Genomic DNA, 67068 nt, shown 5'->3' on the forward strand with positions numbered 1-67068 from the left:
AGTCAGCGCTCAGTGGATACGTAGTAGTGACAGTGGAGGTGGGTGAACCGCTCAAGCTGCATGCTGTGTCCCCAGGCTCTGAGCCCCCAGGCTGCAGCACACCCCTGATACACGTGGAGCCCTGCCGAGGACGCACTGGGGCCTGGACGTTGGGATGTCCTGGCCACCTGCTCGCCACCATCTCCCAGTGCCTTTGAGGGTGGGGGCCATACGGAGCTCAGCTGAGGTGACAAGTGTCTGACTAGTGGCCAGGAAACAGAGAGCATGTGTACGGACCCATCTCCCCTTGGGTCTTAGGGCTGCAAGCCCAGAGAAGAGGGTGTCTCCGTGCAGCCCCCAGGCACCAAACTCGTGCCCTGACCATGGTCCTGGAGGCCGAACTGGTACCCACTTCGCTTAACACAGGGCGGGGTGAGGCTGGGAGCTGGCTGGGTAGATCTCTACACCCACTGAGGGTCAAATGCCACCACACCCATGCCAGTTCTGTCCCCTCCCCCACTCCAACCATTTCTTGTCGTCAACCCACCGAAGTTCTCATCTGTTGTTGTTCTGTTGCTAGTCACATCTGACTCTCTGTGACCGCAAGGACTGCATGCAGCACGCCAGGCTCCTCTGCCCTTCACTGTCTCCCAGAATTTGCTCACGTTCATGTCCACTGAGTCAGTGATGCTACCTAACCATCTCATCCTCTGCCGCCTTCTTCTCCTTTTGCCTTCAATCTTTCTGGCACAGGACACCCTCTCCCTGCTTCCTGGGGTAACGGCCATCCTCAGTCTCGCCTGTGAAAGCTTGGCGATATCTTTCCCTTCACCGTTTAAATCAGTCATTTAGCAAACATTTATTGTGCCTACTAATTAAAGCTCGCCGTGTAAAGGGGAAATGGTTGGAAAAATACAAATCATCAATGCATGCACTAGAGATGTGAGGAACAGAAGGGAGCAAGGATTGGTTATGTACCTAATGTAATGCTAGCAGACGCGGCACAACCAGACATGGATGCCAGTGCTTCTGACTCCTGTCCACCAGGAGACATCAGGTCTGTGCCCAGGGTTGGGAGTGTTGATGGGGGGAGGCTGGTGGATGCGCCTGGGCAGGTGAGGCCTTCCAGACAAAGGGAAGCTGGAGCTGAAGCTTGAACAAGGCGATGTATTTCAGATGACGGGAACAGCATATGTAAAAACCCAGAGGCGTGCAAAGGACATGGAGATTTCAGCAAACACTGGAGACCTCCTGAGTACCCTAGACCTGCAGCAGAGCCTCCAGAGGCACAGTGAGGAAGAGCAGGATCTCAGAGGGCCTTCAAATAGGGCCTTTCTAGTAGGGATTTGAAGACTTCCCTAAACTTTGGCCCCTCCTAAGAAAGAAAGAAAGTGAAGTCACTCAGTCGTGTCCAACTCTTTGTGACCCCATGGACTGTAGCCTGTCAGGTTCCTCCATCCATGGGATTTTCCAGGCAAGAATACTGGAGTGGGTTGCCAGTTTCTTCTCCAGGGGATCTACTTGACCCTAGGAACCGACCCAGGGAACCAACCTGGGTCTCCCGCACTGCAGTCAGACTCTTTACCGTCTGAGCCACCAGGGAAACCCCTGATCCCTCCTGCTGCTAACTCACTGCAGTCGTGCCAGACTCTGTGCGGCCCCATAGACGGCAGTCCACCAGGCTCCCGCGTCCCTGGGATTCTCCAGGCAAGAACACTGGAGTGGGTTGCCATTTCCTTCTGCAATGCATGAAAGTGAAGTCGCTCAGTCGTATCCAACTCTTAGCGACCCCATGGACTGCAGCCTACCAGGCTCCTCCATCCATAAGATTTTTCAGGCAAGAGTACTGGAGCGGGGTGCCATTGCCTTCTCCGATGATCCCTCCTAGAGAAGCTGAATTCTGCAGGGATCGAATCCATAATTGAACCAAATGAAGCTGCTTGTGTGCCTCCAGAAGGAAACGGAAGCATCAGGGGAGTGGACCTTCCCCAAATCAGAGGAAACATACTGACTTTGTGGTCCACTTCCTGGGAGAAAGGCATGCTTCTCTCCCTTCTGTGTCCCAAAGCACCCAGAGGGGAGCCAGCACCCAGCCAGGCTTATGAATTACTGCAGAAAGTTATTGATTTCTCCCTATCACATACTGACATGTGCATGGATGCAGGGACTTGCATTAAGCCCAGACATATTTATCCCTCTGAAAAAATGTTCCATCTGGTGTGAGTGGAGGAGATATAAGTTTGGGAGGTGAAGGGCAGCCATGGGACCTAGACAGCCAGGCTGCAGGGAGGAGGAGGAAGCAGGAGTGTGTGGGAAAAGCCGAGGTTCCCATCTCTCTGGGGCCCATCCCATCCCAGATCCCACAAGGCCCCTGAACATCCTTGTGGTTCTTTCTAACTTAAGCAAGTTCGAGTATCTGTTCCTGCATCCCACCTAGAGTCCCCCACTCCAAAGCACCCTGACGTATCTGGCCCGGAACAACCAGAGAAGCCCCAGCACCCAGGTGGAAAGGCATCTTACAAACCAGCCAAGGCAGTGGTTCTGATGGAGCCACAGGGTCACCCAACTCCAGGGACACCCCACAGCGTCCGGCTGGCAGGTGGCTTTATTCCACAAACAGTGCAGGAGCCCAGTATGCGGCAGAGACAATGCATATATTATACCCACATGTACTGTTATGTTTAATGTTTTGTTGTTGTTTAGTCAATAAGTTGTGTCTGACGCTTTTGCGACCCCATGGATTGTAGCCCACCAGGCTCCTCTGTCCATGGGATTTCCCAGGCAAGAATACTGGAGTGGGTGGCCATTTCCTTCTCTGGGGGATTTTCCAGGGATTGAACCCACGGCTCCTGCCTTGGCAGGCGGCATTTATGTTTATGTTTATAAAGCTAGATAAAAACCAAATGAACACAAAAGTGTATAAAATAAAATGTAGGCTTCCCTCACACCCCTCTTCTCCAGTCCTCTGATTCCCTTCCCCACAATCAACCGCAGCCAGTTTTTCCATTACCCTTCCAGAAATTAAGATAGTTATATATACTTTTCTTACATATAAGTTATGTATACTGTTCTTATATATAAGATAGTTATATGTATCTTTTCTCTTTCACAAGTGGCAATAAAATAGACTATCATGCAGCTTCCTATTCATGCTAATATTGTTCTTGGAGAGTGTTTCAGATCAGAGTGAGTAATAACAGCCCCGCAGTGTTCCACTGCCCAAATGTGTACTTTTATTTTTTCTTTTTAAAGTTATACAAAATCATCACAGCCAAGAGGAGGCTATGGAGACATGAAGATTAGATATCCTGTGACGAAAGGACAGGACACTGGAGTGGGTTGCCATTGCCTTCTCCAAAATATATATATAAGTATAGTGTTGTATATATATATATACTATACCAATGCCAGATGTTGACCATGTGGGAATTTTGGGTGTGGGGTTTACAAAAACTCTGTATAATATTCACAACTTCTCTGCATGGTTAAAACTGTTGTAAAAAAAAATGTTCATTTAAAAATCATTTTAAAACATACAGATAAGTATCACTTCATGTAAAAGCCTTACTGACCGCCTAACAGTGCTGGGTCGTGATGTAGGTTCCTCAGTCAGACGAATACAAGCACTTCCCGGAGAGAGAATGTCAATTGTTTCACGTTTCCATAGGACTGTGCCCCTGAAATGGTGGAACCACCCTAATGGCAGCCTGTCAGTTTACCACGGAGAAACGGAGGCTAGAGAAAGGGTGACGGGTGCCGCGTCACAGACTACCACCTCAAGCCCCACCCACGCGGGCACCGGGCCGGTTGGCACTCCGCTGCCCACCCTGGGTCAGCAGTGGGTCAGACGTCTTCCTGGGAGGTTATTTCATTTTAACAGGCTGACTCACAAGCTGAAGGAAAGACGCTCTAACGATGGGTGTCATGCACTGGTTAGCAGAGGGAGCCTCTTAGGACCCTTGGCATCCCTCCCCTTGCTGCCTTCGAGGAAGGTGGACTGAGCACGGGGTTCCTGGGGACACTGTGAACGCAGCCGTGCCTCGCGGGCCGGCGCCCTTCCCGGAGGGCTATCCGCGCCTTCACCGCTAGAGGGAGCCGCGAGCAGCCCCCACGGCGCCTGGCTGCCCTCTCTGGGCCCGGGCCGCTGCCGCCCAGGCTCCGCCAGCAGGCAAGGCACCTGGTCCAGTCCTGCGGCATCAGGCTCTCTGCCGCCCCGATTCGGGGAGGTACCCAGCACCCTGAACCTCGCTGTGGGACCCACTCTCAGACCCCACCCACCTCTGAAAACCCTCCCGTGCTCAGTTCAGTTCAGTCACTCAGTCGTGTCCGACTCTGCGACCCCTTGGACTGCAGCATGTCAGGCCTCCCTATCCATCACCAACTCACAGAGCTTGCTCAAACTCATATCCATCCAGTCGGTGATGCCATCCAACCATCTCATCCTCTGTCGTCCCTTTCTCCTCCTGCCCTCAATCTTTCCCAGCATCAGGGTCTTTTCCAATGAGTCAGCTCTTCGCATCAGGTGGCCAAAGTTTCAGCTTCAGCATCAGTCCTTCCAATGAACACTCAGGACTGACCTCCTTTAGGATGGACTGGTTGGATCTTGCAGTCCAAGGGACTCTCAAGAGCCTTCTCTGACTCCACAGTTCAAAAGCATCAATTCTTTGGCTTCTCTGGGGCTACTGTTCTCATTTTATAAGTTAGGACCCAGAGAGGGTAACAGTCATGCCCAGGGGCACCCAGCTAATATTTGTCAGAACCAGATTCCGAGGGGGTCTGGCCCTGACCTCCATGCCTCAGGAGTTCCCCTCCAAAGGGTGGCAAACATTCTCACTGTCTCCTTCTATCCCGATGGGGAAACCAAGGCACAGGGCAGTGCTAGGTAGGATGTGTTAATATACACTGTGTGTGTGGGTGGCCGGCCTGTCAAGGATAGACAGGAGGCCGAGGCCGGGAGGCCAGCCCCCTGACAGATGATCACCACAGGGGAGCCTGTGGAGGGCTGAGGGTGCCAGCCTGCCCAGGGTTGGGGGCGATGCTGGTGACTCGCTCCTGTGGATGGGTGCCAGCTGCGGCCTCGGGTGGGAGGCCAGATGCCCCACACGCTAATAACTTTCACTCACTGCCTGAGGGCTAATCCCATTACTGTCCTGGACCCCCTGGGACCACCCTCCCTAATCCCCTGCCTCCCTCTGGGAATGGTCCAAGGCCCTACCATGGGCCCTTGCCAACCTCAGTCATATGCAGACCTCGGGCCCTATCCATCACCTGTGCCCACCCATGCCCAGTTCCCGTGGAGGTCCACCCTTCTCCACCTGCCTCTCCTGCCAGCCCTGCCCCTGCCTGCCGGTCCCCAAGCCACCTGCCCCAAATGGCCTCCAGCTGGGCTCCAGGTTTTGCGCTCCCTCCTTGCCCTTTCCAAGCAGGCTGCTGTTTTAGTTTCCCGTCAGGTGAGAGCCTGGGTCCACAGTGTTTTTACCTGTCACATGGAGACAGTAGCGCCCACTTCATCCTGTTGTTCTGACGATATGATGGGGTGCCATACAGCAAGTGTTTAGTTTACTGCAGTTCCTGGCTCAAGGGACACCACCAGTGTCAGTTGCCGATGTAATTAACATCAGTGGGATGGATATGTCAGCTACGCAAGGTGAGTGGACGTGTTCTGTCATCGGAAGGAAGCTCCATGGCCGGGAGGCAGTTGTTAGAGGGAGGTCAATATGACCCAAGTGCCTAGTCCTCACTAGTGATAGGAGCCACTGTGTACACTGGGTACTGGGCTCTTTCTTTTCCTCTGCACCAAGTTAAACCTCTGCACCCCTTCATGAGGCAGGCCCTAGCCATACCTCCATTTTGCAGGTTGGAAACTGAAGTTAAGAAACAGCTGGGAATTCCCTGGCGGTCCAGTGGTTAGGACCCTGCACTTTCACTGCCAAGGGCCCAGGTTGGTTCCCTGGTTGAGGAACTAAGATCCCACAAGCCTCGTGTGCATGTTAGGCACTCAGTCGTGTCCAGCTCTTGACAACTCCATGGACTGTAGCCCGCCAGGCTCCTCTGTCCATGAAATTCTCCAGGCAAGAATACTGGAGTGGCTTGCCAGTTCCTGCCTCGAGGGATGGACAAAAAAAAAAAAAAAGAGAGAGAGAGAGAGAGGCAGTTGTGAAGTGGTGGAGCTGGAATCAAACACAGCTCTGACTCCAGAATTCTCTGTAGCATTCTACTGCTTCTCAAGACCCTCTTCTAATGAGAGCTGATGTTAGAGAGACGCCCGGCCCCCAAAATGTAGTGGGCTTCCCTTTTGCCAGAAACACTGAAGGCGATGCTGAGGGCCAACCAGTCAGGAACCCTGAGGTTCCATGACAGGCCCCAGTCCCTGCAGTGTCCCCAGCCACCCGTTTCCAGGCCAGGTCAAGCCAGGTCCCTCCCCAGCCCTTGGTCCTCAGCCTCCCACTTCCCTACCTTCTGCTGCTCCTCATTTACATAAATTATCTCTCCCCAATTATCTATCCAGCTGTCCCAACCGTGATCTGTGAATGAATTAAAAATGGAATATAATTTAATAATGGCTGATTAGAAGGAGATTAGTTGTTATATAAAAAGGAAAAGCCAAGAGCCAGCTAGTTGCCCTTAATCTGAGCCAATACCATCGTTATTCAGGAAAGGCTACCCTGGCTGTCATCAGGCGAGAGAGACATGCAGACAAGGGTCAAGGGAGAGCCCAGGGGAGGCCAGACCACCCTAGAGAGAAGATCAAGGCACTAGGGGCTGGGAATTTGAGCTCCAGGCAACTCCTGTTACTTCCCTGGGCCTTGCTCCATTCTTCTAAGTGGGTTTGGGTGGTTTCTGGGGTCCCTTCTTGCTCTGAAGTCTAGATGCCCACAAATCAAGGCACTAGGATTCCCAAGGCAGCCTCTGCCCCCACAACAGACTCTGTTCAGCCCTCACTGGCATAAGAACTGGGGGTTCCGGAATCTGGTGTCTTCTAGGAACACATAGGAGCTGGGGTTAAAGACCTTTCCAGGAGGGGACCCTGTCTAGGGTAGATGGTAGAGAAGGGGCTGGGGTTGGTTGCTTCAGGAAGGCTCCATGAAGGAGAGACTGGCTGAGACAAAAGGGTGTCGGTGCCTAGCAGGGTCTCTGGCCCCCTTGCCCTCAGCTTAAGGACTGGATGTGTCTCTGAGACTCCCAATCATCCTTTCAGTCTCAGCTCATGAGCCCCTCCTCCAGGAAGCCTGTCCTGATCTCCCGAGCTTTGAGGTCTCCCCAGTGCTCCCATATTTGTCCATCAGACCCCATAGCACATCTGCTTATGGGACATTATGTCCCCGTTTGTGAGTTCCTTGAGGGTGGAGACCAGCTTTTCATCTCTATGTCACCAGTGCCAGATACACAATTGTTGCCCAACAACATCACTGACTAAATAAAGATACCTCCTCCAGATCACCCTCATGTGAGTTCTGTGCTCCTCAAACACACTGTGACTATGCCTTTAAAAATAAAGCAAATCAGAGACTTCTCTGGTGGTGAAGTGGATAAGAATCCGCCTGCCAATACAGGGGGCAGGGGTTCGATCCCTGGTTCGGGAAGGTCCCACATGCCACGGAGTAACTAAGCCCATATGCCATCACTACAGAGCCCATGCTCTAGGGCCCGTGAGCCACAACTACCAAGCCCACGTGCTGCAACTGCAGAAGCCCATGCGTCTAGAGCCTTTGCTCCACAGCAAGAGAAGCCACTGCAATGAGAAGTGTGAGAACGGCAATGAAGAGTAGCCCCTGCTCACTGCAGCTAGAGAAAGCCTGTGCAAAGCAATGACTACCCAGCGCAGCTAAAAGTTTTAAAAAATAATAAAAGAAAAAAATTAAGCAAGTCACCTATGGAGAAATAATATATTAATATACAAACAGTTTTAAGGATGGATGGATAGACAGAGGGCTTGGAGTCAGATTGCCCAGATATGAATCCCAATCCACCGCTGATGACTGTGTGACCTTGGGCATGTGATTAATCTCTCTGTACCTCAGTTTCCTCATCTATACAATGGATGCATTTAATATTTCCCACCTCATAGGGTTTTTATGAGGATGACATGGATGAATAGAGAAAAGCACGGAAAACTGGGCAGTGAGCACTTAGTAAGTATTCACAGTGTTACCCCAGTAGCTCAAACAGTAACGAATCTGCCTGCAAAGCAGGAGACCAGGGTTCAGTCCCTGAGTTGGGAAGATCCTCTGGAGAGGAGAAGGGCAACCCACTCCAGTATTCTTGCCTGGAGAACCCCATGGACAGAGAAGCCCGGTGGACAACAGTCCATGGGGTCACAAAGAGTCGGACACGACTGAGAGACTAACCCTTCATGGTGTTACAATGCGTGTCACACTGGTTTTTGCCAGTGGTGGGATCTCTGAGCACAGGACTGGCCTTCTCATCTCTGTGGATGGTGTTGGATGGACAGACAGGCCTGCACGGGGCTAGCTCAGCAGTCCTGGCTGCTGCTTTCACACCGAAGGTTCTGAGGGGGCACACGCTGGCCAGGACCAACACGTTTCTCCCACCCTTGATGGGCAGTCTGTCTGCTCAGCGTCGGACCTGGAGTCCCAGCCCTTCCCGAAGAGGCTCTCAGCCTCACGAGCAAGCAACGTGGCCATGAGAGGGCTCCAACCCGGGGTTCTGGTCTGGGTCACAGGCCCCATGTCCTCTACATCAGAGGATGTCTGCCCGGCCTGAACTTGGCGTGGAGGGGCTCTGGGAAGACATGGGTGAGCTGACCAGGGAGAGAAGGCTGAAGAGTCCTCTGCAGCAGCTGACTCAGGGCATCAAGGAACAGATGACAAAGAGGGCATGGTCTCCAGGGCCAGAGCCAGGCACGGTGGATGTCAGAGATCGACTTTCTCAGAACATGAGGAGATGCAAAGTGTCTGCACGGCAAGTGTTTGCTGATTGACTATTCCAGAAATTGCCAGACCTGCTCGTTTATGAACACCTTGATTCCTCCTATGTGGGGAGGGGCCTGGGAATCTGTATATTTGACAAGACTTTAGGTAAAGTCTCATGAACAGGTGATTTCCTCCCCCACCTCCTCCCCAGGTCCAGGAGCTGCAGTGCCTGGGGACAGGGGCTAACTGTGACCTCACCCTCCCCAGCACCCTCAGACAGCCCACCGAGCCCTCCACTGCACACACACACACAGCCAAGAACAACCTCCCTGGTGGGGCCCAGAACACATCCATCCATCCTGTGGCAGGAGGCCTCCCGGGGCCAGCCTGGGCTGTGGGATAATTTGATATTCAAATCCTGGCAAAGACCTGCTTCAAATTGCTGCAAATTAAGCTGATTTTGTCCCTCCGAATGAGGGATTTGCTCCTGTGGATCAACCCTTCCCAGGACTTGATGAGGTCAGGATTAGAGCCGGAGGGCCAGGGAGAAAAGCCTGAGGTGGGAGGCTGGAGGGCTGGTTGTTGGTGAGAGTGGGGGAGGCCGGCCCCTGCATGCCTCTCTCCTCAATCCTGGAGTCACGGAAGTTTCCCAGGGTCTCAGAACTCAGCTCTTTGCAGCGATGAGGGGGCCTCTGGGTCCCTGAGGGCCCGGCCTCGCTGCCATCCCCGTCACCCGCCATCCTCAAGAAGAATCCAGCCCTGTACCGTTCCCAAAGTGGACTGCATCTCATCTTTCCAAGCTCCTGAGATCCAGGGCCCCAACTGAGCGCCCCCATATCACTGATGAGTAAATGGAGGCTCCAAGAGGTAAGCTGAGGCTTCTCTGCTCTAAGACAAGCTGGACTCAACCTCTGCCACCAACTTGCTGTGTGGTCTTGAGCAAAGGGTTATTCATGGTGCGTGCACAGTGCTAGGCTCAGCGGAAGCATATCAGTAAGCATCAGCTGAAGTTACAACCCACAGAGCCAAGGCGCCGAAGCTAGGAGGTGGCAGAACAGGGATTGGGACCCCAGCCACTCTGACCTGAAGCAGAGTCATCCCTGGCTTCTCCTGGAGGTCTATGCCAGCTCCTGACTGAGCCCCTCCTGACAGCCCCCCTTCCTGGAAGAACCTCATTTCCATCTGCTTTATCAAGGCCTGCACTGTATATTGCAGCCATTTCGAATTGCACCATTAAAGATTTTATGCTGGAGACGTTAAAATTAAAAAGATCTATGTGCAAAGAGTCACAACGAATTTAATCAACTTGATTTAATAGAAAACAGCAAATGGAATTTATGATGTTCCAAAAGACAAGGGAATTTTTTTTCAACCCAAAATAATAAAAAGCACTTTGTGGAAAACAGAAAGTGGGGTGGGGTGGGGGTGGGGGCTCCCCATCTGAGAGTTTATCAGAACCTAATCCGCGGGGAACAACCCCAGTCAGGGCTGTTTGCCCGCTAATCCCAGCTGCCATTAAAATATTAAAGATAAATCTAATCGTCTCTTTATCCAAAATAAGCGACTTTTGTGTGGGGAGAAAACATCTAACCCTTTGGGAGGAGAATTAGTCCTAATGCATCAAATGGAATTCGGTCCAGGCTGGGGCGAAATAGGGTTTAGAGGCAAATGAGATGGTAATAGAAATAAAACCCAGAATAACAAATTAAAAACCCTCATTTACACGAATTAAAAGGGCTCACAAAAGGGCTGGAAGCCCAGGCCTCCCGTCCTCATCCTCCAGGCCCACCGCCCCCTCCCTTGGTCTCACTCCCACCCCCTCAGCTGGTCACCCACCCACAGGCGCCCAGGAGAGGAGCCGTGGCCTGACCTCATCCTCTTGACTTGGGCCCCGAGCCTTTCTGCAGATGTCCCAGCTTCCCCCGCAGAGCCCGAGCCCAGGCTGGGATCCTGAAGCCTCTGACTGAGTTAGGCATCACTCCACACCCCTGGCTGGGGATGGGGGTATGGTAGGGGGAGTAAGGAGGGAAGTGGGGGATGGTCTGGGGTCAGACAGAGCTGGGCCCCTGTCCCAGTGATGCCCCTCACTACGTGGGGTCTTGGTTTAACTTCTTAAACTCCCCAGGACCCCCACCCCCTTAACTCAGGGGAAAATATGGATAATGCTAGTCTCCACCCTTCTGCAGCCCCTCGCCACGGCCTTGACTTCCTTGCTGCCCCCTGACCCAGCTCCTCTGGATTCAACAAGGTGACATCGGGACAGCCCTCACCTCTGACCCAAGGTGACCACTCAGTAGTAAACTCTTGTCAAACCCTTCTTCAAGGCTCCCTAGGCAGCTTGGCCACCTCCCTGCGGAGGGCAGGCCTGTGCCCCAGTCCCCCATGGGGAGGAAAGCTCAGCAGTGGGTCAGCCTGGAAGGCAGAGGGGTAGCCAGCAGCCAGTCAGAAGAACTAACTGGAGTCACCCCTGAGCTGTCGCTCGGGAGGGCTGAGGCCACACCGGATCTACAAGCTTCTCACTCAGCAGCTCTCTGTCCCCTAGGTGGTCCCAGGGTTGACCTGTGGTTCCTCCATCAGTGGGATTTGGGGGCTCTGACACGTGCCTCGCCCCACCTGGGACCCCCCTCCCCAGCTTTGGGTCCAGGTCTGAATTCCCCACTTAAAAATCATACTTTCTGCCTTCGTGGCAGGATGCTTATCAAAGGAGACACACTCAAATTAAAAAAAAAAAAGAATAAACAAAAAAAAGGAGACACACTCAAATGAAAAGAAGAAAAAAAAAAGACACACTCCCCTCTGGGGGGCTCTAGGGCCCCTGTGTGAGCCATCACCGACTTGACAGGTACAGACAAGCCCCCTTTCTGGGAGCTTCTTTGGACTGCAGAGGGGAAAAGGTGAGGAGGGGCTCTTATGCCTGAGGCATCCCCCCCCCACACACATAGGAGGCCAGAACACATCTCTGACCTGCCCAGCCTTCTTAACAAATCCACTTGAACAGGAAACTCATGTTGACAGCATGTTATTACGGGATATTAAGTAGAATTGGATTGTGGGGCTAACCCTTTTGCTGGCTGAATTTCCGTGTTGTGTTGGCCTCCTCTCTGCACCCACCACAGTCCCTCCCCACTCTGGGGAGTCCTCGGATGGGGGCTGAGGGGGGTCTCTCTTTCTACTTTCTTTGACACCTACCCTCCCCCACCCTTGGACTCGGCCAAGTAGTGATTCTGAGCAATTGGAACGGACTGGAAGATATTTCTGGCCATGTGGGAGTAGGTGACCTTCTCCCCAGGACGACTGACTGGAAATGTGAGAAGGTGCTGGGTGGGATGGGATTTTTCCAGAGAGGTGTCCTAAAGCCTGAGGTCTGATGGACAAATGTGGAGGAAAGACAGAAACAGGTATAGGACTCGGGAGAGGGGGGCCATTGCTGGAACCCGTCGTAGCACCCAGGGAAGGCGATGGGTTCTCAGAATAATACACACTTCTGGGTTAACACCTAGCGGACTTCCCTGGTGGTCTGGTGGTTCAGAATCCACCTGTCAATGCAGGAGACAGGTGTTCGATCCTTGGTCCAGAAACTAATCCCACATTCCGAGGGGCATCTGAGCCTGTGCGCCACAACCACTGAGCCCAGTACTGTAGAGCCCGTGCTTCACAAGAGAAGCCACTGCAATGAGAAGCTTGCCCACCACAATTAGATAGCAGCTCCACGCTCGCCTTAACCGGAGAAAGCCTGGGTGCAGCAATGAAGACCCAGCACAGCCAGTAAATAAATCAACAAACAGCACCATTATACAAGGTTGTTGTAAGGATTAGAAGTAAATACAACATTTGTGAGTGCCTACCATGTACCAGGCACCATGGCAAAGGGTTTATGCATGTTCCCTCATTTCCTCATAACCCTACAAAGTGGATTCTTAACTTATCCCCATTTTGCAAAAGAGGAAACTGAGGCTCCCAGAGGTCTCATAAATGCCTGAGACGGTACAGCTTGAGAGTGTTGAAGCCAGGGTCTGACCCCAGCCATCTGATTTCAGAACTGTGCTTTCAGCCATTGTACATAATAGCTCATATCAGTTGCGGTACTAGCCACTTACAACAAAATAGCCAACGTGTGGATTTTGGGGCCAGATGGCTGCTCAGATAGTGTAGGTGTTTGTCCACAATTCTTCCTTCCCTCTCTACCCTTGTCAGGGCTTCCCTGGTTGGGGGAGATCATGGTCCCACTCCATTGCCATTGGTCTTGACTATGTGACCAACTTCAGCCAATGGGGTGTTAGCCGACATGATGCAAGAAGAGGCTTTGAATGGCTTTGTGTGGTTTGGCTGCCTCTGTTCATCCTGAACTCTGCTAGAAGACAGGTAGCCACAGTCCCAGAAGGAGATGTATAAAATAGACCTGGAACCAACCCACAGTTCACAGCCAAGCCTAGCTGTGCCTGGACCCCAGGACCCAGAGCAAACGATAAGCCGTCTGAGCTGTTGTTACACCTTATTTGTAGAAGCCATGGAGCTGCCCTGCTCCGATCCCCCTTCAAGAAAGAACTTGCTGTGGAGGGGTAGGAGCGTGGTTAGCAGAGAGTCACCAGCTGTAGCCTTTTTCAGATCTGCTGCAGTGCTGCTCTTTTTCCCTGCCAGCTTTATTGAGATATAACTGACACATAACACTGTGTGAGTTTAAGGTGCATAGCATGTTAATTCAATACATTTATAATCTGCAAAATGATTACCACCATAGCATTCACTGCCACCTCCATCCCATCACATGGTTACCAGTTATTTTTTTGTGAAGAGAGTATTTAAGATCTACTCGCTTAGTAACATTCAAGTACATGATCCAGAAATACTAGTTATAATCACTCACTGTAGTGTTTGAGTGACTGGGCATGCTGAACATAGGTCCTAGGGTCTAACCATTTCTGCCCAACTCAAGGCTCCTTTAAGGGGCAGTCTTTGCTCTGGAGCTCCCTGTTAGATTGTCTGAGACTTTTCCAGATCTTCACTGTGGTTTGAGACTCTTCCTGTCCAGTCCTGCTCCCCCTCTCCTTTACCTTTCACAGGTGTTACCCTCACCTCCATCCCCAATAAACCGTTGCATTCCTAACCCAGTCTCAGCTTCTGTTTTCTTAGAGTAATTGAACTGATATAGCCTTATTGCCACAAGACTTAATTCACCTGGATTCAAATACTGACTACACAATTCACTAGCTGCCTGACCGTAACCATACGATGACTCAGTTTCCTCATCGGTAAAAAAAAGAAAAAACAGAAACACCCATCTCATAGCTTTTTTCTGAGTATTGCTAAGATAATCCATGTACAGTGCTGAGCACTCGATAAATGTTAACGGAGATCGCCAGAGGTAGTTGTAAATCTCAATAAATAAATGCTAGCTATCTATGAATGATGCACAGTAAAATATAAAAAACAGATATAAATCTAGGGCAGATCTTAAAAGACTGAAAAATGAGGAAGGTGGGCAGGTGAGTTGCAACTGTGGACAAGTATAAAGTAGAAAAAAGAATGCAAGCTTGCAAATGAGATGGTCAGTATATTCTGGGCCATCATTTGTAACCAGAAAAAAGATTACCAGACTTCTGTGTGATCCTTCACCAGCTTCTAAATACTTTCATGCATATTTTCCTCCAAGAGCTCTCCAAGAAAGCCAGTTCAAGCATGACCATCTCCATTTTACAGGTAAAGGAACTGAAGCACAGAGATGCTAAGAGCTCACCCCATAGCACACAGTAAGTCCTGGAGGCAAGAGTGGAGCCATGTTTGCAGATCTACCTGCAAATAGCATGCTGGGAAAGCACCAGAACAAAAAAGTAAGGGGCTACCTCAACCACTACAAAAGTGATTCTAGGGTCTACCACTCAAGAAGGCATTTTAGATTGCACGGAAGAGGATCAAAAGAACATCAGCCTCTATGAGGTTGGAGAGGAGAGACAGATCCAAGAGAGGTTTTCATTTGTCAGGACTTGGAGATAAACCAGATCTCTGCTGTGATGACAAGCCCTTAAATTACCCCCCAACCCAGGTCAAAATATTTGATTTCAAATTCTTCTCTGTGATATCAGTGAAGAATCACTTCCAGCCTCTAGTAACAGAGACCCTCCCCCCCAGTGACTCAGACACTGGTGGGTAGAGGGAGATGGAAATTTTTCTCTCTTTGTAAAAAAAGCTTGTTGGGGACAGAACAGGGCTGATATGGTAGCTCCTCAGTCTTCAGGTGCACAGACTGCTATTATTCACTCCACTTTCCTAATGTTGCCTTCCATCCTCAGGGTCATCTCACAGCCCACAGCAACCACTGAAGCACTAGCCATCATGTCTGTATTCCAGAGAGGAAGCTGGAAGAAAGGCAGAAAAAAACAAAAAAGGTATGTACAAAACATCTTAAGATTTCTGGTCATATTTCTTTGACTACAACTTTACCAAATGGACACTCTAAGCTGAAAAAAATAGGTTGAGAAATGTAGTGTTTTACCTATGGACATCACCACTCTGAATAAAATGTAATACCAAGGCAGAGGAGAGAATAGTAGGCAATATTAGTCTCAGCAATAGTAGGCAACTATTAGTCTCAGCTATACCCATAGAAACAGATTTTATTAGGAGAGCTGTCTCCAAAGTCCTGCTCTTTATAGTCCCATATTATTCATAGCTCAAATTTGACCCAAATTATATTGTTAAGGGAAATTAAGGTTCCCAGATAGGACTGTGTTGGGGTTAGGTCCTAAACCCACAATTTTAATAGCTTGGTTTCAGGTTTATAAACAACTCTGTCTGATTTGACCCAAAAAGGAATTTACCAGAATGATACTGAGTAGTTCAAAATTCCTCCAGGAGGCTTGGAATCTATAATCAATGCCCCAAAGCCTGTCACAGCACTGGTCTGGTGTAGAAGCCACTGCAGTTACTGCACCGCTTACTGGATCCTGAGTTGCTGGACCTCCCACTGCTGCTGCCACCAACCCTGAGCAAGGATCTGCTACAAACCCGTCACTCTGCAGCTCAAGTCTTGCTGCAACCTCATTGCTACCAGCGGAGATTCTCACACAGTTTTTGCTTCTTTGTGTCATGGGCTTTGGATTCAAAGTCCAGGGTGTTTGCTTCTGACTGGTACAGCCCAGGTCACATGGCCATGTTCTAGCTGCAAGGGAAGCTGGAAGGCAAGTATCTGGCATTTCCAGTTTTGTTGCAGAACTGGGGCTCTGTCTTCCACTAGGACTCATAAGTTGGGGAATTCTCCCAAATACGGATCAAGTTCAGATGGTGGGCAGCCCACAAAATTGTAAATGACTATTACAGGATTTTGTAGAAGTTTCATGTAAACCTCACAATAACTCATAACCTTCCAAGAAAAATCCAAAAGGTATGGATTATATCATGGAGAACTAAGGGAAGGAATCCAGCCCAAGTGTTTGAGGTAAGATGCTCTTGTTAGACCAAGGTTCTGGGGATTCACCAGCCTTGACCTCAGTAGCCCTTCTTAACCCCTTGAGGGTATCCCTTCCTTTTCTCTCTGGGGTAGGGGCAGAATGGTGACTCAAAGCATTGCTGGGGCACCATTTGCCTCCCTATACCAAAGGTCCTTTCCTCTGCTTGAGGCTCTGGTTCCATCTTTAAGAAAACAAGAATACAGTGGATTTGGACTCTGATTAGCCCTTGGTAGCTGCAAATTCCTGGGGAGTTCACCTGGCCTCACTGAGGTTGCTTCCTCATTTGAAAATTGATACACATCTTTCAGGATAGTTGGGAGGATTTGTTGAGGCAGTGTGAAAAAGCCCAGAACTTAATAAAAAAAAGTTCATTGTGTATAACTTCAATGTGAATCAAAATCGCTCCTGTTTTTCCTCCTAGCATTAGCCCCTTACTGACCAGAGGGGATGGGATATCTGGTCCAATGTCTGATGACAGGAGGACGAGAGAGCTGGAGCTCGGGGATGCTGTCAGGACACTCTCAGGACGACTGTCCAGCACAACAAAAGACAAGGTTTACTCTCAGGGGTAAGCGCGAAATACACAAGAGCATTAAAAAAAGTGAAACACATTCATGGGTGACAGATTCATAATGGGATTATTGATTCAAATACAGATCCTTTCTCTTCCTTGTATTTTCCACCCTCCTCCCTCCAAAAATTGTTGCTGACGGCTGGGCAGTGACTCAGGGAAGCAGCTAGCAGGGGACAATGACTTGGCTGCAGCTGGTGCTAAAAACGACCAGCATCACAGCAAAAGAGGGAGATGGCATCGTCTCTCAACCTAATCTCCCTCCCTGAGACTTGGTGTCTTATATTTGTAACAAGGGGGAAAGAACTTGAGAAGTTGAGTGGATTAAATGCCATAAGGGGTCAGACACCCATTAATAATAGTGATAAGAATCATGATGTCTGGAGTCCCCAGGGCCAGACACCATGTTAAATGCTTTAAAAACAGCAGCTCCTTCAATCGTGGACTCAAACTCCATGAGGCTAGGGCTAGGTCTGTCTTGCTCCCTGCCATATTGTCATCTTGGAATCTTCCTGCAAGACGATAATAACAATCAATACTTCCAGGAACCTTCTATTGTAGCCTTATTTTGTATATTCATGGTATTACCTTACTCACTGTTCTTAGCACTGTACATTTCTAATCTTCATGACAGTTTTAAGGGGTAGGTACTACTATTATCCCCATTTTATGGACGAGGAAACTGAGGCACAGGAGGAAGACAGAAGCTGGGTAGATTTCCCAAGATCATCAAGTAAGTGATAGAGCTGGAGTCTGAATCCAGGAAATCTGGCTCTAGAGTCCATGCCCTTGACCCCTATGCTAACTCAAGGAGACAGAAGATGCTCACAGGTCCACTGTCTGGCTATTTTATAGGTAAAGCAATTGAAGCCAAGATGGAAGTTACTTGATTGGCTCAAAGTCACAGAGTTATTAGGTAACAGATCCAGGATGTGGATGCAGGGTGACTAAGCTAAATGTCTCTGAAAGGCATTTATTCCTCCAGCCCAAGCCCCGGGGGCCTGCCTTTCCCTATATCTTTCCCCCACTTCAGAGTCCACAAATGGTCTCAGTCTGGGTCTAGCCTCAGTAGGGCAGCTCAGAGACACTCCAACCAGGAGTCCTCCCAGAGTCCAGTTCCAAGGGGGGGGGGTGTGCTGGCTGCAGGCTGACCTGGGTCCTCCCTTCACTGCAGCTTCTAGCAAGTGTGCCTCTCAGAGGGCCTGGGGTTGTCCTTGTTCCCAGCCTCCTAGGGTGGGATGGAGACCATCTCACTGAGAGTGGGAACTAGCAGCTTCAGACACAAGGTTTGGTCAAGAGATTTTTCATTCTCATCTCTTGGCAAGAGCCGAGTTTCCATCACTCACATGCTTGTTTTCCATCACTCATGTCCTTGCCCATTGGCTGGCATCTGGCTCATCGTGGATATCCTGTGATAAGTCAGGGATATGACAACTGCCATTTATGAAACATTCCCATTTATCCTCCCAGGGTAGGCTGGCATAGAAAGGAGGCCAAGAGAGGGATGGAGTCAAAAGAAAACAGCTTTTGACACCAGATTCATTTGATGTTGAGTCTGGCCTCTGCTACTTACTTGCTCCCAAGCTAGGGAGCTTGGGACAAGTCACCTAACCTTCCTGGAAACTTAAGTTTTCACATTCAAGAAATGAGGATAGAAATTCTTATCTGGAAGCAGAGCCACTGCTTTGCACAGCTCCAGGGGGCACCATTCACATGGTTGTCTGTGTGACTGGTACCACAAGGAATCCAACTCCATAGAATAAAGGTGAAGGATGCCTTTGAGACTGCATATCCCTGAGTCTACACCTTGCAAGTAAGAATAGCTATGACAGCTTCAAAATGTGGAACCAAGATGCTAATTGGGTTCTTGTGAAGACCTGATAACATGCTGTGTAAATGGACTCAGGAACATGGGTGCGCAGTAAGCAAGGCATTATTATGGGATAAGGAGGCAGTCATTAGAGTGAACAGTGCCTATTTCCCAGACAACCCCTGCAATGAGGGATGTCCCTGCCTAGTTCTGGCTCCTATGCGGACCAGGCCAGAGGAGATGAAGACCCACCTTCCAACAGGCCTGTTAGCAAGGCCTCAGCTTCCATATCCTATAAGGTTTCCTCTTACTTCTCAGATTGGCCTCATGGTGACCAGAGGGCACTGGATACTCTGGCGGTAGGCTGGGAGAGTGATGGGATTTCAGTCTATTTGGAAGTTTGCTGTTGACTAGCCCAGAAATCCTGAATGGAATTTCTCACCAGCCTTGTTTTCTAGGGTCTGCCCAAAGCAACTGACCCTATCTTTATTTCCCCTTGTAGAGGGCTTTCAAGTCAAGAAGCCCTTATTAAAAGCCTACTATATGCTATGCTAGGCACAGTGGAGAGGCAAGTATTAAATACCAAGGTGGACAGTCCTCAGCCGCAAAAAGCTCACAGAAGCATTAGCTGAGGAGATGGAGTGCAGGCACTCCAGGGTCCACGGTGCATGCATGCGTGTGTGTGTGTGTGTGTGTGTGTGTAGAATCACCTTCACTTAACACTTGGACCCAAAGGAGCCGTCCTCCCTGAAAGCAAGGAATCAGTAGCTCCACTGCCCACCTTTGGAATTCAGGCATTTCTTATTTCTCTGGGTGAGGGGCCTGCCTGCCTAAAGCAGTATCCTGCTGCCTCTCATGGACCGGTTCCCTTTCAAATGGCCCAGTTGGGTGCATTTCTGCAGCTTCCAACACAGGAGTTAGGCAAGGGATCCCCTGTAGACTGGGGACAGAAGCTCACCTTTTGGTTGCCCCTCACACCCTCCTCCTTCCCTCCACATCAACAATGCTCTCCTCTTCATTTGTTTGCTCAGTGAACTCTGAGGTATAGCAGACCCTCTGACTTGGCCACCTGATTGACTGAGAACCCCTAGCTCCTAGCTCAGAGCTGGTAAGGGCTCAACACTTATTAGTTAAGGGAATGGATAGAAGAGCAAATCTTTTGGGCGAACTTCTTGCTTTATTCTAGGAAAGTGTTCAGATGTCCAGTGTCCTCCAGAAGAAGTCACCACCACTCCTCTTTACCTCCAGGGACACCTACACCTGACCCCTTTATTCATTCATTCATTGGGGGATATTTACCGAGTAGCTCTTCTGAACTAGGCATTGTATCCCATGCTTTGGAGATCTCCACATCTCCCACTTCAAACCCCAGGCCCTTCCTTCTCCCCATTGTCACCACACAGCTTGCCCAGGACTCTTGGCCTTCCTTGCTCTTCCTTTTCCCCAGGGGTCCCATATCTGGGCTTCTTTGACCCTGCCAAACCTGAATGGGAGTTGAGGGAGGGAGGGAGCAGGGCTCCCAGTCTCCAGCATCTGCCCTCATCCCATCCTCCCACCCTACCCCAGGGACAGTCCAAGCTGGCTCTGCCCAGAACCCCCAGCCATCCACCTCCTGGGACTGCCCTGAATCTTGTTGCCTCATCTCAGTCTCTGGGGGCCCCTGCCCATGGATGTCCTACAGAGCCCATCCGGTGCCCCGGCCCCCAGCGCCCTGGCCCCTCAGCGCTGCCTGCGGAGGGAGCTGCCAGCTTTTTGGAATTCCTAATCGCTCTTGGCCCCGGTGATTGGCTGCTCAGCTCTGACCCCACTTGGGCTGTCGCCTGGTTGGATAAAAGGGGAATCTCCTTGGGGCTCCAGAGCATTAGACATCGCAGGGGGCACCTGGGACCAACTTCGTGAAGCGGGGAGCCAGCCGGGGGGGTGGGGGGAGCACAAGGCTTGCGGCATCGGCCCCTCCAAAGAGCCGAGAGATGACCGGGAAAGCGGGAGAAGCGCTGAGCAAGCCCAAAGCCGAGACAGTGGCCAAGAGTACCTCGGGGGGCGCCCCGGGCAGGTGCACCGGGTTTGGCATTCAGGAGATCCTGGGCTTAAACAAGGAGCCCCCCAGCTCCCACCCGCGTGCTACCCTCGACGGTCTGGCCCCCGGGCACTTGCTGGCTGCGCGCTCCGTACTCAGTCCCGCAGGAGTGGGCGGCATGGGGCTACTGGGGCCCGGGGGGCTCCCCGGCTTCTACGCACAGCCCACCTTCCTGGAAGTGCTGTCCGACCCGCAGAGCGTCCACTTACAGCCGCTGGGCAGAGCGTCGGGGCCGCTGGACACCAGCCAGACGGCCAGTTCGGGTAGGTGAGGGTGAGGATGTGTGGCTTGCCCGACTGGGGTGAGAAGCGGGAACCTCACGCCGTCGGCTCTGGCTTGCATCGCCAGGCCTGCTCCTCCGGGTGCAGAAGTTGGTGCCAGGCCGAAGGGTCGCAGCGCGGACCTGGGGCCGACGCGCCCGTGACCAGGGGGCCGGGAAGATGCTCCCCGCGGTGGCCGGCTTTGGGCCCCCGCGTTTCCGGAAGCCGAGCTGTCCTGTCTGCGCGTTGAACCCTGTTCTGCGGCAGCGCCCAGTTGGGGCCCCACTGGAAAAGGGGCTTTGGGTGTCGGAGCCCGTGGGGCAGGCCGGGGGTCCCCCTTCTCTGCTCCACTTGGGCTGCGGCCTCTCAGAGGAACCACGCTCCTACAGCCCGATTCCGTTCCGGGCGTCAGCGCCCGGGGAAGCCGATGTCAGCTTCGGGCCCCAGCCCTGATGTCCAAAGTTGTCTTGTCCTTCTTCTTCTCTCCGCTCCAACCCCCGACCCACCCACCCCGCACTGGTCAGCTGCGTTTGATTTTTCGCCTCGCGAGCTTCAGGACCACCTGGCCACCGCGGCAGCCCAAGCGGTCGGCATCCGCGATCCCACCTGAGCGTCACCTTATCCGGGATCCCGACCCTCGCGGGCTAGGGGGCCACCGAACCTCCGGGCCGCTTTCCCGGCCGCACCTCTCCGTCGGCTCGGCCCTCTGCCTCTGGTTCGCGCTCTTCGATTCCCCTGATTTTCCGCTCTCGTTTTATTTGTTTATTTTTATTAATATCTGGAGGGGCAACGAAAGTGGCGCGCCGCAGTCTCTCCAGATCCGAGCAGGGCCGCACGGTGCGGGCAGTGGAAAGGGGGCTGTGCCCGGGAAGCCCCTCTCTCTTCCCGGAGTCCGGCTCTCCGCGCCCCGGGCTCCGCTCCGAGGGGATGGGGGGCCACCTTCTGCGCCTGGCGCCGGGTCTGCAAGCGCAAGGGAGGGCGCCGAGCCCCGAGCACCGCCGGAGGGGGACCCTGCGACCCGGGAGGCTGTCTCGCTCCCCCGCCGTCCGCGTCCCAGGCGTGTCTGGGCCTTTGCTTCTCTTACAACGAAATCCGTCCACCACCTCCGGATTCCGGCGCCGGCCTGAGTAGAAACAGCCTCGGCTTAGGGATGGGGTCGCCCTCGCCGAGGGCTTCCCGGGGAGACCGAGCAGGCCGGGCGGCTCCCCGAGGCCGCCGGGAGTGGGCCCCTCGCTGGGCTTCGGGAGCCCGACGCGCCCGGGGGTTGCCGTGCGCGCCCCCCTCCATTCGGCCGCCTGTACCTCCGCCCGCTTTTCAGATTCTGAAGATGTTTCCTCCAGCGACCGGAAAATGTCCAAATCGGCTTTGAACCAGACCAAGAAACGGAAGAAGCGGCGACACAGGTAAGGCCCCTGCAGCGCTTTCTGTCACCTTCGTGCTCACCCATCCCCTGCTGTCCCCAGTTCGGAGGATCGGGTCCCTCGGACCCGAATCTTGCCGGCTGTAGATCCGAGGTCCGCGGCTGTGCCGGGACGGGGAGGTCGGACTGGGAGACCAGGCGTGGTTTGGGGACATCCTCCCGGGGCCCTGGCGTCCGGCCATGCCGGGTGAGGATTAGGAGAGGCCGCCGAGGAAACCGCACGTTTCGGGCTTTCTCCTGCTTCTCCGGGAGAAAGGAGAGGCCTCAAATAGGGCCAAACCCTACCCAGAGAGGGGCTGGAGACACCCATATGTCATCCCCGCCTCGGCACATTGGTAGAATCGCGCACATCACTGGGCGGGCAGGTCGGCTCTCGCCTCCCGCCCCAGCCGGTTCCTCTGCCCCCTGCTCGGTCCCCCGTTCCTCCCCGCTGTCGCTGTCAGCGCCACCAACCCCCTGTCTTTCTGCTCTCATCGCTGGCCAAATCTTGAGCGTGATATCCCCATGGATGGCAAATTTGCCTTCGGCCTCTGCTCCTCTGTGATCCCTAAGCCTCAGTTTCCTTGTCTGTAAAATGGGGAGGAAGGAGTGAGTGGACTGGATGCCCCAGCCAGCCCTGGCTGGAGTGGAATGGGCTGCATTGCAGCATACAGACGAAAAAGAGAGGTTATTTGGCTTTGTTTTCCTTTAAATATTTTAGACACAGACATCACTTGCACAAAGTTAAAATTCAGTCCTGCAAAGTAATGCCCCTGCCCGAGACCCGCGTTCTCTTCCTGGCCTGCACCTCCGCTACCAATTCCTTGTATAAATTTATCAGGAGGGTTTCAAGAAATAAAGAAGTGAGAAACAAAAATTGACCAGACTTTCTGCCGGTGCCGCTTGCAGGCGCTACCCTGTGCTCGCCCTGGCCCTGTTTTCCCGCTTCTCTCTCTGTCGCTGTGCGGGTGGGCTCCCCCTCCAGGGTTCCCTCCCGCCCTGCGGACATTTCCCCCTGGGGCGCTCTCCTTCTCCCCACCCACCTCATCCTCTTCTCCCCAGTTTGTTCTCATCCTCTTTGCACACTGTCTCTGGGTGCTTGTCTGCGTTTCTCTCTTCCTTCACCCCCGGAAACGACCCCACATTTTAAATCGGTTCTTCCTGACTTCTCAGACCCCTACAGGTTTCCACTTGAATGCGGGTGAACTTTGGCTCGGTTTCTTGGTGACCTCAGTTTGTTCCCTTCAGGCAGCTGTTTGGTTTTGTTTTGTTGTGTTTTATTGTGAACGGAAACGTTGTTTTTAGTCCTGATTCTGGGTCATTTTTTAATATTCATTGGTTCAACAAATATTCATTAAAACACCTCCTATGCACCCAACTCAGGCTGGTCCCAGGCTAGCAGGTTGGGGTGGGGGTGGGGGGTTGCGTCGGTAATCCTGTCTGCCATTGGGCTGCCGGAGGGCAGGTGGGAGTCCGGCTGACCGGGTTCTGTGCTGCTGTCCGAATTGGGTTGGGGGAGGGATTCCCCGAGCAAGGAGAGCAAGGACAGTGTTTCTGCACAGCGGCATCTCCTTGTGTGGCACTTGGAGCTGGCTGACACACAGTCCAAAGTCCATCCTAAGGTTCTCAACCTTCTGTCCTCACTTGATACCCTCTCCCCTGGGGAAAACTTTGGGTGTTTCAGGTCCCCTAGGAGACAGGACAGCTGGTCAACTGCACTAGGTTCCAGGCTATTTCTAATGTGTGAGGGGAACAGGTCATTGGAGACAGGAGAATGGCTGGTGCCATTTTTAATTAGTAAAAAAAAAATCTGAGCATCTCTCATTTGGGGAGTTCAGGTAAGAAACCTTGGAATCTGGTGATAAGAGATGAAGATCCCTTAACCTCCCAGAAACATAGGGGGCTTGGAGGAGTTAGAGAGGGGAGTGGGGATGGAGTCTCTCCGATTTTCTTCTCTTTACCTGTGAGGCTCAGCTCTGATAGACTGGTCACGATGGGAAACTGAAGGGTCTGGTAGGTTACTTCAGTCATGTCTGACTCTTTGCGACCCCCGTGGACTGAGTCCACCAGATTGTTCTGTTCATGGGATTTTCCAGGCAAGTCTGGGGAATCTGAGGCATCGTTTCATTTCGTTTCTTAATTCCTTTCTTTCTTTCTTTTTTTTTAATAAGAGTTCTCCCAAGCAGAGTCTGGCACTCGAACCGCTGAATGATCTGCCCTCATCTCTCTTCTTTGGCTTTGGCCAGGCCACAATAGCTTTGGGTCTCATTTTTCCTAGTTTTGAAGAAGACGTACACGTTTTGATTGTTTATTTTGACTGTCTGTTCAGGGGCCCTTTCAGTAAGTGGCAGGAGAGAAATAGAAAACAGCAGATCTTCAAAATTCTGAAGAATTAACTTTCTGTATACATAAGCATTCCATTCCCCCCAAGAGAATAGGAGCAACGATTTAGAATCAAACCAGTCATTTTCCATAAAGAGCAGAATCTTTCTCTCTCACACCTCCCCTGTATCATCCTCCAGGATGCCAAAGCCGACACCGGCAGCAGGAATACCTGGGGTTTCCATTCGTACTTTTTCCTCAGGCTGGGTGACATCAGAGGCTGCAGGGAGAGATTTTAACCTCCCCTCATACTGGCCCCAGGGTTCAAATCCCAGAGGCTCTACTTCAGCCATTGTAGAAGCTGAGTCTGTAAAATCTGGACCGTATTACACCCCAGCTTGTTGAGGAAGGTGCAGGATAAAGGTCGCCTAGAACTTGGTGAAATTCAGGTTTGAAGAGAAGAATTTATGTTGGTAAGGGGGTGTGTAGTGCATTTATTTGAGAAAGGGGGATTACGAACCCCCTAAATACCGGAGGTGGAAAACTGTGTGCTGGAGCATATCCATTTGCTAGCAGAGAGGATGTAGCTTTTACTGGACTCTTAAAGCAGTTTATGTTAATAACTCAAAATAGGTCAATGTAAACTGCTCTGCGGGGGTTGGGGGCTGTGTAGGTAGGCTCTGTCGGGATGACCTGAGTTAACTGCCCCTAAATGGGGCTCCCGCCGGGTGAGTGGCTGAACCTGGGTGTGGTGGGATGGTGGGAAGGTGGCCCTTGCCTTCGGGGCACCAGAAAGGACAGAGCACGCCCCCTTCCCTCCCTCCCTGCCCGTAAGACTCTGAGGGCAGCTCTCCAGAGCCAGCGAGCAGGGTGGGGTGAGGGGCTGGGAGGTGCGGTTAGTTCCCCACAGTAGAAACCCTGGGGCGGCAGCTGCATTTGACCTTCTGGTGAGTCTTTGAACTCTTAAGTACATTTTAAAAGATCAACTCTCCTGTCTGTGAGGGGAGCCCGGGGCGGCAGGTCCTGCCTGGGACTGAAGCACTTATTTACCTGGTGAGCCCTTCGTTCAGTGCCTGGGAGGAGGAATAGGGCCTTTCTGCAGTTTCCTAAAACTTGTGTCTTAACATCCTTCCCCCAAAGCACTTTCAGAAGATTCCCAGTATGAAATGTCCCCGAAGGCTGAAATAATGCCTAACCACTAGAAGGCAGTGTGGGTCCTCAAACTGGAATGAAGAGTCCAGAGGGTGTCTGGGGATGGGGGCAGGAGAGAGGGATTGTATTTGATTGTACTGGCCCAGGCTGGGTTTGGAGGAGGAGATGGCAACCCACTCCAGTGTTCTTGCCTGGAAAATCCCAGGGACGGGGGAGCCTGGTGGGCTGCCGCCTATGGGGTCGCACAGAGTCAGACACGCCTGAAGCGACGTAGCAGCAGCAGCAGGAGCTGTAGGAGAGGGCTATTCTGTCCTCTCTGGGACAAACTCTTTCCATTTTAGGGATTTGCTGGGTTTAACTCTCTGGGTTTGCTCCCCTCAGGACAATCTTTACCTCCTACCAGCTAGAGGAGCTGGAGAAGGCATTCAATGAAGCCCACTACCCTGACGTCTATGCCCGGGAGATGCTGGCCATGAAAACGGAGCTGCCCGAAGACAGGATACAGGTAAAACAGCCCTGAGTCCCTCTCTCACATTTTCTTCACCCTCAGGGACATCGGCTGCCCCAGGGTCCCACACATCCCTCTCTCTCCCTCCTGCTCCAGTGTGTGCTTGTCTGTAACCACCTCCTCATGGAACAGTTCTTTTAAGCAGATATTAGCTGAATACCTACCACGTGAGATGGGGGCTGCTGGAGGGACGGGAGACTTGGCAGACAAGATGTGGCCTGTGGCTGCAGACTGTGGTCTTCCTGAGGAGTATGGCAGGCCATGAGGGGCACCTGTGGTTGCAGACAGAGTTCGGGGTGGGTCTAGGATTCTGAGCAGGGTCTCTGGTGCGGCAGGTGTCTCCCAGGCGGTAAATGTCTGCTTCAAGGCCTAGGTGCCTGGGGGTGGAGGGGAGCTGCCTCCCCCATGAGGAAGACCTTGCCCCCTCCCTTCCTACCTACTCCCCACCGCCTCCATCCACCTGAGGCTCCTTACTTCTCACAACCCAGCAGCTGGTCCTCCCCAGGGCTCCTGCTCCTGGAGTCTCCTGGACCAGCCCAGGAGGTGCTCATTAAGTCGTTCCCCTCACCTCCTTACTGGAGAGTTTTGTGGAGAGCCAGCCCTGACTGGTTGGGGCTGTCCTCAGCTGTGCTGGGCACCAGGCCTCCTTTCAGCAACAGCAGGATCCTCCCAAGTCCAGGACTCCCCTTGGTGGACAGAAATGGGTTGCTTAATCATTCCTCCAGGAGGAAATGAAGTCTGATGATTCTCCAGACAGGGCCTCCATGAAGAGGAAGGGTGGCTGGGGTGGAAAAACATTTCCAGAAGATTTGAGGTTGCCATAGCTGATTCAAGACCTTGAATCAGAGCTGCTTCTGTCGGGACACCTGAGTGGCCCGGAGTAGTTGACCTGCCAAGGCTGGGAAAGGCAGGGAGGGTCCAGACTTCCTGAAACCCTTCTGCTCCAAATTTCCTCCTCTGTGTCTCCAGGTGTGATGTGTGTTTGGGGGCAGGGGGAGGAGCGGGGAGGGGACAAGTCCAGCGAAGGAACCAAATAAGGTGTGTAGGTTCTTTGTACTCCCTTACTGGAGAACCAGAGAATGGGGAATGAGGCGAGAGCTGCTTTTCCAGAAGAGCCTTCCTCTCCCCTGGAAGTCTGTTGGGAATTTCAGCCAATGGCTTTAGACGGTGACACTAACAATAAGCTCAATTATTCATAAGCAGATTATCTGTTTGGTGCATTATCCATGGTGGCCTGGATCCATCATCCCCACCCAACTAAGTTACAATGGGGAAAGGCTGGATGTTGATTTTGAATCCTCTGTGTGTGTGTAGGTGTGTGTGTGTGTGTGTAAGCCAAGACCCAATCCAATTCATATGTGGTGGTAACCCCTACCTGGCCTTTATTAGGGTAAAGCTGGTCCTTACAAGCAGCCAGGGTTGGTGAGGTTGCCAGACTTCCCCTTTGGTTGGTTGCACATTTGCACTATTGACCAGTAGAGTGGAACAGCTCATCTCCTGCAGTGGGTTGCCCTAAAATCTGGCCATGGTGGTGGTAGTGGTGGGTGGGAGAGTCCGAAGGCTATAAGGAGAGTTTGCCCTCAGCTGTAACTGCATTGCTATAAACGCTCAGCCCGCAGACTCTAGACTTCTTAAAATTGTCTGAGGGGTTGCCTACAGGTTGGTGTCTGAAATCACCAGCACCAGCATGGAGGAGCAAGGGTGTGGAGTACCTTAATTTCCTGGACTGCAAGGATTGACTGTGGAATCTGTGGCTATTGGTGAACCAAGGCAAGGGTCTCTGTAACTCTTCCAGCACTGCCTAGTTCTTTAGCTACATGCTGCCCCCAGAGGGTGCGAGTTATCAAATGGCCCAATCGCCAAATATTTTGAGGCTTCCCAGGTGGCATTAGTGGTAAAAGAACCTGCCTCCCAAAGCAGAAGACTAAGAGACACGATACAGGTTTGATTCCTGGGTCGGGAAGATCCCCTGGAGAAGGGCATGGCAACCCACTCCAGTATTCTTGCCTGGAGAATCCCATGGGCAGAGGAGCCTGGTGGGCTACAGTCCATAGAGTCGCAAAGAGTCAGACACAATTGAAATGACTTAGCATGCATGCCCAACCAAATGTTTTTACCAAGTGGCCTGGGAAAGGACTTCACATCTATTAGTGACAACTATCTATCAAAGCTCCAACCCGCAGAGCAATTCCTGTGTGACTGGTGTTCTAAGTACAGGACGTGCACAGGAGAGGCAGGGTGGTGCAGTGGTTAGGGACACCCACTCCAGAGTTATACCGTCCTGGCCTCACCAGGTACCAGTTATTTGAATGGCTGTGGACAGGTCACACTTCACCAGCCTGCGCCTCCATTGCTCATCTGTAAAATGGGCATGACAGCAGCAGTTGCAGCTATGATGAAGTCGTGTGTGTTGTGTTTAGCAGAGGGCCCAGCGTGGGGCCTGTGTGTCCACCTGGGGCTGACCATTCCACCATTGGATGCACTCTACTGTTGCTGTTTGGTCATGTCCGAACCTTTTGTGACCCCATGGACTGTAGCGTGCCAGGCTCCCTCTGTCCTCTACTATCTCTTGGAGTTCGCTCAAATTCATGTCCATTGAGTCGGTGGTACTATCTAACTATCTAATCCTCTGCCACCTTCTCCTTTTGCCATGAAAAGAAGGAAGGGGGAAGTTATTAGAGGCTCCAAGTCTGAAGTTAGACATCCTCAGGTGGAATGGAAAGGTTAAGGGACTGGATATTCAATCAAGGATCCAGATCTTAGTTCTGGCTCTGACACTGACCAGGTATGGCAGAAGCCAACTCACTTCCCATCTCTCATCTGTAAAAGGAAGAGGGGGAATCCCTCCCAGAGAGCCGTCTCCTCAGTGTCTCCTCTCCCATTCTGGCTCTGGGCTGCCATTGGTGGAACCTACCCAAGGAAGCCCTCGGATGTGTCTGAGACCTACTATCTAATGAGAACCCAGTGTAGATGTGAAAAGTCAGACATGTGCTATGCTTAGCCACTTTCCAGGCCTTTTTTCATCGCTTCTTCACAATTAGATGAGTTAGATGCTATTCTTATCCCCCCTTTCTGGATGAAGTAACTGAGGGGCTGAGAGGTGAAGTAAGTGGTGGACTGGGATTCAAACCCAGTACCACTCAAGTACTATCTCAAGAGAGCAAATGAAGGTAAAGGGAGGACTTATCTACAGGAACTGGAATAATTAATGCCAATTGCAGTGATGAGGGGTCAGCCCCCTTAATAGTGGCTGATTTCCTCGACTTTTATGCTTTGAGGGCAAGCACTTCCCCCCTGTACATCTCTCTAAGTTGGGGTGAAGGGATAAGTTGCACTGTTAGGGGAAGAAGAGATTTCTAGTCTTCATATTAGTTCAGTTCCGTTCAGTCACTCAGTCGTGTCCGACTCTTTGCAATCCCATGGACCGCAGGTATGCCAGTCTTCCCGGTCCATCAACAACTCCTGGAGCTTGCTCAAACTCATGTCCATTGAGTCAGTGATGCCATCCAACCACCTCATCCTGTCATCCCCTTCTCCTCCTGCCTTCAATCTTTCCCAGAATCAGGGTGTTCTCCAATGAGTCAGTTCTTCGCATTGGGTGGCCAAAGTATTGGAGTTTCAGCTTAGCATCATTACTTCCAGTGAATATTCAGGACTGATTTCCTTTAGGATGGACTTCATATCAGAGCCAGATGCAAAGTCCTTTCTGTGTCTCTGAGAAGTGCTAGGATGTGGCATTCTGGAAGCCCCCACCAGATGTCAGCCCTGGGGAAGAGGAAATGGTTTCCAGACTGAGTTTATTTCCTCTGTGGGCCATTCATTCTCAATTTTGATATGTTCACTTATGTGTTACTATATGTTTTCTGACAGAAGTTATACTTATTTAGAATGCCTATATTACAGACGTGCAAGTGAACAGAGCCATCTCACCTCCACTCTTAACAACCTGGTATGTTTGGAAGGATGAGGTTTGGATTCTCTGACTAGCGCTGTTCCATTCTGTCTCTTTTAACGTGGTCCCTGCCCAAGGGTTGGGGAACAAAGTTTTAGAGGATTACATCCCAGAAGTTAATAGATAACCACATGGATGGGAAAAGACTGCAGTGTGTTTCAGCCTGGGAAATGGATTAGAAACACAGGGCAGCTTTCAACTGATTGATTGCTTTTTTTTACTTTATTTATATTAAAAAAAAAAAAAACTTTTGGCTGCACTGGGTTTTTGTTGAGGCATGCAGGCCCTTCAGGGCTTCCCTGGTGGCTCAGCATTAAAGAATCTTCCAGCAATGCAGGGGATGCAGGAGACTCAGGTTCAGTTCCTAGGTGAGGAAGATCCCTGGGAGGAGGGCATGACAATCCACTCCAGTATTCATGCCTGGAGAATCCCATGGACAGAGGAGCCTGGTGGGCTACAGTCCATGGGGTTGCAACGAGTTGGATATGACTGAAGTGACTGAGCATGCAGGCTCTTCTAGGGCTTACCCTGAGGCATGTGGGATTTTAGTTCCCCAATCATCCCTTGCATTGGAAGGCAGATTCTTAACCATTGGGCCACCCGGGAAGTCCCAGGGCAGCTTTTAAAAATTACTCATGCCAGAGACTTCCTTGATGGTCCAGTGGCTAAGACTCTGTTCTCCCAAAGCAGGAGGCCCAGGTGCGATTCCTGGTCAGAGAGCTAGATCCCACATGCTGCCACTAAGAACCTGGTGCAGCCAAATAAATAAATAAATATTTAAAGTAAAATAAAATTACTTGTGCCAGCCTCCCACACTTAGCAATACTGATTTAACTGGTTTGGTGTGTGGCTATGGCATCTATTTTTTTTTTTTTTTTGGGTACACTGGGTCTTCATCGCTGCACAAGGGCTTTCTCTAGTTGTGACAAGCGGTGGCTATTCTTTTTTTTTCTTTCTCAAATTTCTTGAATGCCTTTATTTTGAGAAACTAAAATTGAAAATATAACTTCAAGATTTCTAGACTATTGTATTATTTTTTCCTTTTAAAAAATGTATTTATTTTTAATTGGAGGGTAAGTGCTTTACAGTATTGTGTTGGTTTCTGCCATACATCAAGATGAATCAGCCATAGGTATACATATATCCCCTCCCTCTTGAACTTCTCTCCCACCTCCCACCCCATCCCCCTGCCCCAGGGGTTAGTCTTTAGCTGCCATGAGCAGGTTTCCCATTGCAGGGGGCTTCTCTTGTTCTGGAATCCAGGCTCTAGGGCGCAAGGGTTTCAGTTCTTGCAGCACATGGGTCAGTAGCTGTGGTGCACAGGCTTAGTTGCTCCGCAGCATGTGAGATCTTCCGGGGCCAGGGATTGAACCCTTGTCTCCTGCATTGGAAGGTGGATTCTTAACCACTGGACCACCAGGGAAGCCCTGTTTGTTTTTAAAGCTCTCCAGGTGACTGTATGTAACCAGTGTAAAAATGCTGGGTCAGAGGCTCAGGAAAAGTGTCTCTGCTTTAAGTGAGTTAATATGAGTGGAAGAAAGAGGAGTATTGAGTGACACAGTGGAATGACCTGTCCAGGAATTCAGGGAAGGATGCTCCCTGGGCCTGCCAGGAAACATAGGCCAAGCTGCCCTCTAGTGGACCTCAGAGGCTACAGCAACGCCAAGCTTCTCTGAGCCTGAAGCTGGGACTGCAAAGGGTGTGCTGAAACATGTTGTCAGAAGTGCTGAGTGCGCGTGGAGTGCAAGGTCGTTAAATCACGCCAGCAACTAGCTCAGATTAATCAGCTTCCAGTCAGAGGAGAGGAGGGAAGGTAGGTGAATGTGTTGAAAACTGCCGCGGGGCCAAAGAAGCAGGGCCTGATAGCCTGGGGCAAGACGGGAGGGCGGGGCCCGGGGGTAGCCAGGGGGCCAGAATGTGCAGAATATCTATTATGCATGGTGTCTCCTTTAGGGGGTGACCATGGAGAAATCTCAGAGGGAAGGAAGCCTGGGCATGTTATCATGTGGGGCTAGAAGGCTGGGAGCTTGCAAGGACAAGAGATGCCCTGGTTACCCGCAAAGGGGACAGAGGGCTGATAGCCTGGCCGGCTTGAAGGGTGCCCTGGACCAGAAGAGCATCCCTCTGGCAAGAAGCCCTTTTATGGATCCGGTCCGTCCATGAAGGCACGAGCTCTTGGGCCCCTCTCTGCTGGGTGTGGAGGCACCAGCTGTTGACAGCCAGAGGCCTCCTAGCTGGGCTCTCTGAGTGCTACCGGGGCACCACCTGTGAGAGGAAGCACACCAGGAAACCCAGGCTCTTCCTTGAGCTGGAAGACCTTCCCCACTCTCCCTTGCCTGGGACTCCCACGTTGGTGACCCTTGATGTCCCTTGTGAGCCCTTTCTCAGGCACTCGGAGGCCTGGAAGAGGAAGGCAGGGCTCTGATCCTTGCCAGGGTCTGCACACCGGTCCTCCTGAAGAGTTCCGACCTGACTGCCTTGGGCATGGAGTAGTGGCTTCTAGAAAGTGTGCAGTCTGGAAAGTAAGAGAGCAATTGAAGGAGGACTGTGGGTTTGCCAGAGCTAAGGGACCAAGCAGGAAACAGGGCCTAAATGAAGGAATCTCAAAGGTGGGAGATGAGAGGACCCGGCTTTATTGTGAAGACTATCACTGAGCATTTGGTCATTTGTCCGTAGAATTCATCCAGCACCAGGCCAATGATTTCCAGTTCTTACAACATGCTGGGTGTTTCCCATGCACTATTCTATTGAATTTTTACAACAAACTTGCAAGGAAGTGGTATCATAGGGCAGACAAAGAATCAGAAGCTCAGAAAGGTTAAGAACATGCCCAAGTTCACAAAGGCAGTTGGAGGCAGAATAGAATTCTCCAGTCCAGGCCTTCAAGCTCCCTCTCATAGCCGTCTGCATAGGTGGTCTCTTACATTTGAGCCTCAGGGGTCTGGGATACATTACAAATGCGGAGGGTGTTGCAGGGGGCATCTGTTTGGCCCCTAGAGGGGAAGTCTAGTCTAGTGTTAGTCACTCAGTCGTGTCTGACTCTTTATGACCCCATGGACTGTACCCACTAGTCTCCTCTGTCCATGAAATTCTCCAGGCAAGAATAGCAGAGTGGGTTGCCGTTTCCTTCTCCAGGGGACCTTCCCAACACAGGGATCGAACCTGTGTCTCCTGCATTGCAGGCAGATTCTTCACTGTCTGAGCCACCAGGGAAGCCCCTAGAGGGGAAACTAGAGACTATCTGTATTAAAATCTTACAGCCTGGACGTTAATTCTGTCCCCCCCACCACACCTCCTGGGGTGGTTGTTGTTATTAGTTAGTCCAGCCTTGCTGCAGGGCCTGTCTTGGAAGAGGCCAGAGGAGCAAGTAATGCCACTAATGAACCTGCTCCCTGCACAGACTCCCACTGACTTTCTGTGCCTCCACTGAAATAATAATGAAAGTGAAAGTCGCTCAGTCCTGTCTGACTCTTTTCAACCTCATGGACTATACAGTCCACGGAATTCTCCAGGCCAGAATACTGGAGTGGGTAGCCTTTCCCTTCTCCAGGGGATCTTCCCGACCCAGGAATCGAACTGGGGTCTCCTGCATTGCAGGTGGATTCTTTACCAACTGAGCTATCAGGGAAACCAGAAGTAATAATAAGTAGCATCTGTTGATGCTAGGATGAGATGAGATGAGGATGAGATGGTTGGATGGCATCACCAACTCGATAGACATGAGTCTGAGCAAGCTCCAGGAGTTGGTGATGGACAGGAAGGCCTGGCGTGCTGCAGTCCATGGGGTCGCAAAGAGTTGGACTCAACTGAACAACTGAACTAAGCATCTATTGAGCACCTTCTGTGGGACAAACACTGATTTTAGGCACCCCTCACTTATTTCATTAATCCCCAAAACAACCCAGAAAAGTAGATATTCTTATATTATGCTTGAAGAGACTGAAACTGAGAGAAGGCAAGTAACTTGTCCAAGATGACTTAGCAATTTTGGGCACAGTTGGTAATTCCAGCTCAGGACTAACTTTCAATGCATCTGGCAAATGTTTAAGTTCTGCATACATACTGGTTGCTTCCTGGAAAGGAAGAGAAAGGCAAATATGAAGAGTGGTTAGGGTTAATTCTAATTCCTTGTCCACTTCCCTCCAAGGCACCAATGCCACAGCTTCTCTGCCAACTGTCCTAAAGAGAAATTGTTTTGGCTGTCCAGGTTTCTTCCATAAATTGGAGCAGCATCTGGTATTCAAAGAGAGCCAGGCGTTTCAGGAACCCATAACCAAGGGTCCGAATGACTCCTGGATTGAACGACCAGCTGGCGCCAACCCCTCTGGGACTGTCTGTGGACAAAATCTGATCCGCAGACTAGTTATTCATTTGTTCAGATCAGGAGACTGGGGAAAATGGTTCTGTTTACAGATCTCAGAAATGATCTAAACCCCAAGTCAGCACCCCCTTCTTTGGTGTTCCGGTAAAGATGCTGTTTTCATCTGAGAGCCCTGCCCCCTCTCTCAAGCTCATGGGATCCTGGGGAAGCCAGGGCAATGCATCTTTCCAGGCAGGGGCGGGTGGGGGGTGGGGGGGTGGTTAATGAGCATCTCTGCCTTTGCTTCCTCCACAATCCCTTCTTCAGGATACCTGATTCTAAACCGTGCTGAAACACACTTCTTCCATCAGTTTGTCATCAAAACTCATTCTTGGCAAAAACCAGATGGGACTTCATGCTCTTTATTCGTCCCTCATGCATATGTGTATGTTTTGCTGCAGAAATCAGAACTGATGGATTTGACTACGGGGAGGTGCTGCTGCTACTGAATGTTACAGAACATGTAGTATATGCACCTCATATTTTTTCTAAAATCCAAAACATTCTGGAGTCTGGCCCCCACCCCCCACCCCCGTGGGTTCCAGTGGCCTTGTTCTGTAATGCACTGTATTCAAGCAGGAATGTCATCTCCTTCCCAGGAGGCAGAGGGTTACTTAAGATTCATCAAGATAGTCTTCTCAGCCTTCTGTGGTCAGACTCGGAATTCCACATTGGAATTCCATCACTAAGGGGTTCATGCTTTGCCATCTTCTCTGTCAGGTGGATAAAACCAGAGGCCACATACACCTTTCTGTGGCTTATCCCTTTTAGATGCTTCCCCTGTGTGAAAATGTAGCTTAAGATACGTGGGTACCTGTAGAGGACCACCAAGCGCTAAGGGGGAAGAGGGGACAGGACAGGACAGAGGTCTCAGACAAACCGTAGGCCTTGGGTATTGCTGAGGGCCTGCTGGACAGGCAGGGCTGCTGGGGAGAGATATATGCACAACGCAGAGCCAGGCCAGGCGGAGGGCCGAGTTCCAACTCCATTGCGCACCGCTATGAGCTCCTTAGCGTCCAGAGCGCAGCCGTCTAGTAGACTTCCGGTGACATAGACCCATTCCTTGACCGGGTTCACTCAGTGCGGTGTGAGTCCAGACCCGGGTGGCGGGGAAGGCCTTGCGTTGGTTCCACAGCTTTCCAGGAGGTGTCAAACCCAGTGGTGGCAAGCGTGCGGCTCACTGGGGGCGACGCCACCCGGGGGACTCAGGAGTGGTCGTTTTCTAACAGGCGCGGGCGCCGGTCAGTGTGGGGTTGGAGGGGCCGGGGGAGCAGTCTGAAGCCGCATCGCTCCCATTTTTAGAAGTTCCTAGTTATTTACAAATGAGTAAATGCCCAAACAGGGTTCACACAATCAGGGTCAGTGTAAAGGTGGGTACTGATCATGCGGTCTTTCCGCAAAGCGCCGGTGACCGCGGAGCCCTATGAGGACCGGCCGCGCGAGTGCGCGGCTGTGCGGCCGGGGCGCCCCCTTGCTGGATGAAGCTGGACACGCTCCGCCGCAGACCCCGGCCCTCCGGGAGCTGCCGGGGCGCTCACTCCGCCACCTGGCGGCGGCGGCGGCGGGAACCGCAGGGGCGCACGGATTTCGCGCCTCCCCCTACCCCTTACCCCCGCGCCCAGGCCTCCCCGCGGCCGAGGCAGCAAAGGGTTAAGCTGTCAGCGGCGCGATGTTAAACAGGTGTCAAAGGCGCCCCATATATCTGCAGATTGAAATCAAATTCTTCGCCGTATAAAAAGATAAATTACCCAGGCGCTGCCGCGCGTCCCACTCATCACGCCAGCGCCAGACGGCAAGCAATTTTTTTTTTTTTTAATGTGCTAACGACCTAATCAAGCAATCAAGTCGGAGAAGATTGCAGAGTGACCGGGGCAGCCATCTGCCGGCGAGCCCCGCATTCATTTCCCGCGCCCCCGCGCGTGGAGAGGGAGCAGGGAAGGGAGCTGCCGGGAGGAAGGGGAGGGGGGGAAAATCCTAAACAAATTAACACCCAATTTTCCCCGTCTAATTAGTTAAATGAGGAGTGTTTGGGGTCCCCCGGGGAGGGGGAGCGGCTCGCGGCGCGGTTCGAGCTGCCTCCCCAGCATTAATTAGTGCGGGTCAATGCCGCGGATCCCGGGAGGGCAGACGCTTTAATTTCCCGTGATATTTCAGTGCCTGAGGCCCATCGATTCAAACAGAAATTAACTTATTTTTCAATCAGCCCAGGGCTGCCCCTGGGGGTGACTCTTCTTTTGCCGCCTCCTGAATAGAGCTGGAGCAATTTTTCATCAAAAGCTGAAACCGCCGCAGCCCGGGGGGCGGGGGGCGGGGGCGGGGGCCCAGAGGGAGGGGCGGGGACCTGGTCCAGGCGAGGGAATGGAAATCGCCCAGGAAACTAATAGATTTTTCCGAACCTGCCTCTGCCCTCCCCTCCCCCCACCCCACCCTCTACTTCTGGGGTGCTTGGGCGTCTCACCACCACCACCATCCCCCAGGAGTCAGAGCCTGTGGAGCGGCTGTGAAGAGAACACGAGGGGGCCACCGGGACCCCAGGTCCTTCCTGCGTGCACCCGTCTCCCATGGGCTCTTCACCAGCTTGAGGGACAGTGCAGCTGGCCCTGGCCCTGACGCCTGTCAGCTGCCGGAAACCTCAGGAAAGCTGCTTGGGGGGACCAAGACATTTCTCCCTCCTCCAAGCATGGCCGGGACCTGGGGATCGCCTCCAAAAACCCGGATGGGGTGTCGCTGATAGATCCAGCGAACCCCATGCTCATTCCCACCCTGCAGCAGGCAACTTCGGGGCCAGAGAAGCGACCGATAGCGGTTGTCTCTCACCGCGGTCTTCTAGGTCCCCACCTTTACCTGCTCTACTCTTCACACCAAAGAATTTTATCTTCCCTCCCTGACTGAGGTATGGCTGCCCAGCTCCTCCAAGGATCACTCAGGGTTAAAGTCCAAACCTGTGGAAAGTGGGTGAGCGGAGGCCCCACAGGGATTGCCCAGGACAGGGCAGAGAAGGGAGGCTGACTCAGGCCCCCTGGGAGGATCCCCTGCCTGGGGCTCTGGTTAGGTTGAGGCTTCCTGACACCTGGATGAAATGCCTTCTGCTGCCTGAGTCCACAATCACCTTGCCTGCCTGGGACTGCCCTGGCCTCTGGAGTTCTGGTGTGGAGGAAGAGCCTGAACCAAAGGCACTGCTAATTCATCCCCTGAAAAGGACTCTGTCCCTCTGCAAGTCAGACAGGGATGCTGGAGGTGTGAACCCTTGCATGAGAGCTATGAGGCTCAGGTTTCTCAGCGGCAAACTGAGGACCACATGGGAACTGCCCAGCTGCAAGACCCAGTCCAGGAGGCATCCTATTGCATCACCCTAAACTGCTTTGATTGAAAAAAAAAAAATCATTTTGCCCATCATATTCTCGCAAAACTTGTATCTCACTCTGAACACCCTGAACCAAGAGGAACCCCAGGGGTACCGAGGGGTGGGTGAGCTTAAGTAAGGATGCCCTTACTTGGAGAAACCAAAGTCACCAGGTAATGGGGCCACTGGCAATCAAAGAGGTGTGGCCCTTAACTCCAGACAGACACGGGTGTGGGTGTGTGTGTGGGGTGCTGGCCTCTGCCTCATAGAGGACGCCCCTGACCTGTTCCTCTGCACTAGCAGGTCTGGTTCCAGAACCGAAGAGCCAAGTGGAGGAAGCGGGAAAAGTGCTGGGGCCGAAGCAGCGTCATGGCTGAGTATGGACTCTACGGGGCCATGGTGCGCCACTCCATTCCCCTGCCGGAGTCCATCCTCAAGTCCGCCAAGGACGGCATCATGGACTCCTGCGCCCCGTGGCTGCTGGGTAAGAGCCCACACCCTCCCTGGGGTCCTGCCCCTGGGGCGAGGGGAGCGGGCTCCCGAGGACGGGACAGAGCCCTGGGGCAGGAATGCCTGGTGGGCACAGCAGCCTGGGGGGAGAGAGACCCCAGGAAGCTGGCCTCCCAGTCTCCCTTGGCGGGGGGGCCTTCGAGGGCAGGCTGCACCCAGGGCTGGGTGTCTGCCCCTCGGTGCCTAGGACTCTCATTCTGTGGGTTCTGTCGCTCTGTGAGGAGGGGGTGGCTATTGCCCCAGGGGATGTATCCTATTCCCTTGCCAGAGCTGGGGCTGTGGTCAATGAAATAGCCCCTCTTGGGGGCCCCGAGGTCCCTTTGGCCATCATTCTGGCTTTGCCCAAAGGACTTCTTCCCCCTAAATCTCCCCACCTGCCAGTTTGTCTGGGGTTCGGAGATCTGGTATCCCAGAGGGAGGGCGGGGGAAGCAAGTGCTGTGCTGGTGAAGGGATAGACAGGATCCCCGGGGTGGGGGCCAGGAGCCCAGGGACATGGCCTGGAGGAGCCCTCTGCCGGGCCTGGTGGTCCGCCGCAGCCTCTGCCCCCACCCCCCGGGACGCACGTGACATTGGTGTGTGTAGTAAGGCTTTCTGCTCGTCCTTAATTCTGGCCTCTCTCTATCTTTGCCGTTTTTTCAGTTCAAGATGGCTTTCCCAGGCGCTTTTCTAAACCCGAATACCAACAATTCTTTTTAGGGATGCACAAAAAGTCGCTGGAGGCGGCAGCCGAGTCAGGGAGGAAGCCCGAGGCGGAGCGCCAGGCGCTGCCCAAGCTCGACAAGACGGAGCCTGAGGAGCGGGGTTCCGAGCCCCCCGCTGCCATGTCCCAGGAGGAACTGAGGGAAAACAGCATCGCCGCGCTCCGAGCTAGAGCGCAGGAGCACAGCACCAAGATGCTGGGGACTGTGTCCGGCCCTGACGGCCTGGCCCGCAGCGCCGAGGAGCCGGAGCGAGAGGAGGCCGCGGACGAAGACAGGCCGGCGGAGAGGCTGAGTCCAGCGCGGCTCGAGGACGTGGCTTAGGCCAAGGGTGCGCGCAGACGCCGGAGCCCCAGACTCTGCTCTTCTCGGGGGCCTGTGGTGTTGGGAGGTGTTCTCCCAGGCGAGGCCTGGGCTCCGCAGGCCCTCCATGCACCACCCTCCGGGTGACTCCAGGCACAGCTCCGTTGTGGCTGAGGCTTTGGGCCACGCTGAGACATCCCTACCTGGTTCTGACCTGTCCAGCACCTTCCTCATCCTCACATCCCTGACTCAGAAGCCTTCTTGCTGCCCCAGACCACCCCCTCAGGCTGCTTCCACTCAGTTCTTGGGCTACTCTCACTGTCTGAATCCACCTCTGGTCTCTTGCTCCAAAGCGCCCTCCTTCCCAGCTCTGTACCCACCAGTGGATTCTGTTCTGCCCGACCCAAAGCCCTCAGCTGCAAATACTGCCACTGCGGCCCCAGGGATGGAGAACCTGCTCTCCACGCTGGTGTCCGGAGCACCCCAGGCCCCCAGCAGAACTCTGCTCCCCCCTTCCGAAGGGTGGGTATCCTGTCCTGCCAGCCTCCGGGCACAACCTCTGCCCGCCCCCACCACTGGGGCCCAGATTCCAGACTATACTTGGAAAGCCTCAGCCTTGGGCCCCTCAGCCAGCCTTCACGTCATGCCCTTCAGAGTCAGCGTCGGACACCCGCCCTCCACACCCAGCCTGTCCCACTGTTCCTCCCTGCAAAGATGCCAGGGTCGCAGGGGAGCTGTGTACAGTACCTGCAGTGAGGCCAGGGTGGGCCCTGCAGCCACGGGGCACCTCTCACAGGTGCTCACTATTGCCCCTTTGGGAAGCCAAATCCTCCAGCCAGGACCCTTGGGTATGTGGTTCTGGAACATCCTAATCTCTGATACCCTGCCTGTGACCCTGACTTGCTGTGCAAGGCATCCTTCCCCTAGAGCTTCTTGCAAATTACTGGCTTGCTTGTGCCCTGCCTTGGAGCCACCCAATCCAGCTGTAAAATGAACACACAGGAAACCACAGATCTTGACTCAACTTGATCCAGGTCATTCCTGGAGTGGGCCTGGGGCTATAAATAGGCATCATGAGTTGATCACAAGAAGGGCTGAGAAAAGCTGAAAGGAGAGTAGAGGAGGAGCCAGTGTTAGACCCAAACTATAGGCACACACACCTTCAGGCCAGATGTGAGCCGCGGAGCGTGTTCTCTAGAGTCAAGCAGTGATGGTGTTGGAAGAGGGGACGGGGGTTTCTTCCTGTCTGCTGATGGGAGGACTCATCCATACTGCTGGGGTCTTTGCAGCGGTCCCTTCCACCCCCAGGCCAGACACATCCCTCTCCCATGGATTTTTCTCTATCATCCCACCCACCTTTGCAGGGAATCCCTTGCAAGAGAAAGGCCTGAGACAGTGAGTTGGGATTTTAATTTCATATCAGAAGTTGATTTCTTATTCATTCCGTTCATGGACCTTTCCCCCAGTTCTTCTTGTCTTTGTGTCCCTTTGGTTTGAAGAGTTAGATGGTAGCCCCTGGTGTGTAAATAATGTACATAGAGTCAACAGAAAGAAACTTGATATTGAAGTGTTTGAAATATGGAACTGTAATAACTTCTAGGTATTCCAAACCTGTGATTTCTGTGCCATTTTCTGTAAAGATACAAATAAGAATAAAATTGATGTAAAAACAGCAGGGGAGGGATTCAGGAGTCCTCTGTGGATGAGCATAGTGTCTGTGTGTATGAGTGGTATAAAAAGTATTGGGTTGGCCAGAATGTTCGTTCAAACCCTGACCAAACATTTTAGCCTACCCAATAAATTGATGAAGTCAAGTTTAGGTCAAAATGACTAGATTCCTATTTTTAACTTACTACTACTGTAGAGGCACGGTGGCCTGCCTTTCTCCACTAAGCCAACATCACCATTTGTCACTGCAATATGGGACCCTCCTCCATTGCAGGCATAACTGGAATATCCCAGCCAGTGAGCCCCTAAATTATTACCTATGACTCTTCCCTGTTCCCCACACAACAGATTACATTGACCTTTCTCTCTGGTCCTTACTTACAAACAGCCCTAGTTCCTTCACATCTCAGGTGAGGCCCACAGCCCACCTTGGCCCGCAAGAGCACTGAGACCTTTCCTTTTGTGTACACACGTGCGCTTGAATATCTCACCTACAACTCAAACACTAAAACAACAATGAATGGAAAAGGCAGAGGCATCTGCAACTGAAAGTCAGATAAACATAGGCTAAATCCCTGGAGAGGAGAAGCGGCTAAACAAGGGAAACAGCAAGGGGGAGAGTGCCTGAGATGGCTTGCAGACACCTGTGCCCCGCTATTCATCCGGATGATGTGTTGAGTGGAATTACAGGATGAGAGACCAGAGGGAGCAGACTTGGCTTACAGTTGAGCTTTTTGCTCAAGAAATCGTATAAGATTGTTTCAGATTGGCTCAGATGTGCAACTCCCTCCTCGGAAGAGGTTTTCCTGGCAGCCCATCATCAAACCAGAATGACGGGGTGAGCGGTCCCTGCACCCGACTGGGCCCAGGTACAACCCCCGACCCTGAATCTGGAGCCTGGGGGGCACACGTGGGAGATCTCTGACTTTCATGTGCTGAAGGGAATGGCCAAGAGCCTGGCTTCAAATGCTCCCCACCCAGGGCTCCCCTAGGCACTCCCTTTCGAGACTCACTGCCACCCTGACTCTAGGTAAGCCTGCCCTCGTGACGCGCACCCCCCACATTCCTGCAGATGCACTTCTCATCTTTGCAGACCCTCCAGGCAGAGTCTACTACCTGTTCTCTCACATAACACTTGAAACAGTCAGTCCTCCACTATGGCATTCTATGCACTGTGCTGTCATTTTTTTTTAAAGCTTCAAAAAAATTTTTTATTGTGAAAAGGTTAAGCCATGACAAGCCCCAAAGCACCAGAATTAAGAAGATAATTTTTTTACACATAATTTTTTATACACATGCTTTTCATACAATAGTGAAAAAGTGAAAGTCGCTCAGTCGTGTCTGACTCTTTGTGACCCCATGGACTATACAGTCCATGGAATTCTCTAGGCCAGAATACTGGAGTGGGTATAGCCTTTCCCTTCTCCAGGGGAGGCTCCCAACCCAAGGATTGAACCCAGGTCTTCCGAATTGCAGGTGGATTCTTTAGCAACTGCGCTATGAGGGAAGCCCTTTTACACAATAATAGGTTGATTTTCACAGGAATTAAAGTAATCTGAAAATCGGTGTTACTGACTGCAAAATAAGTATCCGGCTCTTCGACTCTCTCAAGGTGATCAGCCTTCTATGTGGCCAAAAGATGAGGCTTCTGATGTCTGTTCTGAGCCTGGATGGCAGGTCTCTGGCAGAGATTTCTCACTCATGCACTAATTTCTTATTTACAAGTGTATCTTCCCCTACAACAAAGGTATCTTACTCATTGTTTTTAAATATTTGTTTATTTGGCTGTGCTGGGTCTCAGTTGTGGCACGTGGGGTATAATTCTATGACCAGGGATCCAACCGGGGCCCCCTGTGTTGGAAATGTGGAGTCTTAGCCATTGGGCACCACTTATTCATCTTGTATCTCCAAACCCATCAAAGTATCACCTAACCCACTGTTGAATGAAAGAATGAATGTTCTTCCTCTAACTCACCCATTTATTTAATCATATTAAGACATTTACTGAGCATCAACTGTGTACCAAGCAGTGGGGCAAGGCACTGGGGATAAGGTGGTGGTTCCAGCAGTCCTATTTGAAGGGACGTGTGATTCAAAAATTGAGTGAGCCTAAGGTGGCTCAGCGGAGAAGGCGATGGCACCCCACTCCAGTACTCTTGCCTGGAAAATCCCATGGATGGAGGAGCCTGGTAGGCTGCAGTCCATGGGGTCGCGAAGAGTTGGTCATGACTGAGCGACTTCACTTTCTCTTTTCACTTTCATGCACTGGAGAAGGAAATGGCAACCCACTCCAGTGTTCTTGCCTGGAGAATCCCAGGGACAGGGGAGCCTGGTGGGCTGCCGTCTGTGGGGTCGCACAGGGTCGGACACAACTGAAGCGACAGCAGTAGCAGCAAGATGGCTCAGATGGTAAAGAATCCACCTGCAATGTAGGCGACGAGGGTTCGATCCCTGGGTTGGGAAGATCCCCTGGAGAAAGGAAAGACTACTCCAATATTCTTGCCTAGAGAAGGACAGAGGACTATGGTGGGCTACTGTCCATGGGGTCACAAAGAGTCGGACACGACTGAGTGACTAACTAAGAAACAAAAGTGCAAGTATCCTAAGGCATCAGAAGCTGGAGATAAGGAACCGTGAAAGATCACATCCACAGGGCTGGGATCAGTCAAGGTGTTCTCATTCATGAGGGGTTCTCCTGTGCTCTAAATTGAAATAAAAACATTGGCTCCTTCGGACTCATATTGTTTCAAGTTAGAAGCGAGGACAATGGCAGAGGTGTCAGATGAGCAGGAGAGAAGGGTGGTCGCACCACGGCAGCCTCCAGGAACTGGCGGGGGCAAGGGGAGGGGGCTTGGCAGCTGCTCCACCCTGAGTTAGATCTCGGGGACAAGTGGGACCCTCAAAGGCTTGGGAGCTGCCAGAAATCCTCCTGGATGACCACCCTAGGGAATTTACGCTGGGAAGAGGCACACAGCTTTCTGCAGAAGGACATGCAAATAGGGCTCTGGGTAATCAAGGTGGGGAGAGGCCATGATGCCACAAAGGGAAAACAGAGGACAGGAAAGGACGGGCCTGAACAGCCGGGACCCTAGGGTGCAGGACCTAGAGTGCAGCACTGCGAGGTGTGACAGCACCCCAGGGGGGCCTTCTCCCAGAGAAGCCTGTGGAGCCTGGAAGGGAGATCTTACTCCAGGCTCCGCAGGCCCGAAAGGCTGCAGATAGACGGCTGCCTGCACAGAGCCAGGGTGATGAAAGGGCAGGAGGGGCTGATTTATGAGCACAGCCTGGAGCCGGGGAACAGGGCTGGCAAGGATAGATGAGGAGTCTGGCTGGCAAGGGGGGCCGTCGGGGGGGTGCTTCCGAGGCCCAGTCCTGCATCCTGCAAGAAAGGGGCCATGATGGGGGGATCTCCGGGACCCAGTCCATCCAGCTTCCTGCACCCCCAGCTCCCTGGGAGTCTTGGGGTCTTCCCCCTGCCCCCGCTGAAGCTGCAAGGCCTTCTCCCCTCAGGTGTGGCTGGTTCATCAATTGGAGTGAAGATGCCACACTAATGTGAGATGCTCAGCATCCTAGGAAAACAGGGAGAGACTTCACGAGAACTCTATGTCGTCACTGTTTCTCTGTCCATCTAAAAATACTGTGTAAATCATTAACTTTAAAAAAAAAAACCAAAACTAGTTTGTTTTCTAGAGGGAAAAACAAGGCTCCTGAGGGTCAGAACAAGCGTGGGGACTGCTGCTTTCTCTGTCTCTGACCCCGGGGCTCTGCTCACTCGGTATCATGGTTCCAGGCTCCCCAAGATCACACTCTGGGGAGACTGGGTCAAGAGCACTGGCCTCAACAGCTTCCGTCTCCTGGTGCTTCCTTGCCACCTGTTTCTCCCTTGGGTCTCCCCTGTGTCCCCCCTCTGCCTGGCTGACCTTGACTGAGGACGTAGTGAAGTCTCTGCTTAGTCACAGCCAAGCAGGTGCAGCATGCTCTGCTCCAGGAATTTCTCACTCAGACCAGTCTCCCCAGTATTGGCTCTTCTCCGAGGTAGATGGCCTCCTCCCCTCCCTGATTACTCCTCTCTGAGCCAAGGCCCCCTCTGATTCATCTCCCTGGCTCCACTCCCAACATGTCCATCTCAGGGAGGGGTCTGGAGGATGAGCTGGCCTTCCATGGAACTGGAGAATGGCACAAACTGTCCTATGTGCCCTCAAGCTGAAAGTGAAAGTTGCTCAGTTGTGTCCGACTCTTGACATCCGACTCATGGTCTATATTCCACAGTAAATGGAATTCTCCAGGCCAGAATACTGCAGTGGGTAGCTTTTCCCTTCTCCAGGGGATCTTCCCAATGCAGGGATCGAACCCAGGTCTCCCTCATTGCAGGAGGATTCTTTACCAGCTGAGCCACAAGGGAAGCCCAAGAATACTGGAGTAGGTAGCCTATCCCGTCTCCAGCGGATCCTCCCAACCCAGGGATCAAACCTAGGTCTCCCACACTGCAGGCGGACAATGAGAGATGAGAGGGGGAAAGAGGAAAAATTCTATTTCCTCCACACAGCCCTAGTGAGGGTGGACCAGAGCAGTTTTTATCTGCCCAGAAGTAGAAACAAGCCAAATCCAGGCTCAGCCAACAAAGCTTTGCAGTTGAGATGACACCACAGTAAATAAGTAAGTGGATACCTTTATGAATGAGAAAATAAGACAAGTGCTGAGCTAAATGGATAAAATTATAGATACAGGTGAGTCTTCTGGGACAAATGTGTCCTTTCGCAAGAGTGCCTCTCCCTCCTCCTCCACATCTCTGTCTTCCACAGTGACTTGTTCAGGAGTCCATCCACCTGTGGTTTCCACTCAGGAAGAGCAAGAGCCCAGGAAGGGGCTGGTGGACAGTGTGAAAGGTGGGTGCGGACTCAGGACCAGATCGATGGCCCTCCTTCATCTTCGGATCATCCCTGTCTGACTACAAGGCCCCATCACGCAGGCATGACAATTCCTGATGAGAAGAGTGCAACCTGAAAATGGGAAGAACATCAAAGTGCATCTGGAAGGCCTGGTTCTAGGGGCAGAAGCTCTTCTTTTTTTTTTTTTTTAATTTGGCTGCTCTGGATCTTAGTTGCAGCAGGCAGGATCTAGTAGTTCCCTGGCCAGGGATGGGACCCAGGCCCCTGAATGGGGAGTTTGGAGTCCTAACTGCTGGACCACTGGGGAAGTCCCCAAACTCGGCTACTTTCCTAACTTCCTCAAGCTTTGGTATACATCCATCTACACAACTGCAGCCTTGACAGTACTGAACAGGAATGCTGTGAAGAGCCAAAGAGATGATGAGATGGCTTGCATTAAACTCTATTTCTTTTTGAGTTAAGTTTATTGTTTTAGCTGTTACCAAAAAAAAATTTCCCACCTTCTGCTAACTTCTTGAACTGAACACATCTTTCACTTTTTAAAACTGAAGTCTAGTTTATTTACAATGTTATGTATCTCATTCATTTTACTTTTTTCTTTATTAAATACTTAAAATGTACTTAATACACTTAACCATACTTATTACCTCAGGGAAGGCAATGGCACCGCACTCCAGTACTCTTGCCTGAAAAATCCATGGATGGAGGAGCCTGGTAGGCTACAGTCCATGGGGTCGCTAAGAGTTGGACATGACTGAGCGACTTCACTTTCACTTTTTACTTTCATGCATTGGAGAAGGAAATGGCAACCTACTCCAGTGTTCTTGCCTGGAGAATCCCAGGGATGGGGAAGCCTGGTGGGCTGCTGTCTATGGGGTTGCACAGAGTCAGACACAACTGAAGTGACTTAGCAGCAGCAGCAGCATACTTAACACCTAAGATACTTTGTCATACATTTCTTAATTTCAGTATGTGGCATTCCAAAAGGCTTACATGTAGAGTTTTTCTTTTCAGTATTGCATATTTACTAAATCCCATTTTTTCCCTTCTGAATATTTTAAGTGTTTAAAAAGTTCCAAGTATATGGGATTTTTGTGGGATAAGAAATTATTGACTTCTAATTTTATTGTATTATGATCATAGATCATTATTTTCATTCTGTTGATCTTTTGGTATATATTGATACTTGGTTTAGGCTAATATGTGGCTAATTTTTGTAAATATTCCATGTATTATAAAACATATGTTTTCTCTCATTTTGGAGTGTAGTGTTCTATGTACTATTAGCTGAGCTGTTCAGACACATATGTTTTATTTTATTTTATTTTTGATACATATGTTTTAAAATTTGGCTGTGCCAGGTCTTAGTGGTGGCCTGCGGGACCTTTAGCTGTGGCATGTGGGATCTAATTCCCTGACCAGGGATCTAACCTGGGCCCCCGGAATGAGGAGTGCAGTCAGCCACTGGACCACCAGAGAAATCGCCAAATATTTTATATTACTCCTTTTTTTTCTGTTACAAACTTTGCACTCTGGTTGTGGATGTGCCAATTTCTCCTTGAAATTCTATCTTCTGTTCTTGCATTTGCTGACCCATGGTATATTCTCTGCCTGTGCATTCTGTAAGTCAATACAAGGTTCTCTCTTAAAGTGTTCTTCAGTCACTCAGTCACTCAGTCGTGTCTCTTTGCAACCCCATTGACTATAGCATGCCAGGCTTCCCTGTGCTTCACTATCTCCCGGAGCTTGCTCAAACTCAAGTCCATTGAGTCAATGATGCCATCCAATCATCTCATCCTCTGTCGCTCCCTTCTCCTCCTGCCCTCAATCATTACCAGCAACAGGGTCTTTTCCAGTGAGTGAGCTCTTCATATCAGGTGTAAAGTGTAAAGGTCTGTAAAATGTGAATAACATGTTCACCTCTCAATCCTCTGGCTTCTGTGCAACCTTTCCCACTGCAAGTGGTCCCTGCCCCACCTGACTCCCCATTAGGATACTTCCTCCAATCCTGACATTGGGTTATCTTCTTGCACTTGTTTCATTTGGTTCTTGTCAATCCCCTCCAACCACTGGCACCCTCCTCTCCATTTCTGTCCTCTTTATCCAGAAATATCAAGCAAGCAGTGGAGGAGGAAAGATACGTGGCATGTACCAGCACTAGCTCTAGCCCAAGCTCCAGAGCTACAGCCAACAATAGAGCCTTTGGCAAGTCCAGAGCAGGGACCAGCTCCAGCCGCCGCCCTAACACCAAAGCCAGAGCTAGGGCCAGCGACAGGACAGAGCCAGTGCAGAGGCCCCACCAGTTCCTGGACCAGCTCGCACACCAGCTGCAGGGCTACATTCAGCCGTAGCTCCAGCTCCAGTACCAGTTACAGATGGAGAGTCAGTGCGAGCTGCCTGCTCTAGCATCAAATAAAGCCAAAGTTAGGACCGGCTCTAGGGTTTCCTGTAGCGATCTGAGCATATTACAGTTGCTTTAAAGACTTTGTCTAAAAGGTCCAATGTTTGGGCTTCCTCGGGGATGGTTTCTGCCCATTTTCCTCGGCTTTGAGTGGTCAAAATCCTGTTTCTTTGTTGAAAACTGAGCATTTGCATATTATAATATGCTAACCCTGGAAATCAGTTTCTCTCCCTTTCCCAGAGGTTACTGTTGTTGATTATTGAAGACTGCAGTCATCTGTTTAATAATTTCCCCCAACTATTTTTGTAAAGACTGTCATCTCAGGTCATGTGTGTTCATTTGAAGTCTCTGTTTGACTAGTATTTTCACAATTTTTACCAGAAGCTAAAAACAAACAACTCATCTCTTCCAGTCTTTATAGGCTGGCCCTTTGCTGTCCACTCCTGTAACACTTAGCGAGCAGCTTATAACTCTGCCTTAAACTTTACTTCTTGTTTCAACCAAGCCCAGTGATCAGCCAGAGGTGAAAGCTTCGGGTCTTCTCAGGTCTGTTTTAAACATGCATCCTGTCCTGGCCATGCGTGTAGCTTTCTAAATTCCTTAGTACACAGGGTCATTTTAGAATACTCCAATTTCTCGAAGAAACTTCCCGGCGTTTCTTCCCAGGCTTAGGTGGTCTATCACAGTGAGTTGGCCAAATTGTTCATTCGGGTAATTCATTCCATTATTTTCTTTCAGTAATTGTTTTTCTTCTCACAGCATGTGGGATCTTAGTTCTCTGACCAGGGATCAAACCTGCGCCCCCTGCAGTGAAGTGCAGGGTATTAACCACTGTACCACCAAGGAAGTCCCTGAGCAGTGTTTTATATTTTCAGAATACAAAGCTTGCATCTCCTTGGTGAATTTTATTCTTTCTGATGTTATTGTAAATAAAATTGTTTTCTTAATTCTCACTTTGTGCATTGCCAGTATACAGAAATACAACCGATTTTTTGCATATGTATCCTGCAACCTTGTTGACTTTGATATATTTTGTGTAGTCTTTTTTCCTTAGGATTTTCTAAATATACCCTCATGTCATCTGCAAATAGCTTTATTTCTTGCTTTCTAACTTTGATGCCTTTTATTTTTCTTGACTAACTGCTCCGGCCAGAACCTCAATGATGAATAAGAGTGGTAAAAGCAGTCATTCTTGTCTTGTTCCTGATCTTAATGGGAAAGCTTTCAGTCTTTCACCAGCTGAGTATGATGTAGGGTTTTTATATATGTCTTTTATCATGTTTCGGAAATTTCCTTTCCTTCTAGTCTGTTTATCGAGTGCTTTTGTTATAAAAGAGGGTTGGATTTTATCAAATGCTTTTCCTGCACCAATTGCCAATTGAGATGATCATATGGTTTTTCCTCTTCACTCTACTGGTGTATTACATTGATTGATTTTCATATGAACTACCCTGCCATGCCTGGGCTAAATCTCTCTTGATCATGATGTATAATGCTTTCAATATATGGCTGGATTCTGTCCACTAGTATTTTGTTGAGAAATTTTACATCTATATTCATAAAGGATATTTGTTTGCAGTTTTCTTGTAACGTCTTTATATGGCTTTGGTGAAGGGGGATACAGACCTAATAGAATGAGTTAGGAAGTGTCCTTCTGCTTCTGTTTTCTGGAATATATTGAGGACTGATATGAAACACTGTTTAACTGTTTGGTAGAATTTACTAGTGAAGCCACTGGCCTTCAGATTATTGGCTAGGAGGTTTCTGATTACTGATTCAGTCACTTGTTACAGATCTATTCAGATTTTGCTTCTCCTTGAGTCAGTCTCGGGAGTTTGTGTGCTTCCAGGAATGCATGGGGAACAAAGCTCTCAGCAGGAGAAACTTGGCCCAGCCTGGCCCATCCCTGACGCAGAGGTCAATGGACTCCCAAGGACAGGGATGAGAATGCAGCCTTGCAGGCTCAGTATTTTGGACTTTAATGTAATGAGTAGCTAATCTGCATTTTTAAGGTCCCTCAGGCTGCTTTGTGGAAGATGTGGTTGGGTGAAGTGTCAGGGAGACCGGGGACGGGGCAGCCACAGTTGTCCCAGTGGAGATGCTGAGGGCAGGAGTGGACGTCAGATGTATTCTGACGTAGTGACAGACATAGTGATGGATTGGATATGGGTAAGGTCTGGAGGGTCTCAGGTCTCTAGCCTGAGCTTGGGGTTGACAGTGGAAGCGCCATCCCCTGAGATGGGCAAGACGAATGCAGCAGGTGGGGGCGGGGCAGGGGCTCAGGAATTCTGCTTTGAACTGGAGATTCTTAAGTTATTTCAGGCTCTGGGCTGACCCCTCAACAGGGGTAAAAAGAAAAGGAAGCATCTTCCTCACAGGTTTCTTAAGAAAATGTGGCAGGAGCTGGGCTTCCCTTAAGCATGCAAGCTCTGCACAAATCCCTTCGCGAGTTCAGGACTGAATCTTGTCTATGTCCTCCTTTAATCCCTTGGGATCTGGCAGTTCTGGGCCTGGAGCCTGGTCTGAGCTGTCACTAGGTAAAAGTCTCTGCCCTGTCTTCAGACTTTCCCATGGAAACTGCTCCCAGAGGTATCTGACCTTCAAAACCCTTAACTACCCTCAGATGGGCAAATTCACTGGCCAGTTACCCAGCCTCACCCTGCCAGGGGTTTAAGGACAGTGTTCCCCAGCACATGTCCCCTGACTGAGCCCTATCCACACTTCCCTACCTCCTTGGCAGGGCAGTCTCGACAGCCCCCTAGTCCTGGGCTCCCTTTCAGCTAGCTTATTCTCCAGGCACGGGTTCTCCGGACAACTCCTTGTGTCTCCAGGACTTCCTTCCTGACCTAGCTTTAGCCCAGGCCCACGCATCATTCCAACACCTAGACAGGATGTCAGGAACAAGACAATGTTTCTGGAAAGGCAGTTTTTACAGAGGGCACCCAGCATTGCTCTTTGGCTTCCTGGGAGATTGTCCTCAGAACACAGAGCACACAGTTCCCTGTGGGCTGTGGCAGAGCAGAGACTGGTCTATCACCCTTCATCCCAAAGTGACTGGGGTGGTCCACAAGTGGATGTGGTAGGTAAGCAGATACTTGATGGAGATGACAAAAGATTGCTTTTCTGCCCTGTCCCATGGCTCAGGACTCTTCAGAAGAGTGATGTATATAGGATAACATTTTTATGGATTATCCACGTGGGTCTGTGTAGACCCCTGGACGGCAGAATGAGACCTAAGTTTGGGAAATCATCTGTCTGGCTTATTTTAAACATTTAAAATAAACACTTTGGTCCTCTTCATAAGGACACAATACCTGACTTTTCCTCATGCAGGTTTGTATCAATTCATCTACAACTCTCTGTAGCCACCATCTCTGAGATGGGTGATGGAAAAGCGTACAGTTTGCCCCTAAGAACAGCTTTCTCTTGGCAGAGTTTCTGCACGGGAGAACACTGGGTACTTGAGTATTAAGAACAGAGACAGCGCGGGAAACATGTTTGAGGCAGAGGAACAAACTTGGTCTCTATAATAATCTGCTAGCAGCAGCAATTGTGAAAAACACTTAGGAGTTGGAGCTTATGAGGACGAAGTAAATCAGTGAGGCAAGGCTGTCACAGAAAGGCCGAGGGGAGCTCCTGCTATATTGAGAAAAGTCCAGAAATTAAACCAGAGAGGGAGTCCTCCCACACCCAAACCCCACAATTTAAAACATGCCCAAGGGGTGGGAGTCAGGGCACTCCTGAGGGAGACAGGCTTCCCCTTGGCCTAGGGGAGAGCTCTCCTCAGTTGGCGGGGTCTGAGGATGGACGTCCCCCAAGGCTAGCGGCGTCTGAACAGAGGCCAGAAGAGCACTCGGCAGGATATGGTTTGGGAGAGTCAAGTCTGGGAAGGTTCCTGAAGCAGACACTGACCTTGACGGTCCCTTTCAGCCCCGAGAGAAGGGCTGCCATCGGCCTTCTCAGCACTGACATCCTGCAGGTTCCTACGGAGGCTTCACTGGGGACTGGGCACTCCAGGTGCCCACCCCAGAGTTCTCAGCCCCTCAGCACCTGGACACACTGCTTCAGTTCCCTCAAGGGGTGGAGCTGAGAATAGGCTCCAGGCCTCTGTGCCAGCTAAGCCATGGGGTGGGGGCGGGGGGGGGGTGACTTTTTACCCGGGGCAGCGTTTCCCCACGTCTGGGATCATTTCCAGTGATATCAACAGGCATGAAATAACCTCATCTTATACAAAGGAAATCATCCCTTGTAGCCTTGTGGTTCTTATTCCATTTCCCCACATCTATTAAGGGGAAGAGTCTCAGTTGGGTGCTAGGGTGTCTGACTCCACAGTAACATCCCTTAACCTCCCTGTGTACAGATACCAAGTCTCATGTGTAGGCACAGTATTGGGCTGTCATTTCATAACACCATTTGTATTAATTTTTAGTTACTTTCTATTTATATTAAGTGTAAACTTTCCTTTAAAAATGCACTTAAGGAAATGAATTAACTTAAAAATATATTAGAAATTTATTTTCATCTGTGTTGAGATTAGAACAGCTGAAGGGCCGTTGAAGTTAGTGGCTAAGGGACAACTGGCAACTGGGGAGATGCCAGTGAACGACTAGGGGCAGAAGGCTCAGCACAGTGGAAAGTCCTGCTCTGGCCCTCCAGGGTCTCAAAGACAAGTCTGGAGAGTCAACTAAAAAGATCATCTTAGGGACCTCTCGGTGGTCCAGTGGTTAAGACCCGGCATGTCTACTGCGGGACATGGGTTTGATCCCTGGATGGGGAACAAAGATCCTGCATCCCACATGAATCCTGCATCCCACACGCTGTACTGTGTGGCCACAAAAAAGAAAAAAAAGATCATCTTATGATGAAGAAAGAGAAAATGGGAAAGCTGCAAGCTGAAAAAAAGGTTTATCTTTTAAAAAGTTATAAAATTTATATAGCTGGAAAGTCTCCTATGGCAAAACTGAAGTGATCTAAAAGACTGCTGGCTCTCTTGACTCCCAAGTCCAAGACATTCTTCCATTTCGACCCTTCATCTCTGTTTTTTATTTATTCATTTATTCATTCTTTATTTTTGGCTGTGCTGGGCCTTTACTGTTGTATGTGGCTTTTCTCTGGTTGTGATCAGGGGCTACTCTCTAGCTGTTGTGCACGGGTTTCTCATTGCACTGGCTTCTCCTGTTGTGGAGCACGGGCTCTAGAGCACAGGTTCAATGGCTGTGGTGCACAGACTCAGTTGTTCCACGGCATGTGGGATCTTCCCAGATCAGGGATTGTACCCACGTCTCCTGCACTGGCAGGCGGACTCTTTACCACTGAGCCACCAGGGGAAGCCCCGACCCTTCATCTCTTATAGATCCCACACTTGCACGTTTTCTTTAGAAAACATGATCTGAGGTTATACGTAAGTGATCAGCATTTCAAGTGTACAAAGCGGTGGCTGAGGTAGCAGGAGGCATGCCGGCAGGATGAGGGGTGTGGAGGTTCACACGTGGGCTGAGCCCACTGCCGCTGGCGTTCCCCACACTGTGAGGCAAACCTGGGGCTCCTTCCTTGCCCGCCAGCCCTCCTGGTCTCTCCTGGGGACCTGAACTCCTGAGCTTGGCTCTCCTTCTGGTGCCCAGCCTTGGCTTCATTCCACTTTGATCCTGGTCAGCTCCCACCTTCCGTCTCCACAGAGTCTCAGAACCAAGGAGTGAAACTACAAGAGACCATCACCACCGCACGGCGATCAGGCTGCCCTGGCTGTAATCGACCCCCTGCCCACTCTGCCATCCCCACTCCCCATTCCACGGGCCCCCTGTCAGGCCCAGTCTTGGGGTTCTTCCTGGTCCTCAGGCCATCCTGCGGGCACGGGTACCTTCTCGAGGCTGCGTCGGTGGCCCACGCTGATGAACGTCATGCCCAGCTGCTGGCCGATGCGGTACAGCTCGCTCTCCACCTCCTCAGTCAGGGCACTGGTGGCTTCATCAAGCACTGGGGACAGAACCCAGCAAGAGGATGTGGGGGCCTGCGGTCCACCCACCTCTGTGGCTCCTCCAGCCCACGCCCACCTCTGGCTGGGGCCTGATCAGAGGCTGAAAACTGCTCTGCCTTCCAGGAGCCCTGCCTTGGGGAGACCATGGGCCAAAGGAACAGAGGGTGAGGCTTCATGTGGGAAGCCACTGGCAGCAGCGGGACAAAATCCTTCAGCTTCCTATAGATGAATACCAGCCACTGCCTTGGACCTCTCAATCCGAGGAATCCTAGTTCCCTCGAGGATGTCAGTTCCTAGAAAAGTTCATACCTGCCATCCCTCTGCCAGGTACAGCTGGGGAGATGGCAGAATCTGAGGATCAAAATCAGAAGCCCTCTCAAGATTGCCTCCAGCTGCCACACTGGCTGAAAGCCTAAGACTCGGTAGTTTAATATATGGGGGCTTCCCAGATGGCTCAGTGGTGAAGAATCTGCCTGTGATGCAGGAGACTCGGGTTTGATCTCTGAATGGGAAGATCCCCTGGGAGGAGGAAATGGCAACTCACTCCAGTACTCTTGCCTGGAGAATCCCATGGACAGAGGAGCCTGGTGGGCTACAGTCCAAAGGGTCACAAAGAGTCAGACACAACTGAGCGGTTTTATATATATATACCTGAGGATTGCAAGCACTGCCGCCTCATGGGCAGAGTTCTGTTGTCCCCCTCGGCAGGGACAGACACCTGGCCAGGCACAGGTGTGCTCTCCTACCCATACCCATGACTCTCCAGGTGCACTTGAACAACACGCTGCTACACCTGTGAGCGCACACGGTACCTGGATGGCACACACGCCTACAGGGCGAACCTCACCTGCGTACTTCGGCTGCAGGTAGAAGAGCCGGGCAAAGGAGAGCCTCTGCATCTCTCCCGGGGACAGGACATCGTACCTGCAGAAAGGGAAGTGGAGAGGCCAGCTGGAGGAAGGAACATATAGCTTGGCTTCTGCACAGAATGGTCTGGGCAGGAAGAGGCTCTCACTGTAGACAGACTGTCCCAGCACCACCCCCACAACTTTCCCACCAGAGCCACACTGCCCACATGAGACAAGGCCAAAACTCTGTATGCAAAGACATGAACCAGGCCCCTACTGGGCCAGCAACGCCCTGGGATTTGGGGTCAGGAGTCAGTTCATCCCTTGCCAGGACCCCTGGGAGCCACTGTCTTTGGGGGAGCTGTCTCTGGAGCACCCCAACCTCCTCCTTACCAGTTCCAATCGACCTGCTGGTCCAGACCCTTTGTCCTTGCAACCAAGCTGGACTGTAACACACCAGAGAAAACGATGGGTCAAATGGAAGGGCCCATCCCTGCCTCCTCCCATCCTGAGGACCGCCTCAGTCCCACCACATACATCTACCCCCAGCAGCGTAGCAAGTGGGGGCTGGGTTAGCAGTCTGCCCCAAGCAGAGAGGAGCAGTCCATCAGCTACTGTTTAGACTTGCTGGAGCGTGGGGACCAGAAAAAGCAACCTGACATGGTGTTATCATTGTTTTAAAAGTTGCTACAGAGTGAATGCTGCTTGTTCCCCATACCTGGCCAACAGCTCCCACTGCTGATTTATATGCCCACCCCTACTCCCCTCCCTTGCCCCAGGCTCAGACCTCCAGACCCTGGCCAGGACAGCAGGGCTGGCCCCACTGGGCTGGCACCTGTGTGGTCGGTGCTACCAGGTGGGCTTGGACCTCAGGGTCCATGCCCTCACTTACCAGGCCTGCCAGCTCCAAGAATCTCATGATCCTCTCATCATCAGTAGAACCTGCAAGACACAGAAGTCAGTGCCTCTGGGTGGCCAGAATGGATGGAGTGCATCACGACAGGGGGCGAGCAGAGGTGGGGCACCAGAATGGGGCCAGGGGTCTGAGCGACAGGTTACAGCACTTAATACACTAGGGAAGGGCCAGGGAAGGATGTGATCCATCCCTTCCCTCCCATGGGTGTCTCTCCTCTGCAGGGGGGAGACAGAACAAGATAAGGTCAAGGTACAGACCCTAAAACAGGAACCAGTCAGAGGAGGTGATGGAGGGGACCCAACCAGAAACCAGCAGCCTGGTGGGGGGCCACCCCAACAGGCAGAGAAGGAACAGTGGGATGGGGGACATGTCCCAAGGGGGCCCAGCTCACCTGAGTCTGGGTAGATCTCCTTCAGGGGATATATCACCTGATAAAACCACAGGGGCCTGGGGTAAGGGCCAAGGAGAGGTGGGACGGCACACAGCCCACCCTTGCTTGGAAACAGGAACCACCAGAGACCAGGCTCCTCTTCACCCGAGGAGAGGAAGAAGCATTCTAGCTGAGGAGCTGGGCTTACAGACAGCAGGGATGGCCCCATAATCCAAGGGGCTCAACAAATACATGCGATATTTGGCTTATGGCCCCCACAGGTTAGCCTGCCCCCGGAAGCTGCCCTGACCCTCAGATGTGAATATGAAACAGGACCAGTCTGTCAGCTACCATTTAGACCTGCTGGAGTGTGGGGACCAGAAAAAGCAACCTGATGTAGTGTTATCATTGTTTTAAAAGTTGCTACAGAGTGAATGCTGCTTGTTCCCCATACCTGGCCAACAGCTCCCACTGCTGATTTATATGCCCACCCCAACCCCCTGCCTCGCCCCAGGCTCAGACCTCCAGTCCCTGGCCAGGGACAGCAGGACCAGCCCCACTGGGCCAGCAACTGTGGTTGATGCTACCAGGTGGGCTTGGACCTAGGGGTCCTTGTCCTCACATGTTGGGCATGGTTCATTTATGTCCTGCCTGCTGTACCAGCTCTCTAGTGCTGAGACCTGTCACCCTACCAGGGCCATGTTGGGGGGGCGGGGTGGGAGGAGTGGGCCCCGGGCTGACCTGCTCCCGAAGGGTCCCATCAGTGAAGAAAGGCTTTTGGGGCAGGAACAGCACCCCTTGGGGTCCAAAGTCCGCCAGCATCTGCACTGAGCCTGCAAGGCCCACAGAAACCTTTGTTTGGGCATCTTCCAAAAGGTAACTGCTCCTCACTCTCCTCCAAGAGGCTTGATCCTTACAGACAGATGCACACACATACCCACACGCGCACACATGCACCCCAACCCCCCAGGCCAAGGCTGGCTCAGAGATGGGGCAGGCTGGTCCTCACCCCGTGCGCTGGCCCAGAGGCCGCCCAGAACCCGGAGCAAGGAGGTCTTGCCGGTGCCCGTGTTGCCTGTGATGAGCAGGCTCTGCCCCTCAGAGATCTTCAGACTCAGGTCCTTGATTAAGGGTTTGTGAGAGGAGGGGGCGTAGATGCAGACCCGCTCGAGGAGGAAAGCTGCATCTGCTGGCTCTGTTGCTGGCTCTCCCGGGCCCCTGGGGTCCGAGAAGGGAGGAGATGAGGGGAAGATAAGCACTGTCAGTGCTGCTGGGAGTAGGGGAGCCCCTTCTCCTTGGGGGCAAATCACCTCTGGACTGGGGGAGGGGCTGCCATGGGCTCAATTGTGACCTCAGAAATCACATGCTGAAGTTCCAACCCTTGTACCTCAGAAGGTGACTGCATTTGGATACAGGGTCTTGAAAGGGGTGAAAGCGAAAGTCGCTCAGTTGTGTCCGACTCTGTGACCCCATGGACTACACAGTCCATGGAATTCTCCAGGCCAGAATACTGGAGTGGGTAGCCTTTCCCTTCTCCAGGGGATCTTCCCAACCCAGGGATCGGACCTCAGTTTTCCGCATTGCAGGCGGATTCGTTACCAGCTGAGCCACAAGGGAAGCCCAAGAAAACTGGAGTAGGTAGCCTATCCCTCCTCCAGTGGATCTTCCTGACCCAAGAACTGAACCAGGGTCTCCTGCATTGCAGGCGGATTCTTTACCAACTGAGCTCTAGGAGGTGAGTACATTCAAATGAGGCTGCGAGGGTAGGGCCCTAATCCTGCAGGACTGCTGTCCTTTTAAGAGGGAGAGACACACCAGGGGGTGAACAGCAGAGAAAACACCATGGAAGGACGCCGTGAGAAAGCAGCCGCCTGCAAGTGAAGGAGCAAGGCCTGGGGAGAAACCAGTGCTGCCGCCACCTTGACCTTGGACTTCCAGCCTCCAGAACTATGAGGAAATAAACTTCTACTCTTTAAGCTACCCAGTGGGTAGCTATGGGTGTTCTATGGTAGCCCTGGCAAACTGACAGAGGTGGTCTGGGCACATGCTCCGTGGCAGGCTGGGCCAAGTCCTGCCCTTGACTGATCTTAATCAGTCTTACCAGCCAGGCACCATAGCGGTTATCCCCTCTTGGCAGATAAGGAAACTGAGTCTGGTGGCTAAGTAACTGCCTCAGGAGCACAGAGCTGCATCTGTCCAGTTCTAATGTCAAGAGGTTTTCACAGCATCACAGTGCGATTGAAGGTCAGAAGGGGAATGGAAATACTAACCCGTTCTGGAGTTTCTGGCTCTCCGTTGACACCCATCTTCCCCACAGAACAGCAACTCCAGTTTCCTACAGTCCCTGCCCCAGTAGCCCACCCCGGTCCCTAGGTTCAGAGATGCATAGTTTTCATCCTTAACAGAGGCAACAGTTAAGGTGTTAGCTCCTAAGAAGAGAGTTGAGCATAGTTCTTGAAATTCAGCTTGTTTCCATTTTTCGAAGCTTACTCTGCGGCCTCCATCCAAACCACCTCCTATGAACTAGGGGACCCAATCCCCACAGCAACCCTAAAACAAAGGTTCCACGAACATGTTCCTTATGGATATGAAGATACTGAGAGCAGTTAGGTAATCTGTTCAAGCAAAGTGAGGATGCGAGACAAATCCTCGATGCCCAGAAAGGTCAGAAACATCCCAGAGCCTTCAAGGATACATGAATGAAGACACCTCTGGGTCTGTGCGGAGACAAAGAACAGACAGGCCCCAAGGAAAGGGGTGGGTGCAGCAGGGCTCCATAGGAGGAAGGGGAAGGAAAGGAAGAGGAGGGATTCTATTTGGAGTTTCATTAGCTCAGGCCCAGGCAGCTTGCGCACTTTGCTTTCGTCGGGTGGGAAGATGGTGTAAATGAACACAGATGCCGCAACAGCAGCACAGATGGTGAACATTTACAATGTGCCTGCACACGACACGGGTTTCTTTCATTTGCTCCGCCGGACTCTCCTGCCCAGCTGGGAAAGGGCCAGGCTCCGGGGCGGTTCCGTGGCCCACATGGTCCATCACCGTGCTGCCGGCCCAGGGCTTACCTGGCCAAGTCCCACTGGCTTTCATCCAGAAACTCCCCATCCTGTGACTTTGGGTTCATGTCCAGCAGGGTCTCCTGAAGCTCCCCGATCCTGGGCAAGAAGTGAAAGCCTGAGGAGGGTCTAGGGGCCCTGGTAAAAGGCCTTCCTCCTTTCTTCCTCTCATGCCCACGAGTGTTTGGTGAGGTTTTTTCTGCTCTTTTATTTTCCCCTTGGCTACTTCTCCCAACGACACACACCTTGCTCAGGACCCGGCGGGGCCAGAGGCAGCCTCACCTGTGTGTGTAGCCCGCCACGTCGGAGAGAGTGGTGGAGAGTTCGATGAGCTGGCTGAAGCAGTTGATGAGATACAAGCACACGAAGGCGTTCTGGGCAGGAGAGAGGGCAGAGAGCCCAGGCCTTGACTCCAAGGCCGAAGGGCAGGGGAGCAAGTATGACCGGGGATTGGGGGGGGCGTTCCCAGGAGGGAGGCTCACCTTGCTGACTAGGCTGCTGAGCTCTGTGGGGCTCAGGTCTCCGTAGACGCCACTGAAAATGGGGATTGCGATCACGATGTAGCTCAGGATGCTGCCCAGATAATCAAACATGTTGATGCCGACTGCAGAAGACACAAGAGAAACCCAGGGTGAGAGGCCCAGGCATTGAGCATGTGTGCTCCAAGGAGAACAGGAGGCCAAGTGGTATCTCAAGTGATTTCCCAGATTCTCACTTTCCTGAGGACACTCACAGCAAAGGCAAACTGATCAGTGCAGAGAGGGAGGAGGGGCTTGTGTGTGGGGGGTGCCATAGACTATCCCCACCCCGTGGTTCCTGCCTCCGGACTCCCTGCACCTACTGCACAGCCATAGCTCCTTGGACATCAGGTCCCGCTGGGTCTGAAGGAGTCGCTGCAGCCTGCGGTCTGTCCTCATGTGCTCCACGTGACCAGCCCTGATGAGAAAGGCCAGGATGTCCACCGGGTCTAGAGAGCCTCTGCCAGACTCCTCACACTCCCCTTTCGGGACCAGGCCCACCCAAGTGATCTTTCCTGCAGACCCTTTTGGCCACTAGCAGTCAGCCATTGCTGCATTCATTCAACCTGGTACTGCCTGTGCCAAGAACAGGAACTCTATAGCGTGGGCAGACCTGGTTCAAATTCTGGCTCTGGCCAGTGACTAGCTGGGTAACACTGACAGGTTATTAAGCCTCTGAGTCTCAGTTTACTCATCTAAGAGATGGAGCTTATAATACCTATGTAATAGGCTAATGTGAAAATTTCTGAATTTAAGGTGCCAGACATATGAGTGGCTCCTGATAAAAAACTGTTATTAAACAAATATACACTGAGCAGTCACTAGGTGGCAGGCTTGGTGCTAGTCAGCCAGGCAGAGGTGGATAAAACAGCCCGGCAGGCAAATACATGCCTTCTTCACCTGGAACATATGGAAAGTGTTACATAAGCCGTGCGTCTGCAGGACTATGGAAGCAAACAGGCCTGATCACTAAGGGAGTCTGGGAAGGCGCCCAGGAGACGGTGACTTCACGCTTCAAGGATGGGCAGAAATTCTCCAAGCAGAAAGGTTAGGGGAGGACAGAGGAGTTTCAGATTTAGCATCAAGCACAGAAAGGCTGCAGGACGACAAACTCAGAGCCCTAAGAACCAACCTGCTTGCCCCAGGGCCCAAAGCTTCATGAGCAGAGGTTGCAGAATCCAGAAACAATTTAGCACAGGCCCGGCTATACCTTTGCCAACAAAGGTCCGTCTAGTGAAGGCTATGGTTTTTCCAGTAGTCATATGTGGATGTGAGTTGGACTGTGAAGAAAGCTGAGCGCCGAAGAATTGATGCTTTTGAACTGTGGTGTTGGAAAAGACTCTTGAGAGTCCCTTAGACTGCAAGGAGATCCAACCAGTCCATTCTAAAGGAGATCAGTCCTGGGTGTTCTTTGGAAGGAATGATGCTAAAGCTGAAACTCCAGTACTTTGGCCACCTCATGCGAAGAGTTGACTCAATGGAAAAGACTCTGATGCTGGGAGAGATTGGGGGCAGGAGGAGAAGGGGACGAGAGAGGATGAGATGGCTGTTTGGCATCACCGACTCGATGGACATGAGTTTGAGTGAACTCCGGGAGTTGGTGATGGACAGGGAGGCCTGGCGTGCTGCGATTCATGGGGTCGCAGGGAGTCGGACATGACTGAGAGACTGAACTAACAGCTATACCTGCTCCCCACAACAAACCTCTTTCAGGCATGCTGAATGCATGCTAAGTTGCTTCAGTTGTGTCCGACTCTTTGCGACCCTATGGACTGTAGCCTGCCAGGCTCCCCTGCCCACGGAATTCTCCAGGCAAGAATACTGGAGTGGGTTGCCATGCCCTCCTCCAGGGGATCCTCCTGACCCAGGGATCGAACCCACATCTCTTGCATCTCTTGCACTGAAAGGTGGGCTCTTTACCACTAGCATCACCTGGGAAGCCCCTCAACCTCTCTCATAGATCCTGAAACTCTTGGTGCCCCAGAAGTGGTGGCAGCTACAAACTGTAGCAGAGATGGACAGAAGAGCAAAGTCCTGGGGCTATTAGATCCATGTGATCCAAGGACAAACTTCCATTCCTTAAACACAAACCTCTGGGCCCTTACTATCAATCCAAACAAGAGTCCAGAGTCCTTACAGCAGGCAGAGTTCAGGGACCTGCCGTGGCCACAGGGGAAGGAATGGGATTTCACAACACAGCTGTCGGGACAGAGTCTGTGGGGAGAGAGTCTTCTAATCTGAGAGGCTCCACTCCCTCCCATGCTACAGAGACGCAAGATGAGCTGTGGACGTCACTGGGCTTCGGGCACTGGTGGAAAGCCACTTTTTTACAGACAGAAAAGCAGAGGCAATGCCTTATAGTCATCAGCAAGAGGATGAAGCAGGCACTCATTTCACTCTAAAACAAATTCTGCCCCATGCTACACCACGAGGAGAAAGGACTTGTTTCAGAAGCAAAGCCACGGACAGAAGGATGAGGCAGACGAGGACAGTGAGACACGGGGAGAGGGTCACGGCCAAGTGTGAGGATGCCTGGCCTTGGCAATGGTAGGAGGGTGGTATGATTCACTTTGCCTTCTCTGCCATCTATCTCCCCGATCAGTTCTGATGAGGCAGAGGGGCAACTATCTCCAGGACTCACCTGAAAAAAGCAGCAGGCTCAGCATTCACCCGGATCTGCATGTGCTTGAACCTGGGCAGACCAGAGGTAAATGTGTGCTGACGGTGGGCAGGACTGGGCTCTCTCCTTTCAGAGTCCTGGATCAACAGGACCTCCAGGCAAAGAGGAACACGGGTCCCCTTCAACATTGTGGCTGCTTCAGCCCAACCCTTCCCTGAACTGTCACAGGGTGGGAAATCCCAGGCCTGGGTGGGGTGGCAGGAGCCCAGTGGACAGGGCAGCCCCTCGCCTTGCTCCAGAGAGGACAGGTGCATGACTGCCACCGCCCCTCCTTCTCCCAGGGCCGGGTCTGAAGGAGGCGGCCAGGAAGCACAGAGCAGGGCACAGATCCAAGGGCTGACTTGAATGAGGGCGTCTGGAACAGAAGCATGTGAGAAGGCCAAGGGATGACGGTGACGAGGGCCAACCAGTCATCATTCTCACTGCTGCTCATGTATCATCTCATTAATTCCCCTTATAATTCTCTCCATCGGGGACAGTACCATCTCCATTTTAGAGATGAGAAGATGGAAGTTTAGAGGTTAAAGACCTCCCCCAAGAGCACGGCTAGTGACTGGCATAACTGGAATTTAAATTCAGGCAGCCTTTTTCCAGATCCCATTCCTTATGCCTTATGCTCAGCCCAGAAACCCCCGAGCAAGGGAGACATACCTGAAATCCCCCTCCAGCTTCTCCTGCTGCACCAGCTTTGCCACAATGGGACTCATCAACACTCTGTTCACCACGGTTCCCAGGATGAAATACCCGAAGATGCTCACAGGCCCGAGCCAGCTGGTGCTGAAAGGCGGAGAGAGGGAGGGTGTGGAGAGGGACATATACCCGCAGGACTTGGCCCTGACTCCTGCCCCAGTTCTGGGCAGCCCGTCCCATCTCAGAGCCCCGTGGGGCCTCTGCTCCTACGTGGGGGCACCGAATACCTGGACAGTGACACATTACAGGGCCAAAGGGAGGGCCAGGGTCCGAACACACAAGATGAGTAGACTTCTTGGGGTGCAGGTGGGAAGGAGGGAAGACCTCTCTGGACCCTGACCCGGGAGAGCAGACTCCCCTCTGGCATGTGAGTGCTGGACTCGGGGGAACCAGCAAGCAGGGGAGGCTGGGGGGCATGCCAGCAAGAGGAGAGGCTTCACCTCCGGAAGCACTGGTAGGTGTAGTAGACGAGGGTGAAGGGAGAGATGATCAGCTTGCTGGCCATGCTGCTGAGTTGCCGACAGAACCGCTCCACGTCCTGGCTGATACGCTGGTCCCTGGAGCCAATGACATACAGTGACTGGACCCAGGGAGCTGGGCTCTGGGGTGAGAGCTAAGGCAGTTCCAGGTTACCTCTTATTCTGACCTTGCCTTGCAACGACTCCGTGGGAAGAGGGACCCAGACAAGGGCTGGTTTCCTAAACGCAATGAGACCCTTAGGATCTTCAAACAAGGTTGTGGAAAGTGGCTTCTTAAGGCACTTCAGTCTACCCCTCAGAAAAAAAATGGCAACTGAAAGGTCCAGCACCCGAGTGGCCTGAGCTGGCTCCGAGCAGAGCCAAAGAAGAACTTGAGGGTGGGTGACCCGAGTTTCTGGATGATCAGGAAAGCTATCTGGCTTATCTCACTCCTCCCAACCTCTCCCTCATGAACCGGAGCCCGCCCCCATTTTAGCTATGTGGCTGTGGAAGCTCTGTATGGGTTCAGCCATGGAGAAGATGCCTAGAAGAAAAAGTCAAGAAGCATCACGGTGGGACTTCTCTGGTGCTCCAGTGGTTGAGAATCCACCAGTTTCTCTGGTTCCATCTGCAGTCAGGGAACTGAAATCCCACATACCACAGGGTGACTAAGCTCGCATGCCTCAACTAAGACCCCACGGAGTCAAATAAATAAATAAAGAAGAAGCATCAGGGCCTTCCAAGAGCCTTTGCTGCAAAGCTCTGCATAAGCTGAGGAAAGGTTACCTCAAGCAACGAAGAGCTTGGAAGGGTGGTGAGTGCGGAGGAAATGAGTGTGAAGACAGACTCCATACGTCTCATCCCAACACCAAGGCCACAATGACTCCAAACTCCCAGAGAGGCGTGAGCTTGGGCAAATCCCTTGCATTCTCTGGGCCTCAGTCCCCTCACCTGTAAGGGGACCCGGGGCTCAGTGAACCTAAGAGGGGTGATAGAATGGGGACTGGCATCCCAGACTGAGTCCTAGACAGCAGCAATTTTTTACTGGTAAAAATCAGAGCGTCGGTTTTCTTGCTTTTTTCTAGCAAGGACTTTTATCTCGGTCTTCAGAGGGTGCCTTGTTTGGAGGCCCAGGATATGAAATGGACAAAAGGGAGCTGCTCTTGGCCTCTTCTTTCACCTTCCCGTCCTCAGGTGTGCAGAGCACCCGCCCCCTATGGCTCCGAGCAATGACATTTGCAGATAACTGCAGATGACCTCATGGGGGTCCCAGCAGGGCCTCTCCTGGGCTGAGTCAGCCCAGATGGATGAACCCCATAGAGGATGGCCCAGACTGACAGGGGGCGCCTACGGGTTATCGACGTCATCACGCAGCACGTTGAGGGTGTAGTACACGCGGCTTCGGAAGTAGAGGCGGTGGAGGTGCTCCGTGAGGTCCTTCCTCCAGCTCACATACAGCAGGTTGCAGGTGAACTGGTCGAAGCTCTTGAGCTGAGCAGTGGGGGAGACAAGGGGAAGGGAGAGATGTATAATTCTTCCTGCAAGCGTCAGCTCCCAGCTCAGGCTGGCAGAAAGCCTCTGCTGACCAGTCCCAGCCCAAAGGCTGTCCACTCAGCACTAGGGCCTGTTAAAGCCTCAAGTCATGGGATTCCTCCCTTCCTCATTCACTCATGTGTTCAATCCTTCACCAAGGACCAGCCCCCACGCGCTTCTGGAGATTGGGGACAGTATTTTCTCTTCCATTTATGTTCTTATTTTTCTGTCCCCCCAAACCTGGAACGGGGTTCTATATACACAGGTGCTTACTTAGAAGACCCAACAGAAGTCCCAAAGTGTGATGAGAAGTGCCTTCCCCAAGAAAACAGGTAGTGAAGCCTGACAGCATTAGGCTTGAGTCCTAGCAGAACCCTGACTCTCATCATTTACAGAGCCTCTGTATGCTAAGCAGGAGGGAGGTAACAGTGAGTTCACAGTCTAGTGAAAAAACAGTCCAAAGGGTATAAGGGGTGTTAGAGCAGAGGTAAACTCAAAAGGATTAACAGGACTTCCCTGGTGGGCCAATGGCTAAGACTCTAAGCTCCCAAAGCAGGGGTCCCCAGGTTCGATCCCTGGTCAAGGAACTAAGATCTCACATGCCTCATGGTGCAGCAAAAAAAAAAAAAAAAAAAAGATTAGTAATTCAAAGGGGTGGAGTTGGGTGGAGGAAACAGGAAAGAAAAGTTGAGGATGTTCTGAAGGAGGTGATAGCAGAGGAATCCTGAAAAGTCAGCAGGCATTAAGCAAGTGAATGAGGGGTGGTGAGAGGAGGCCGTTCTGTGAGGAAGCAGCAGGTGCAAAGGCTGGGTGATGTGACAAGTGCCAGGCTCAGTCACAGCCTCAGTGCGTGAGGACAGCAGTGGCTCTGGCTGCTGGGCCCGGTTTTCAGAGGGTCTGAGCTCCCTGAGGCAAGACTTCTGGGAACAGAAGCGACAATGATCTTTTCTGTTAAATGCTGAATTAAACCAGAACCCTGTGGCCGAGCCCCAAGAGCTTGAAACAGTTGCGGCATTGGTCTCACGTGGGCCAACGGGCAAGATCAATGCCCTGCCTAGAGTTCTGACCCCACGTTCCCAGAAGAGGGAGGGAACTCACACGCACAGCTTGGTTTCTGCTTCCTGATGGTTAAGTCCCACCAGGCACTGGACAGACATCATACTAGGCTGGAGAAGAGAGATGTGAGGAGAAGACCTTACCACGGAGTTGAGGACGATGAGCACAACAGACAGGAACGTCAGCGTCTTAAATCCATTTAAGTCTTTGTTTCCTAGGACTCCAAAGTATTGACTGGGGATCAAGCCAACCCGGTAGATCACCAGTTGTTCTGGCGGGAGGGGGAGGAGTCAGGAATCAGTAACGAGGGGGGAGAAAAGTCAGAGGAAGGCTTCTTCTTGTATCTTTGTGTAATCAACACCCCGCAGAAGGAAAAGGACCCCACGAGCTTGGGCTCATTCACTCACCCAGTAGGGCCACACACAAAAGGGTCAGGAACATCAAGGCA

General features: G+C 51.9%; 2 protein-coding genes across 7 annotated transcripts in view; one reads left to right on the forward strand and one right to left on the reverse strand.

Annotated features, from left to right (window-relative positions):
• The first annotated feature begins 20648 nt into the window (after positions 1-20648).
• Positions 20649-39584, forward strand: VSX2 (visual system homeobox 2). Its single transcript, XM_069597499.1, has 5 exons — positions 20649-21018; positions 22334-22418; positions 26270-26393; positions 38355-38535; positions 39259-39584. Exons 1-5 carry the CDS (start codon positions 20649-20651, stop codon positions 39582-39584), a joined length of 1086 nt encoding a protein of 361 aa, XP_069453600.1.
• Positions 39585-53009: 13425 nt separating this feature from the next.
• The window catches only part of ABCD4 (ATP binding cassette subfamily D member 4), a 15524-nt gene continuing 1465 nt past the window's right edge, over positions 53010-67068 (reverse strand). For 2 of the 6 annotated variants that reach the window (XM_069595165.1, XM_069595166.1), the window contains 18 exons: positions 67028-67068; positions 66764-66891; positions 65383-65522; positions 64014-64130; positions 63535-63660; positions 62845-62895; positions 60527-60621; positions 60168-60289; positions 59968-60059; positions 59695-59784; positions 57639-57847; positions 57371-57462; positions 56651-56687; positions 56236-56285; positions 55737-55789; positions 55343-55419; positions 54379-54494; positions 53010-54219 (listed from right to left, as the gene is read on the reverse strand). The exon at positions 67028-67068 is cut by the window's right edge and continues 78 nt beyond it. In XM_069595165.1, coding sequence (XP_069451266.1) covers positions 54151-54219; positions 54379-54494; positions 55343-55419; positions 55737-55789; positions 56236-56285; positions 56651-56687; positions 57371-57462; positions 57639-57847; positions 59695-59784; positions 59968-60059; positions 60168-60289; positions 60527-60621; positions 62845-62895; positions 63535-63660; positions 64014-64130; positions 65383-65522; positions 66764-66891; positions 67028-67068 — 1705 coding nt within the window. In that variant the 3' untranslated portion in view covers positions 53010-54150. Of the gene's footprint in view, positions 54220-54378; positions 54495-55342; positions 55420-55736; positions 55790-56235; positions 56286-56650; positions 56789-57370; positions 57463-57638; positions 57848-59694; positions 59785-59967; positions 60060-60167; positions 60290-60526; positions 60622-61335; positions 61538-62844; positions 62896-63534; positions 63661-64013; positions 64131-64817; positions 64983-65382; positions 65523-66763; positions 66892-67027 lie in introns of those variants that run through there. The other 4 variants (XR_011258011.1, XM_069595167.1, XM_069595169.1 and 1 more) reach the window with 4 other exon arrangements.

Source organism: Ovis canadensis, chromosome 7 (assembly GCF_042477335.2).
Source record: "Ovis canadensis isolate MfBH-ARS-UI-01 breed Bighorn chromosome 7, ARS-UI_OviCan_v2, whole genome shotgun sequence".
Taxonomy (NCBI): domain Eukaryota; kingdom Metazoa; phylum Chordata; class Mammalia; order Artiodactyla; family Bovidae; genus Ovis; species Ovis canadensis.

Coding starts and splice junctions, on each gene's coding strand:
- VSX2 (XM_069597499.1), top strand. CDS start 20,649: ATGACCGGGAAAGCGGGAGAAGCGCTGAGCAAGCCCAAAGCCGAGACA. Junction 22,419..26,269: donor CGGAAGAAGCGGCGACACAG/GTAAGGCCCCTG, acceptor TGCTCCCCTCAG/GACAATCTTTACCTCCTACC. Junction 38,536..39,258: donor CTGCGCCCCGTGGCTGCTGG/GTAAGAGCCCAC, acceptor AATTCTTTTTAG/GGATGCACAAAAAGTCGCTG.